We start from the raw sequence: 72,089 nt of genomic DNA, 5'->3' as shown, positions 1-72,089 counted from the left end.
ATGGAGGGAGCAGTCTGTATACTTCTCTGTGTTCAGGGATTGCGCTTAGCGTCCCATATGAATGCCAGAGGCATCTGACCCTCTCTTCGAACCATATCTCAGATACCAGTTTCCAGGGAATAATCCACTTGAAATAAATTGAATGACACGGAAAAGAGTTTTAAGGCAAGCTTATCCGGTGATCTAGCTCTGACACCCACTGAGTCCTGCACTAAAATACCATATGCATTTGGTAATATTTAGCTCAAAGACTTCAGGAGTGGGCTCTGTGTTCATGCTCGCTACCCTACTACCATGGCCTGTGATTTTATGAGTTGGAGCTATCCAAACAACTATTATCTTATCTATCTTCAAATCCTTCCTTCACACTCACCTCTGCTCTGTGGTGCATATTAACATCCTGGCCAGGCAGGTGACAAGTTGTGACTATTGCAGTTCTCTTTTCCTTTCCCAACTCCCTTTTTTCCTGCCCTCAATCCTGATAAAGAAACATATACTAATTGCAGCTAACGAAGCTGGGCCATTTCTTCTTTCTTGCATGTTGTATCCTTAATCCCCACCCCTGTGTGTTTTGTGTCTTTTTTTGTACAGCGCCCTGCACAATGGGCTCCCGATCGTGATATGGGCTTTTGGAGGAGATCCACTGATACATCTGTGCAACTCCCATTGAAATCAATGAAAACTGTATGTTGCCTGAATTGAGCTCCATAGTCTTTAATGGCTGGGTGATCAATGGCTTAAACCAGTGTTTCCCAAACTTGGGACACCGCTTGTGTAGGGAAAGCCCCTGGTGGGCCGGTTTGTTTACCTGCTGCATCCGCAGGTCCGGCTGATTGTGGCTCCCACTGGCCGCGGTTCGCTGCTCCAGGCCAATGGGAGCTGCTGGAAGCAGCGCGGGCCGAGGGACGTACTGGCCGCCGCTTCCAGCAGCTCCCGTTGGCCTGGAGCAGCGAACCGCAGCCAGTGGGAGCCGCAATCGGCCGGACCTGCGGACGCAGCAGGTAAACAAACCGTCCCGGCCCGCCAGGGGCTTTCCCTACACAAGCGGTGTCCCAAGTTTGGGAAACACTGGCTTAAACATTTCTACAGTCACTAGCAGAAATTAACTAAACATCTAACAAATGTGCCAATGTATCTTTGATCAATGCACCATGCTTTAAAATGGTCAGGAGATCCTGCATGTGAATGTATCTAATTCTCTCCTCTCCATGAATCCAATCCATACATAGTTTTCTTTGATAATTTAATAATTTCAGTAAAAGATGCAAAAGCCCTTATCTTGTCCAGTGGTCTAAGGTAGTGGTTCTCAAACTTTTTTTTCCGTGTACCACTTGAAAATTGATGAGGGTCTCGGCAGACCACTTAATGATCTTTCCAAATGTTGCTTGTACCGTTAGCTAACTATTGTAAAGCGCTTTGGATAAAAGCGCTATATAAAAAAACCCCTTAATAATAATTAAGGTTTTTTTGTTCTACAAATAAAAACACACAACTCACATTTTAATATCAGTAGTCTTACCTTTCTAATGTGATGGATGTGCCCTCTCTCCCCTGCCGCGGAAGCCCCTGCCTGCACAGCTCCACTAATTAGGTGCGTGGCCCTTCATTCTCTCGTGTGCGGCCACCCAGGTGTACACCTTACAGGGAACTATCCGCAGACCACCTGAATGGAGCTCGGACCACAGTTTGAGAACCTTTGGTCAAAGGCACTGCATATGAAAGCAGAAATAAAGAAACTGCTTGATTCTGATCTCACACTGGTTTTCCACATTCTGGGCCTGACGCCCCATTGCCTGCACTCTGGGCAGTCATTAGTGTGAAATGCCACCTGCTTGTGCAAGAAAGTAAGGATTTTTTCTTGTGAGTGCAACTCACATTGCACAGGTTTAAATCACTGTACAAGGTGCAAGGCAATGGGGAATTAAACCCTGTAACTCCACTGGCTTCAGTAGAGTTACTTCTGTTTTATTCTGGTGCTAAATGAGATAAAAAATAGCCCCATACATTTGTCAGCAAGGAGAACCCTACTATACATTTACAGACAATAAATAGGTACGTTCAAGCTCAGATTGGCCTCAGCTGATTTGTGGATTCAAGTCCTGGCTAGTAGGAACTCAGTGCCCAAGAAAGCGTAGATTCCCAAATGGAAGTTGGTAGTCCCCATTGCTGGAGAAGAGAGGCCAAAAGACAAAGGTGGGGGGCATTGGTGTGTGCGGGGGAGGAGGGGGTAGAGGTAAGTCTCACCTGCCCGATTTACATACATTGATTTATGGCGTGTGGTCTGAGAGATCATACTAAATTCAAACACAAAGGGCAGGAAACCAGCACATGTGGTGGCCCATGCACAGAGGCATCTGGTCCTACTTGAGAATCACAACATGACACGGGAGCAGCAGCAGTTCTAACCTCTTTCCATATGAGAGAGAAGAAGACAATTGACTCACCCTGTGGCCTAGTGACAGTGGTCAGTAGCTTTAGCATGAGCGACTACTGTCTGGTTCCTCTTCAGAGGTCACCCCTCATTGTTTCCCCTCTAGATGCTTTATTCTCCAGTCTGATGCTGGCCATTTTAAAGTTCCAAACAACTGTCCTTATATAATTTATGCTGCAGACAAAAGTGCACCCTCACAGGCAATAAACGAGAAGTTGTGAGGGATGCTGGAAATGTTCTGTGCATTTCCCTGGTGCATCAGCACAAAGTTATTTAGCACAGGTATTTGGGAAATTGTGATTCACTGAGAACTCAGTGTTCAGTGGCTCTCAAATTCCCAATTCCACCAGTATAGTGCACTGGTCTGTCATTAATACATAGGGCTTTAATAAAACACAAACATAGGAACACTAGCTGACACTCTCTGCTGCTTTGTTCACCCAGGGGCATCCTTTTATTTCTACCTTCATTTTCAGTATATTTCAGGAAGGGATTAAACAGCACAGGTGCTGCTGGCATAATTATACAAGCAGGCAGAAACCATGTAAAGACTGGGAAGAAAATGTGTCTAAAAAGTTCCTGCAGCCCCATGGGAACAAAAGATATCAATCTAACCTTCAAGCAAAAGGGATCAAATGCCACCTATGGTACAGCCAAGTGTGCAGCCAACCAACCACATGCTCAGGTAAAAATGTGACAGAGGACAAATTGCAATTATTCCCTGGAGCTCACTGGTCTGATGGTGCGTTTGAACATATATAGCATTTAGGGTTTGTTTTGTTGTTTTCTTTTAAATGTAATCATCAGCTGGCTTTGATGGGTCTGTATGGAGTGTATGTCCATGCCAGATTTGACCTGAAGCATTTAGAAGAGGAACTAAGCGGCTATAATACCACTGAAGAAAAGGGGAATTGCAGGGACCTCGATGGAAAGTAGCTGCCTGAAACACAAGCCAAACTTCATGGAGATGATCCTTGTACATAAGACGCCCTTGGTATGACACAACTCAGTTTTTGGCAATTAGCAGTTACTTACAGGTAGGAAAGGGGGAATAGTTATGGATAAAATCAGAACTCTGCTCCATGAATCTACTTTTTTAGAACAAAAGTAGAACCGTCCCGTCTTGAGTTCCGAGAAGTACCTGGGTAGCATCTTTCTTTCATTTTTACATGTGCCTTCGGTTGCTGGTTCTATTGTGGCTCAAGAGGACGTGGGGAAGTAATTAAATACATTGAGTGGTGACTGCACGTGCTCAAAATCTCAGTAACATCCCTCTTCTCAGAAGGGTGCCCCATCTTATGTCTATGCAGATGGGTGGAAGTTCTGCCATGGAATTTACTGGGAGCAAGGTTGAGCCCATGATTTTTAGCCCATTTTAAACTCAAGACATTTGGATAGGCAGTAAAATTTCCATCTCTTTATTTGAACAAAACAGGTTCTCACAATAATTTGGCATTAGACTGATGTCTATAGTCTTATCATAGCTTCAAACCTGTGTCTCTAACAGCATAGTAGTTACTTATTTCAGTAAAGGTAATACCTTTTAGGGGGACTGCAGATAGTATACACAGACATGAGGAATTGTAAGTGCGTATACAACATAGTGAGTACAGTATATGTAATATATGCAGTGAGCCAAGATCTAGGGATTTGCAGCTCACTAAGGCATTAACGTTACTGCTCCGAATGAACTACCACAGCTCTCAAGATTCAGTCACAAGACATATGGCCACCACCTTAACCAGTACAAGAGCAGACATATGAGTTCTTTGTTTTCTTGCTGATACAAGGACAATTCTGCTTAGTTTATCTCACTGCAAAAGAAAATGCAGTAGCTTTGCATGCAAGCAACAGTTATTGGCAGGATGAAAAGTTTTAGTTTAGTATTGATTTTAAGTCAGGGAATTTTCTCCAGCTGAGTATTTGCAGGACATTCTGTATAGAACAGTATATAGGCAAAGGACCCCCAGCCTCTGACAGCTTGAACTGTCAATATTCTGAGTGAGGATGTTTGCTTTATTTCTGCTCCTTTTCACATAGTCTGATCCCAAGCCCAGTGCCCCTCTACTGAGAAAGCAGAGATGTACTTTGAAAGGGAAAAGTGGGGAGGCAAAAAAAGAGATTTGTGTTTTCTTGAAACCAGCTTAGCTAATTGAACAAGCTTTGCTTTTTAAAGTGTTCCTTTGGTTTGAACTCTGAAAATAAAGCTCGAGATACTCCTGAGTTCTGATCTATAAGTGTTTGGCTCTGTGTGTGTGTTTCCCTGTGTCTCTTTTTAAAATAATGTGTTGTTTCAGTCATTTCCCTGCCTTCAGGGATCTCTGCTCAGCTGAGCTTGTCAAAATGTCTCCTACAGGTTTTTCAATTTCTGTCACCACTTCCATTAACACTTTGGGATGGCACCCGGACTGGGTGCCTTGTCAGTTGGAAGGATCTCTGACCTTTTAAATAAGCATTTTGACTGTTATCTGCACTGAAGATATGCTGAACAGGTTAGTCAGTTGATACCTACTTTACATCAGACTGCCACTGTTATTTAGGGGAAGCAGGTATTGATACAGCCCTTGGGAAATTCAGGGGAAGGAAATACTTCTGATGAAGTTAACAGACTATTTAATGTCAGTACTGATGTATACAGATATAGCTGAAAGAGGAGATGGGTGGGTTAATTAATTAGAAAATGCCTGCAACTTGTGTCTACCCGTACCCCTATGTGTTCAGCATACTGAAATATCAATGCAGAGAAATCATGTTTCCTTACCAGTGAATCAGTATTTCTGGCACTAAAATTTCATCACTGAAGTAGCCTGTCTGAAGAGATCAGCAAGTTGAATGACATGATACAGCATATCTCCTGAGAATGAGCATCAGGGACAGATAGCAATTTATTCTCTCTATGGTACCTGCAGTTGATGGGTTGCTGCCTGATTTCTAAAGTGGTTACCATTAAAAAGTCAGCACTTGTCAACAATTATCATATGATGCTATCTAAAATGTCTCTTTCAAACTGGCCTTGTCAACATGAACACATTGGTACAAACCTATAATGCAGGCATTTGACTTAATTAGGTCACATGCCAAAATAAACTGCTACAACAGTGTAGCTACACCGGGGTAGATTTCCATAGTGTAGACAGGAAACAAGTATGGGGGGAAACTGGTATTTTGGGCACTCTTATGTTGTAACTCGTGGCAAATACTGACTTGTTAATAGTGACTGTTATGTTGGTAAGTGTCCTTTGCATGTATAAACAGTTAAATAGTTCATGATCTGCTTTTGTGTCTTCCAGTGAATTTCTGTAACAGTTACCCTTTCTTAAAAAATCTGTTTTTATTACATTCATATACTCTAATTGGTTTCTGGGTTGGTATCAAAATACAACACGTCTTATCTTTCTTTGTCAATTAAAAAAAATCTATCCTCTGAAATTTCAAACTACCTCTGAGGAAGAGAGACTAAATTCCTTTTGGGTGATATTTCATCTTCAGTGTCTTGACTCATGAAAAACAAACTGGTACTAAAAGCTAGCATATCTTCTAGAACAAGTTAAAGGAGTCACAGTTTTCCAAGAATGATTGTTCATTATGAGTGAACCTCAGAAAGCTTTGAAGTTCACTGCCCATGCTCATGCACAAGCATGGCTGAACTTCTTTGGTTCAGACATCGGATGAGAAGTCTCATGAGCTCTCAAAAAATTTGCATTTTTGTTCCCAGAACCAGAAGGTTCAGAGGTGCAAACAAACACATTTAAAAAATAATCTTGGAACCTTTCCAGTCCCCCAAAATGCTCACCTTCCGTTTGAATTTCAGGTGAAGGGTCATATCTGTTCTATTAAAAATATTCTTGATCAAATATTAAACTTTTTCAAACACTCACATTTTGACACCACATGTCAAAAACATTAAGCTTTACTGTAGAGTTGGGAGTAAATTAAAAGTGATTTATGGGATTCTTGCACCTTAGTGGTTGCGTGTCTTCACTATGAATATAGGTGTGTTCTTAACTCTAGTTACCAAACTCAAGACAAATCCCAGTGAAGACAATGCAGTGTGTAGTTTTTGTGTGAATTAGGGGGTAAAATACAGCCTATGGGGGAATGACTCTCTAACTCAACCTGCTAATTTATGCAAAAACTGCACACTGCCTTGTCTATACAAGGATTTTACCTTGAGATAATTAACTCAAATTAGCTAATTTAAGAACATACCTTTTCCCCCCCCCAAAGATGACAAGGCCAATGAGAGCTGACTCCTCATCCTGAAAATTGCCCATCACATTAGAGGCCTGATATTATATTTCCAGGATGCAGAGCCAGACTCTAGGTAGAAATTTGTTCCATAGAAAAGAATGAGAGTCCTCAACAATCTACCACTTCTACTTACCGTAGCACTCTTAGGCTATGTCTACACTACAGACACTACAGTGGCACAGCTGTACCGCTGCAGCTACGCTGCTGTAAGATCGCCTGTGTAGCCGCTCTCTGGTGGTGGGAGAGAACTCTCCCACTGGCATAATTAAACCACCCCCAACCCAACAAGCGGCATTAGCTATGTCAGCAGGAGAGCGTCTCCCACCCACATAGCACTGTCCACACTGGCACTTTTGTCGGTGAAACTTTTGTCGGTCAGGGGTGTGTTTTTTGAACCCCTCGAACAACAAACGTTTTGCTGATAAAAGTGCCAGTGTAGACATAGCCTTAGACCCTGCTTTAGCATCCCTTACTCCTTCGTGTAGTCCCTCTGAAGTCAGTGTACTATGTACATGGGAACAGGACTGGGCTGTTAATCCTAAAATCTTTTTTAATATAACTGTTTTGTGTCTCTGTGTGGTTTTGCAATTATGTGAAAAGGGTCAGTTGATAGATTCTCTGTTTGTCTGTTTCATTTCAGGAAAGCTCGTCCTTTCTGCTTTTTCCCATTAGAGTATTTGCTTCAAGTTTAACAGGACACACAGTAAGCCACTTCCCTTTGAGGTTTCCTTGGTCTCTTCTGTCTCTTTTTCATGTGAAGGGAAGTGCCATATCACAACAAGATTGATGAGGGCCATTATCACTTGTCATATCCAGAGATGTGCTAAAAGGCTTAGCAAAATGTGAGTTTCTCTGGGCATGGAGGAATCCACCAGCCAATCACCTGGAGAAAGGCTATTTATCTGCACAACCTGCACTTGTATCCAAAATTCATCATGTTAAAAAACATTTAAAGCAATTTTTATGGCTCTTTTTTTTAAAAAAAAAAAAGCAATTTCATGGCTCTTTTTTAAAGCAATTTCATGGCTCTCGGTGTAAACAACATTTGCCGGTGTCTCACTTTGTGAATTTTCTGCTGTATTTTTCAGTTTGTGGGATGGAAGGAGTAACACTGAGAATCGGGGACCACATCTGCACCAGTACCTCAGGTATTGCCATTAGCATTTTAAAATTAGCCACAGAATGATCTGGCTGCTCAATACCCAACTCGATGCTCTTTTGTTTAATAAGATATTTTAAAAAAATAACATCTATTTTTAAAATCCCTTTATTTTTTGAAAATTATGTTTTATTTGAAGCCAATCCTGCCTCTACTTTGCCAGAATGGATGGCCATGCAGGCTGAGGAGGTGGTATGGTATCAAGAGACAGTGTGGTCCAGAGGAGAGCCAATTGGAATCTTTTTCAGCGGGCTGAAGTCAAAACCTTTTGTGGAGCTGTATCGGTTTGTGGTGGTGGTCAGAGGGAAGGTACAAGAGGGAGAGTCTCTGTACAGCTTGGTGGTTAGGGCACTGGCCTGGGGGAGATCCAGGTTCAAGTCCCTGTTCTGCCTGATTCAGAGTCATCTGGTATGAAAGCCAGTGTCCTAATCCCACCCCTCGCCTTCTGGATCAAAAAGCTCAGGTTTCAATCCACTTTGAGAAGTGTTGGCTTTGTTCTAAAGTGGGATGAAACCAAATGTCAAAACCTTGAAATTTGCCACCAAAAGGAGAGGCTGGATATGGGGGCAGGGAATAGATCAGTGGGTCCATGGCTATGAGAATTCACTGGTCAGACTTCCCCTTCCAGCTCTTGGGACTGATTTTCCTCTCACCTAGACTAGATTTTACACCAGCAAAATTCTGTTGACTTCAGTGCATTCACATGTGATTTATAGCATTGAATCTGGTCCAGAGTGTGTATGTGGATGCTGTGGGCTGGCTACTTTGTGGCTTAGGGCTATACACTGCATCCGGGGTCTGACTCTTTGACTTCACTTTAGTCCCAAATAGATATTCTGGTTGCTTTTAATGTTATACAATGCTAACATGCACACACATGGAGAGTTTGTTATTCTGTGGCAACTGCACCGCTATTACAAGATAAAATGCTATGTCATGGACTAAGAGTGGGAGATTTTACCACTGAATCTAGATCCAGAATAGTGATGGAGGTTTACAAAGCAGCCTAGAGGATTTACCTTCCATTAATGTTGATGGATTACATGTATCTAAATCCCCTAGATGGCTTTGAAAATTTCAGCCTATTTACTGCAGCCCTTGTACACATTGACTTTAAAGAGAGTTGTGGGTATACAAGGAATATAGGGTTGGACTCCAGATTGATTTGGGAGGAATTGGGATCTTCTTTAGTATATCTTAAAATAAATAATAGGTGGTTATATGATAGACAAAAGAAAATCTTGTCTGTTCTTGGAACAACAGGAAACTATATTCTGCATACCTTTTCCCTCTCATGTTATATAGCACTCAAATGCCAAAGAAAAAAAAAAATTTACAAGTTTAGCGCCAAGTTTTTCATTCACTCTTGACCACTAGCAGGATTCAATTTTGTCTGTGCAATTTAATAACACAGAGAGATACTTAGGTAATAAGGGAACATTAATTATGGACTCTGAGAGAATGGTTTTAGAAGGATTCCTGCCACTTTTTGGCTTGATTTGAGAGAATGAGCTGAAAACACACATCATCCATATTCAATCACTTAACTACACCCTGTTGAAAGCATATGTGACTGACTAATTAGCAGTGAAGTATGCTTTGGCGTATGTCTGTTGCTGAAGCTCGTTCTTAGAGGGACTCAATCTCTGAATTTATCTTTATTAGGGCCTTGTCCAAATGATAAATATATACTGCCTGCTTGGTATCTGCCACTTGGAAATAAATCACTTTAGGATTGATTTGCTAACAGCTTTCTTCACTCAATATGTCCTCCTGCCCTGGAGGTCATACTCGAGTTCTTCACAGACAAATACACACAAGCAAGCTGAAATGTGGGGAAAAGAACACGAACAACCAGCATGTCAGAGAGCTAGGTGTTCACAGGCACATATGTTTTAGTCATGGACTAGGCTAGGGCATTGTTTTGCTACAAATTCATCTTGAACCCTAATCTGTGCCAACACTGCCTTACTTTGCGGTGTGTGTGTGCATGCAAATTATCAAAAAAAAAAAAAAAAAAAAAAGAGGGGGGAAAAAAGGCTTTGAAAACAACATAAATGTTAGAACTCAGATCTGAGTTTCATGATAAGAGCATCTCTACTATATAATAGGCAGATCTGGAACCTGAACATTCCTGCCAGTCTTTGGGAGAATTTAAAAAAATGGTTTGTAGCAGTATCCATCTGCCTCAGTCAGGAACTATTTTTGTAGTGGGGTGAAGCAGAACCCTCAAATCTCAGGAGTTATACAAGTTGAACCTGAGCCCAGATCTACCTTTTGTGACTGGGGTCTATATAGAAAGAGACATAGTGCAAATGTAAAGTAAGTCAGTGATGACAATGGTTGGATTCAAGATCAAGTAATAACCAAGTACACAGTGAGAGTGCAGATGTGTGGTCCATGGGCCAAATCTGAAAACAGCAAGCTGACCACATGGTGCTGGGCCTCTTTCTCGTTTTCCCCTATTAACTATAATAAAGGACAGATACAAATACTCTAAATACTTGCCCAACATTGTATTTCCGTGTCAGCAATTGCTGTGGTTGCCACAGAGATGCTGTGATCATGAATGGAACAGGAAGGTGGCCCACTTCTCTCTGCTAATATGTGCTTCACACTATGAAAAGATTTAAACTGCTAGGCTAATGTATTGTTAAATTATATCAGTATAAAAATATTCTAGGTGCTGTGCAGAATAGAGAGGGAGATGGTCTCATGCCCCAAAACGTGCAATCTAAGGGCCCAAGCCTGCAGCTGACTCCCTTTGACATCAGTAGGATTTAAGCATGTGCTTAAAGTTAAGCGCATACTGAAGTGCTGACTAGGGATGGGATAACTCACATACCTAATTTTGAGGAACTGCATAAGTGCCATGCTGAATTAAGTCTAAATAGGATTCTATAGAAATTAGTCTAAAAAACAATAGAGATGGTTCTCTAAAATTTTTAAGCCATAATATGTCCCTGGACCCTGCTGTAGAATTCTGTAGGTTGGTTTTGAAAGGTTGTCACTCTTCATTACATTCTATAGGATTTGTCCTTATTAGTGGCTATGATAACGTATAGCACATGTTTTGATAGTCTTGAACCAGGGATGATTTGCATTAGTTTCGGCAGCAGCAACATCTGTTGGTGGATCCACTGTTATACAGAGGCACGAATTGTTATATTATCCTCTTTTACAAACAAAAATTCAGACATTGCCTCTTTACCCTGAAAGAAAAGATGAACATTCCTAGATAAGCCTCAACAGCCTGACCTTAGAAGCATATTAAATAACATGCTCCTGAATTTCTGTTTCTTATCTGGAATGGTGATCAGAACTGGAAAAGCTCTATGGTGCTTTCCAACTATGTATTTAAATAATAACTGCAGCAGAAAGTGTTGCTAATGTTTTATCCAAAGTGCAAAGCACAGTGAATTAGATGTGGCTAAAAGCATTTGTAAGAGAAGGTGGGTCATGTACATTTGATGAAATTCATCAAGTAATATCACTTCCTGTGTTAGAATTGTGCCAGGTGCCACCTGAATGTAAGAGGCCTCCAAAGGGCTACTAAAATGTTACCCTGAAAGGAACAACTTCTGCCCATACTCCATATTAATAAAAACACAGACACATTCTTTTTTTTATTAGTGTTGCTAAACAAAAACACAAGTATGCAAAATATTTTTGATTTACAACCACTTTTGAGATCACAATAAAATAATTTAAAATATATTTTCCAGAAAGCAGGGTTTAAGGCTTGTAGACTTGATAATAAATGCTGTGATTCACATCTCTCTTACCTAACTGTAGGGAAAAATTTCCAGCCAAAGCAAGATGATTAAGATAACTATAATTTTGAAACCAGGAACCAATTGACCTTAAAGTGCTTCATGAAACTTAGAGTCTAAACAAATGTGTAAGTGATTGGTTGGCTTGAGAATTGGAGATAGAAAATGATCAACATACAATATGCAAATGAATGACTATCTGGGACTATTGAAAAGAGAACTTGTTAGTAGCAACAAGTGCCCCATGTTTCCAGTGGGAATACAGTGACCAGATGTCCCAATTTTATAGGGACAGTCCTGATTTTGGGGTCTTTTTCTTATCTAGGCTCCTATTACCTCCCACCCCCTGTCCTGATTTTTCACATTTGCTGTCTGGTCACCCTAAGTGGGAAACATCATTGGAAATAAAGTCTGGAATTTTCAAAGAGGTCTAAAAGAGTTAAATGCCAAACTTCCTTTTGAAAGTCCATGATTTGGATGTCTAATTTCTTGGGCGCTTTTGAAAGATGCAGCCAAAAGGTACTGGGTGATAATACTGGAATAAACCCAGAGCAAATCCATAAAAAGAACTGGAGTACTTGTGGCACCTCAGTGGGGTTAATCTGAGTTCAACTGATCTGATTCAACTGAGAACAGAATACAGTTCTCAGTCTTTTTTTAATTTTTAAATTGTGTGTTTAGAAGAGCAAAGTCGATACTGAAATTGTGTATTCAGATTGTATTTGAATTTAAAGAATTCAAACAAATGAACAGCGAAGGGCAATTATTTCTAGAGTGCTTACTGGAAAGCATGGGGTTTTTTTCTAAATTTTTAACTATTGATTCTTGTAATAAATGTCTCCTTAAAGGCAGCACGGAAGTCAATAGCTGTGGTGGTTATGATTAACTGTGGATATCTCTGTCTGTTGTGAGCCTTTTCCCTTTCCTTGTCTGCCTTACTCAGTTGCACATACTTTATTCCAATTTGTAGCCATGCCTCTCCCTTTGTGAACATTCACTACTGGGAAGCTGTTAGCCTTTCCTAGCCTTGAGCCTTTCTAGTTATTGCTATTACGCAAACTATACAGACTATCACGGTAGCAGTTTGGTTAGATTCGTCTTTCTCTGGAAGGCCATTTAAAAATCTGCTAATGATTCACGCAAAATTCTAGAAGAGATTCTGCCAAGAGGCTGTTTTACCTGAGCATGAGAAATTTTGTGGTTTTTTTCTTTCTTAATTGCTCTTCTTAATTACACTGGATGTTTGCATGAAAAAGAAGTTTGTGGGGTTAAAAGGCATACTGACATCTTTAACTTGTGTGTCACACAATTTAATAGAGGGTCCTGTGGCACCTTTAAGACTAACAGAAAGGTGGATATCTGTTAGTCTTAAAGGTGCCGCAGGACCCTCTGTTGCTTTTTACAGATTCAGACTAACACGGCTACCCCTCTGATACTTGACACAATTTAATGTCGTTATCTGCTATGCTGCTGATTGTCTCTCCAGCAACCATGAACTGCTGTTCCACTGGAATCGCAATGGGACATTGTTTGACATAGCTGGAATTGGATTGGGAGAGCACCAGAGAAGCATTTTGACTGATGTACCTTTAACAGCCAAGTGGCTAACAATTGCATGGTATAAAAGCTTTATGCCATGAGTCTGGGAAGGCTGCATTATTGGAGTGGCAGAGAATTACTCAGAGATATGAACGGTTTGAAACTTCACTGAAGCTGTACAAAACTTAGCATTTTCAGCTAGCAAGGTTTCATTCCATCAGAGAGGGTCCACATGTTCTCTGACTCGGAATAATAAAGGACCGGATCCTTGAGTCTTTGGCTTGACATAGGACCTGAGTTGGTGGGGTTGTGGGGAGAAGATGGCACTACAACATCAATTCTGCTGTCACAATCATGGGTTTTTCTGCTATCTCAGTCACGGGGCTTGCTTCGGGCCTGATATGGCCCTTGGCATAATTTAGAGCAACCTAAGTTCTGATCTAAGTTCCACTAATGGTAACAGGCCTCTAGGGACTGCCTTACTATCCAGGAATTGGTGGGGCACAAGGTGCTCCAACCTCACCCCTTTCCTGATCCCAACCACTCCCCTACACTAGGACAGCTTTCGAGCTTCTCATGCTGCCTGAGTTAAGTGGTGAATAAAATCACCATATATACTTCCCTGCCCTGCTGAGTCCCATATGTGTATAATTAATTAAGCCAGGACATGTGTGAATTTTGTATTTGTAAAAGTAACAAAGTGGAGCCCATGTTTCAGAAAGGCTTATTCTCCTGAAACTGTTAATCTATTTCCATTGCCATTACACTTTCAATGAACTGAGAAGTTAAGAATAGCGACAATGAATTAATTACCAGACAGCTGGTAGAAGTAAGGTAAATAAATGGATATACAAAAAAATGGATTTTGTCCATACATGAAGAGAGGAACCAGCCCTTCATTATGAGGCCAGAAAGGACCATTGTGATCATCTGGTGATCTCCTGTGTAACACCAGCCATAAAACTTCTCTGAATCAATTCCTGTTTGAACTAGAGCAGATCTTTTAGAAAAACATCCAGTCTTGATTTTAAAATTTCCTGTGATGGAGAATCCACCACAGGCATTGGTAGGTTGTTCAAATGGTTAATTATCCTCACTGTTAAATTTGCACATTATTTCTAGTCTGAATTTGTCTAGTTTCAACTTCCAGCCGTTGGATCTTGATATACCTTTGTCTTCAAGCCTGAAGAGCCCTCTGTTATCAAATTTCTGTTCCCCATGCAGCAGAGGTAATGTGTAACTGTTGACAGTATGTGTGTGGGGGCACAATTTAAAGGTTCGGAGGGGTGGGGGGGCATGTGACCACTCCACACGTTGCCTCTGGATCTAGAACAGAGGTTTTCAAACTGTGGGGTGCCCCCGACTCACCTCCGTGGGCCACCCAGTTTGTGCGAGGGGGGCAGTTTCCCCTGGGCAGCACCCCTACTATAGGAGTGGGAGAGTGGCCTTAGCCCTGGGAACAGACATGGGGCATTCACCCCAGGGTGGTCTGCAAACCAGGCAGCAGGAACCGCTCGGACTCCAGCAGCCCCATGTAGCGGGGGGCGGGAGGAGCGAGGCCCACAGCCAGCTGCTCTGCTGCTTCCTCCCTCCCCACACTGCATGGACACACGGTGAGTGCTGCTGCCAAGGGGAGCCTCTGCCTCCATGCCCACTGCCACTGACTTGTGGGGCAGAATCTGCAGTGGCCCCTTTGGGTCCCCTTGGAACATTTAGTTGTTCCTAAATGGAAGGTGGAAATCTGGGGGTGGAGCAGGGATGGCTCCAGGCACCAGCACAGCAAGTGCGTGCCTGGGGCGGCAAGCCGCGGGGGGCGGCCTGCCGGTCACTGTGAGGGCAGCAGGCAGGTGGCTTTCGGCAGCAATTCGGTGATGGGGACGCCGATGGCGCGGCACCGGCGGACCTCCTGCAGGCATGCCGCCGAAAGCTGCCTGACTACCCTGCTTGGGGCGGCAAAAAACATAGAGCCGCCCCTGGGCGGGAGGCCCATGCATTGCCTCTGCCATGTAGATACTTATAGGCTGTAATCTCTTTTACCTTCTCTTTGTTAAGATAAAGAGACTCAAGGAACTCAATCACTGTAAGGCGTGTTTGCAATTCTTTAATTCTTCTCATGGTTCTTCTCTGAAGCCTCTCCAGTTCATCAACTTCCTTCTTGAATTGTGGACAGCAGAACTGGACACAGTATTCCAGGAGTGGTTGCCCCCGTGCCACATAAAGACGTAATATAACCTCCCTACTCCTATTCAAGATTCACCTGTGTATACATCCAAGGATTGCCTTAGCCCTTTTAGCCACAGTGTCACGCTGGGAGTGCATGTTCAGCTGATTATTGACTATGACTCCCAAATCTTTCTCAGAGTCACTGCTTCCCAGGATAGATCCCGCACCCTGAAAGTATGGCCTATGTTAGAATCATAGAATCATAGAATATCAGGGTTGGAAGGGACCTCAGGAGGTCATCTAGTCCAACCCCCTGCTCAAAGCAGGACCAATCCCCAACTAAATCATCCCAGCTAGGGCTTTGTCAAGCTGGGCCTTAAAAACCTCTAACGATGGAGATTCTACCACCTCCCTAGGTAACCCATTCCAGTGCTTCACCACCCTCCTAGTGAAAAAGTTTTTCCTAATATCCAACCTAAACCTCCCCCACTCCAACTTGAGATCATTACTCCTTGTTCTGTCATCTTCTATGGCTGAGAACAGTCTAGATCCATCCTCTTTGGAACCCCCTTTCAGGTAGTTGAAAGCAGCTGTCAAATCCCCCCTCATTCTTCTCTTCTGCAGACTAAATAATCCCAGTTCCCTCAGCCTCTCCTCATAAATCATGTGCTCCAGACCCCTAATCATTTTCGTTGCCCTCTGCTGGACTCTTTCCAATTTTTCCACATCCTTCTTGTAGTGTGGGGCCCAAAACTGGACACAGTACTCCAGATGAGGCCTCACCAATGCCAAATAGAGGGGAATGATCACGTCCCTCGATCTGCTGGCAATGCTCCTACCTATACAGCCCAAAATGCCTTTAGCCTTCTTGGCAACAAGGGCACACTGTTGACTCATATCCAACTCAGTCCCTCGTCTGTAGCAGTGCATGGGATTCTTCTGTCCTAAGTGCAGGACTCTGTACTTGTCCTTGTTGAACCTCATCAGATTACTTTTGGTCCAATCCTCTAATTTGTCTAGGTCCCTCTGTATCCTATGCCTATCCTCCAGCATATCTACCACTCCTCCCAGTTTAGTGTCATCTGCAAACTTGCTGAGGGTGCAATACACGCCATCCTTCAGAACATTAATGAAGATATTGAACAAAATAGGCCCAGGACCGACCGTTGGGGCACTCCGCTTGATACCGGCTGCCAACTAGATATGGAGCCATTGATCACTAACCGTTGAGCCCGATGATCTAGCCAGCTTTCTATCCACCTTCTAGTCCATTCATCCAGCCCATACTACTTTAACTTGCTGGCAAGAATACTGTGGGAGATCGTATCAAAATCTTTACTAAAGTCAAGGAATAACACGTCCACAGCTTTCCCCTCATCCACAGACCCAGTTATCTCCTCATAAAAGGCAATTAGGTTAGTCAGGCATGACTTGCTCTTGGTGAATCCATGCTGACTGTTCCTGATCACCTTCTTCTCCTCTAAGTGCTTCTGAATTGATTCCTTGAGGACCTGCTCCATGATTTTTCCAGGGACTGAGGTGAGGCTGACTGGCCAGTAGTTCCCCGGATCCTCCTCCTTCCCTTTTTTAAAGATGGGCACTACATTAGCCTTTTCCCATTCATCCGGGACCTCCCCCTGATCGCCATGAGTTTTCAAAGATAATGGCTAATGACTCTGCAATCACATCCGCCAACTCCTTTAGCACCCTCGGATGCAGCGCATCCGGCCCCATGGACTTGTGCTCGTCCAGCTTTTCTAAACAGTCATGAACCACTTCTTTCTCCACAGAGAGATGGTCACCTCCTCCCCATGCTGTGCTGCCCAGTGCAGTAATTTGGGAACTGACCTCGTTCGTGAAGACAGAGGCAAAAAAAGACCCTTGGGGCACTCCGCTTGATACCGGCTGCCAACTAGACATGGAGCCACTGATCACTTAATTCCCAGTTCTTAGTTCCCAGATTACTCCTGGGGGGAGTCTGTGCCACTGCGTGCATAATTAATGAGCTGTGCATATTTTTAATTTTTTGCGCAGAAAAAAGCTTCTGCCATAAAGTTGCTGCAGTTCTGCCTTTTGCCCATGAGAGGGTGCTATGGTGCTAAAACAGAGCAGCAGCTCCTGGGCAGCTAGGGAAGAGAAAGAGCCTGCCTTCTTCACAGTACCTGTCAGGCCAGGTCAGGAGACGGGGCTATGGGGAGACAGATAGTATGGGGCTTTTGAGGGGCCAGACAGGGTCTTATAAGGGCTAGTGGGGGAGGAGAGATTGGGGCAGGGGCTGAATGGGAGTGGAGGTGCAGGGCCACAGGGGGGAGGGGAGCAGGGCCACAGGGGGATGGGAGAGGAGGTGCAGGGCCACATAGAGCAGACACACATGGGGACAGGGATAGGGGATGCAGGGCCACATAGGACAGGGCGGTGGCTGTGTGGGGGCACAGAGACACATGGGGACATGGGAGGGTGGGCAGGGCCACATGGGGATTGGGTGTCTGAGTGGGGGTGGAGGGACAAATGGGGATGGGGCAGATGTTCCTGACTGAATGGGAGAGGCTAGAGGGTCAGTCAGGGTCTGCATGGGGGAAGCTCCCTAATAATGCTTTCCCACCCCCCAAAAACCGTGTTCCATACTTTTCCCACCCATACCCAACAACCCTCCAAGTTCACACCCAGATTCTTCCCAGCAATTACTTCCTTCTCTCTCAGCTTCTCTGTCCTTTGCACTGCTTCTGAGGCATGCGGGAATTATGGATCTGTATTGTAGTTTAAATGAATTATTACTCAGAGTTCTGTATTAATATGCTTAGGAAGGAATCTATTTGTCAAAAAAAAAACCAACAACATTTCCTGAATCCTTTTCGTTGTCTGTATTGTTACAGACATACTTGCTGACAGGTATTTTGAAATAAATGACCAAAAATAATTGAAATTGGCATGATTATATTGTGTTGTTTTGACAAATAAAATATGCAGAATTTTGCCAAATTTGAAAATATTGTGCATAGAGTTTTTAATTTTTTGTTGCAGAATTCCCCCAGGAGTACCAGATATATGACTTTACATTTGGTTCTATTAAAACACTATTGTTTGCTTGCACCCAGCTTACCCAGTGATCCAGATTGCTCTGTACCAGGGACCTATCATTTTCATTATTTATTATTCCCCCATCTTTGTGTAATTTGTAAACTTTATCAGTAATTATTGTATGTTTACTTTCAGTGATTGACACAATGTTAAATAGCATATGGCCAAGAACTGAGCCTGGCAGGTCCCCACTAGAAACATACCCACTTGAAGAAGATTCCCCACTTACAATTACAATTTGAGATCTTTTTGTGAGACAGTTTTAATTAATATAATGCTGATTTTTGTATGGTTCTAGTATCTAAATTAAACCATCATGTGGTACCAAGTCTTATAAAAAGTCTTACAAAAAAGAAAAAAGTCTTACAAAAGTCCAAGTATATTACATGGGATTGCTACCTGTCAGGGTTTTGGCTTCTGTGTCCAGGTGCCATGTTGGGTTGCCAGGTGCCAGTCGAAAAGGGGACCTGGCAGTGTCCAGTCACCATCAAAGTCAGGAAGTAAAGGGCATGAGTCAGTGAAGTCACTCCCAAAGCATTGTACATCAGCTGAGAATTGGCAAGGTGGTACAGAGCTGAGTTCCGCTCCTCCCCCTTCCCATTTTTCCTTGTATGCCAGAGCAGAAGGTGCAGAGTGCCAGATGGCAGTGCGGGCACTCTGCCAGCTCTACACCAGCTGAGACTTTCCTACAGTGGGGAAATTCTCAGCTAGGCAAATTCCAGCTCCTTGTGCAACGGGAGAGAATCTGGCCCTCTCTCTGTCTTGCTTTGGTGGCTGGCGAGAGAACCCAGTGGATGAGACCTTAGATGTGGTTCAAATATGATAAAGAATATAAAGAGTTTTGTCATTTAAACTCCATGTGGGTTAATTTTGATATATTAGCTGTTATTTTTTTACTTCCTTGCAACTACTATGGGGAAGGATCCTGAAAAAATGTGACTGCAGCTTGGTAATGTTGCTGGCAAATAGGTGCTTTCATCTTGCAGCTTAATCCTTACAGCTGCATCTCTGTGTGCCCTCATCTTCCTGCAGCACAGATCCCACAGATGGAAGTAACTTGACTTAAGAGGAAGATGATGGTCTAATTGAAAACAAATGCAAGATGACTAAGAAAAACTGTTTCCTACTTACTCCTTTTCATTCAGTTGCTCTTCCTCTTTAGTTCTGGATTTGTTCTACACCCAATTGTTCCTAAGGGAGGGAGAGGTGTATGGTTTAACAGGTAGGATACTAGGCTGGGTGTCAAGAGACTTGAGTTCTGTTCCCTGATCTTCCCCTGACTTGCTGCATTACCTTGGACAAGTTCTTTAACCTCTCCAAGCCACACTTCCTCCATCCATAAAATGTACACTCGCAGGAGGTTAGTGAGACTTAAATGATCGATACTTTGAAAGTGCTTTGAGATCCTTTGAGGAAAGGAATTATAGAAATGAAAAGCATTATGCTCTCTCATTTTTGTGGTTGACTTTAAGTCTGATGTTGCATTGAGAATTCTCTACTGAACAAAACACCGATTTCCTCTTTTTACGTACTTTCCTGCACTGGAAATTCCTTCATATGGAAAGTTTTGATTCAGGATTTCCTAGGATCAATAGGGATTTAATTGTAGCTTGAGAGTTATCTCACATGTCCAAGCCAGCTCCTTTTGGTTAGTTTCTGGCTATATTTATTTTCTGGTATGTAATTTTCTCGTATCAGTTAAATTTCTTTTTATCCTTCATCTTGTCCTCCTTACAAGCAAGTGTTTTGATTTATTGATGTTTACTCCTGTAATTTTTTCCTTAAAGAATCAGAAAAGGGTTGTGTAGAAGGGCACAAAATCCATACAAAAAGGAGAGAAGCAGCCAGCTCCTGTCTACTGGGCAGTGCTATTCTCAGTGAACATGAATAATCCTTTTTTCATTCCTATAGAAGTCTGATCTTTCTTCCTCCATCTAAAATAAAACAGTCCATCTGTCCCATAAATGCATAGTGAGGTGTAATTTCACGTCAAATCTTCATCGCATGGCCAGGCAATCTGAAGCTCACCTAACGGCTAAAAGAGCTTGACAAGCTCCAGCTCACCAAAATGGTAATGTTCATCCCTGCCTGAATCTAATTTGTACTTCCCTGCCTTTGTACTTCCCTTTCCTGTGCAAGATACCTGAAAGGTCAAATGTGCAGAAGGCAGAATGGCGCGGCATTTTCTAACACAGGATTCCAGAATGAAACCTGCAATCCAGGAGATGGGAGTGCACTGCTAATCTGCGTTCCTGTTTCTCACAAAAAACCTAGGTGACAGCAAAAGGCCTCTGGGACTTTAACACAATAGTTCTTTGGATGGCTACGGTTTCTTTTTTCAGGGCTGGAAACACCTCTTGACCACATTGATGTTTTCTAGTTCAATGGCCCCTTTGGGCATCTCAGTGTAGTTTATTTTTTATTTTAAACAGGTTCATAAATCTCATTTTATACCTAATTTATCGATTAAATTCCTCTTTAGTTTTTATTTTTCACTATGAAGAATTTGTTTGGATCGATCGTATTGACCTCTTGACACTTTGACAAACTTTAATTAAGTCTCCCACATGAAGTAGCTTGTTAAATAGAATAGCTCAGTATGCTGGGTTTTATTTTGTATAAGACACTGAGCCAAGGACACCCAAATGTTGCCAGGACCTCAATGGTAATGTGCTATTCATTTGCCCAAAGGTCACACCTACCATAGGTTGCAGACACCCTTCTTTTTGGTCTGCAAAGAGGACATGTTCCAGTCTTCTGCTTGGATCAAGATGGCACACTGCTATTGGGGTGTAGAAAGGGCACCATCACCTCCCGAGCAGCCCCTTGTGGCTGAGTGTGGCTCTGCTTCACCCTGCCTCAGTTTCCCCCCACCTCATGAGGTAAAAGTCTGGACAAGGACGAGCCAAACACTATTGTACAGCTATATACCTCCCTTTTAATAAAGCTTTCTGAAAGGAGAACTTGTACCTCAGAGCCAAAATAAAATGTAGACGTCCCCAAAACAAATCTCTAGGTTCCAGCAGCAGCTCCTTCTGCTGTAAGGGCTCAGCCTTCTTTGCTGCCTGGAGAGCTTTTTCAGTCTTTTCACAGTTCTTCAGGGTCTCTCCCAGGCTTCCGTCCCTGGAGACCTTTTGCCTAGTTCAGGATCCCTAGCAACTCCCCTCTTTTGGAGCTTCTTTTCTCCTCAGGAGCCTTTTTTCAGCTGAGCTCCCCTAACTCTTTTATTAGTCCTGGGAGCTCCTTACTTAACTGCCTTCCAGCTAATTAGCAAGTGTACTATTCCCCAGGTGGAGCTGCATTGGCTCATTCCCTTCAGTGGAGCCTGTCACAGGTAGGTTCGGTATCTGACTCTCTTAAAGGGCCAGTCCTGTGACATGAGGCCAGTAGTCATGCCATGCCATACCACCTTATTAAAGATGTGGTCTGACAGAAGAACTCTGAGTATGTCAACACTGCAGTAAAAGACCTGCAGCTGGCCCGTGTCAGCAGACTCAGACTTGTGGGGCTTGGGCTGTAGGGCTATAAAATTGCAGAGTAAATGTTCGCGCTTGGGCTGGAGCCTGGGCTCTGGGATGTCCCTGCGTCTTGGGGGTTCCCAGAGCCTGGGCTCTAGCCCAAGCCCCAATGTCTACACTGCAATTTTAAAGCCCCGCAGTTTGAGCCCCATGAACCTGCATCAACTGATGTGTTGCCGTGGGTGTTTTATTACAGTGTAGACGTATTGTGACAGACCACAGTTGGCTATCCCTTGCTCAACATAATGGGCCAGATTCTCAGCTTGTGTAGATCAGCATAGCTTTATGGGCTTCAATGGAGCTACATTGACTTACATCAGCTAAGGATCTAGTGTATAGACTAAACAGCATCCCTCATTTAGGGATATAAGCAAATAACTCCCTGCAATGAAAATATTATAGTAATTAGAAACCGAAAAGACCTGTTAGGCAGCAGGCTTGTGGGGAAACCTTTTCAATGTTGCATCTTTACAATTCAGATGTAAATGCCTCTGCTGAGTATATTTCCCCCAATTCTCTTCCCCCTGGGCTATTGGGGGAATATTGAGCTTGTATCTACCCCTGCATGCCTTCTTTCAGCCATTTCTGTTTAACAGCTACAGGCACATCACACAGATGCACCAAGGCACTTCCCAGCAGGAAAGCCAGAATTTGGCCCATTGTTTCTAAATCTGTAAAACACGTGGAAGCTTGAGAGCAAAAGGCGGTCTATAAATTAAACAATAATATTAATTCATGTGGAGCGTGGCAGTTGGGCTGTGATTGAAAGGTGCTGTAAGCTGTGTTCATGGCAGATGAACCTTTGGTCCTTGCCAGTTAGCTTTGGGGCAGCTTTTAAACCAATCTCATAGCAGGATTGCCACAAAGGTTCACCGTAACAACTAAGGAGCACATAATTAAAGCCACTCCCACCCTGGAAAAGCATTCTCAGCAGACTTCAGAAATTCTAAAATGCTTGTTTATTTAATAATTATCTAGCATAATTATGGTAATGAGTTTAGTTCATATTTACATATTAGCAATGCATTTTAATGATCTGATTATACAAAAGTGAGATACAATAGATTACATTTTATATAGAAAATTTGTTACCAGTCATAAGACAAAAAACCAAAACCAAAAACCAAACAGATTTATGAGAGCTCTGGGAATTATCATGTAATAAATCCTGGGGTTGTAATGAAATAGCTAGAGCAGAACAAAACTCAAACCACTCTATGTGCAAAAATCCCCAAATGCCGAACTATTGCAGAGTGACATGAAACAATGCAACTTTTTGGAAGCTTTTTTTAATACCACTAAATGGACAACAGGGTCTTTGGAGAGAATTTTGTGAAGAACAGTTTCCCTTATGAGGTAGAGATGTTGCTTTCTTTGTGTCTGAGCAATGGAGTTAACATGCCCAGATAAAGAAGGAAATGACCCTCCTGTTGTCTCATCCAGCTGTCATCTTCCTTTTTTTATCTGTCTCATCCTTCCTTCCTTTCATCCATCTTTTGAGTCGCTCTTGCTTTCATTCACTGGTGTTCTGTCTAGAAAGCACTGTTGTGTTTCATCCTAATAATGTCTGTATTTTTATGGTTGGGATAATTATATTTTGTTCATGTATGGCTTTTTGCAGGCTTGGGCTCTGTGGGTCAAGCCCTTTAAAAATCTCTCTCTTTTTCTTTTTTTTTTTTTTTTTATTCCTTTCTTTTTTTTTTTTTTGATTGCAATATTATCATTTTTTTTTTTGACTCATTAAGTGTCCTTTTTTTGTTGTGTTAAGAGGTTTGTGATTTATTTTGTGCAGCATTGCAGCAAATTGGATGATCCTTAAGTCAGGGAAATCAAAGCACGGCTGTGCGTGTGATGCACTGACTGGCATATGGGGAGAACATGGTGAAATATTCAGTTTGTATTTGAGGGGTTTGATCTGTTTTTGCTGTAAATAATTAGAAGGAGATTAGGTGGAATAGTGTGACTAATAGAGAAATTGAAATGCTAGAATTAAACAATCCTGCGAGAGCTTCTGAAAGAACTCTTGGGCTCAGATGTTAATAGTCTCACTCCACAAGCTGCAGAGATGCATGTTGTTTTTGTCAGCATGCTTCAGTGTATATACTAATTTGGCTCTGTTGGAAGCACCCTCAGCGCTGGTCCATAAATCTTGGGGTCAAGGACTACACAAGAACTGGAGTTCCCACTAAATGCATAAATTACGGAGTCATTTGTGAAAGGAGGATGCTGCAATATTAGTGGCACTGCCCTTTGGGGATGATACTGTGGACCTGATGATCAGATGTTTGCACCTGAGTCAGTCCTGCACGCGATGAGTGCATAAATTGGTGTTTAGAGGCCCAAATATACAAAATAAGTCAATACATTCTGATCTGAGCATTCAGAGGTAGAGCTGGCTGCCCTAATGTCTGGTGCCCAAGTTTGAAAACTTGAATCTTCATGTTAAACCAATGTTTCTACCACAGAGAGAGGTGAGCGATTAGTGATTAGAACATGAAGCTAGGACCCAGGTACTCCTGGGTTATAACCCTGGCACTAACATACAGCACCATCCTCTGGTATGGAAAGTGACAGCCATCAGACACCCTGATAACAATAGAGAGGGTCAAATTTCTAGCCCAGTCCTTAATATTTCCTTCATTAAAAAAAATATTTATTTTGCATATGCAAATTATTGCAGCTGCATTTTTTGCAGGTATAATTATTTCTGCCTGCAATTTGCTCCCACAAACGTGGTGACCAACTTCTGAAAATCTGGTTCTTAAAGCCTACTATTCACAGAGCCTTGTATTTGATACAACAAGCTACTTTTCCTTATCCCTCTTGGTCTACACAATGGATCACTTCATCCTTATTGTGTAAGTATTCCAAGGATGAATTTGGGTAATTCTCTCACTTTACCTTCATTTATCTATAGGTGGTCTGATGCAAACCTAGTAACGCTACTCTTTAGGATTGTTTGTCCATGTTTTAGGGTTTGCATGCTATTCACCATGTGTCAAAGAACAAGAGTTGAAGATTTAGTGGTGCTATTTACACGGTGCTGGACAAGGGTATCTCTGAAATGCACGGCACAGCACTTTGACTGGCATATTGTTGCAGGGGACTTAATTAAACCAGGAAACATCTGATATCACTATTAACAGCAGCAACACTCTGCAGTTCTAAAACACAGGTCCTGAGAGCAAGGCCAAGCTTATCTCCTTCTATAGGTTATATCGCTCCAGTCACTTGATGAAATGGATTCTATAGTTTTTACAATAAAAATCACTTATGTTCATATTAAGAGAATTCACTAAGTTTTTTTTGAATTCAGTATTGGTTATTGCCCTTGATGAAAAAAGACCAGCACCATTGTTTACTTTAAAGGTTTCTGCTTTCTGTTGAAATCAGCAGGAGATGAGTCACTAAAGTGCAAAGATGGCAAGAAGCCAGTATTCATGAAGAGTGAGCTCTTTATCTTCCTTCTACAGAGCTCCTTGCAGGAAACGACTCTGTTGGTTGTCCTGTAGGCAGCTTCATTGTCACACATACAATGGAACTCTCCCTTTTAATAAAAGGAGATACATTTCTTTATCTTCCTAATTAAGGCTTAGACTCTAAAACATTGTGTTTTGTCTGTCTCTCCCATGATATGCCTTAAGAAGAACAACCCCCCCTTTGGCTGGGGTGAAAAAAAACTTGATGCTGTCTGTACTTCATGGATTTTCAAATCAGAGGGAGAGCATTAGGAATTGAGAAGTGAACAAATCCCGTGGACTTACGCTGCATCAATGTAGATGCACATTACATTGGATATGACTGCCCAGTAGTCAGATGGGCGGGAACAGAGAACATGCAAATTCTTGCTGTGTGTACTGAAGGAGCTTTCCACGGATAACACTTGGATATGCATTCTTACTGCACAGCCACTGGTTTTATCTGTTCATGCTAAAAGCCAAACAATAAGCATATCTCTAGAGCAGGTGCAGGCTGTCACGTTCATATTCTGCACCTTCCAAGCCAATTCGAAATGGCCCCATTGGCTTTCAGAAATTCTATGGACTTGCCCTACCCTACCTCTCTGACACCATAGTCATCTCTGCTCATTAGTCTGTTCCTCCAGATCTGTCCTGCTGTCAGTCTAAAAGGGTCTGAACATCTGAATGAGAAAGAGGGAACGAGGGGCAGGGATATGCGGGTTCTGCAAAGGGAAGGCCTATGAACAGCCAAAGTTGGGGGACTCTTAGGCTGAGGTTTTTAGTTTACTGTTGTTAAATGGACAATAAAGGCAAATTCCAGGAAGGAACCATGTTTGGACAAGATTTACTGTCGGGTGCAATTTATTTATTTATTTAGTTTTGCTTCCGGAAGGTTTTTCCCAACTGTTCATAAATCCTTAGGCTCAGAATGAAGCACTGGAAAGCATCTCTTCCTCATTGCCAGGGCAGAAGCAAAGTGTGGAGTAGCTTGGCAGGGGCATATCAGATTTGTGTCAGCTGTCTGTTACACACCTGAGTTCCTTCTTTCATAATTAGCCTTTTAAGGTTGCCTTTATATTCTTTTCATATGGGTTTATCATCCAGAATTCCCCACTTCTCCCTCTCCTTTAATTTCCCATTGCCACACTCAAAGACCAAACCTATCTTTCTTCCGGAGCTTGACATGCCCACACCAAAGCCATTAATTGTGTCATCTGTAAGGGACTGCTGGAAAGCAACATGAACCAGGGATTGTGTGGGCGTCTAGCCTTTGTTAACTGAATGGGGATGACTGATGGGCTGTACATGCCCATAGGCAGATCCCCACCTGCCACTCCACCACCAGATCATTGTTTCTTCTTTCAATAAGTCAAAAGGCCAAATTCTACCCCAGCTACATCTGGGCCACTCAGTCTATTGACCTCATTGGTAGTTTCCCCCCTATAAGTGAGGCAGAACTGGTGCCAGTATATTGGTTTAACAATGCAGAAGATAGAAAACCCATGCTCTGTAAACAGGTAGAACTGCCTTATAGATCCTACTAATGATAATTCTTGCACTTCTCCAGCACTTGCCATCCTGAGATCCCAAACACTCTCTCAGACACCAATGGATCAAGCCTCCCAATGCCCTTGTGGGGTAGGTACAGTGAATATTATTATCCTTGTGTTGCAGCTAGGGCAGCTAAGGCAGAGTGGTGAAGTCCGTTGCCCCAGGTCACACAGGAAGCCTGTGGCAGAGCTGGGATGAGAGCCCAGGTCTCCTAACTCCACCCCCTATGCTTTAATCATGTTATACCCAAGTCCTGTCTCTTCTCTCTCCCCTGAGATGTTACAATGACGCAATGAGGTGAAAAACAAGGGCTGGAAAGAAATGCGCCCTGTGATAGTAAGTGTAGTCCTGGGGGCAGCTGCATTTCCTCTGAATCCCTACACTCCAACAGCTGGCATGCAGTGGTTCCAGTGCCTAATCCTAGGACAACAGCACGACCCAAGTCACTAGCCCCTAACTATATCCCGTTCCCTCTCTGTCCACTACGGGTTGGCAGCACCTGTGGTGCCATTGCAAACAGTGCACAAGTTGCCCATTACGATCATTTTTATGAGCAGGTTTTCCTACCTCAGGTAGGGGCTGTCTCATCCGAGTTTGACTCCACCTTCCCTCCCTAGGTTGTTTCAGGTGCCTAGCAGACAAAATATTAACGCTGCAGGCCCAGTCTGGGAAAGCCAAATAGGAACAGCAGATCCAGCACAGACACTTAAGAAAGGAACTTTTGATGTGGAGTATCTTGTTGTTTTTTCCTGCAGAAGACACCAGTGAATAACGAAGCCTAGCTGAAGGCAGTGGGGGGGGGGGAAGAGGAGGGACACACAAGAATAGGCATTTCCCACTGCATGCCTTTGTTTTTGTTTGCTGAGTGCTACTGTTGCGACCTGCTTGTTGAATGCTCTCTGCAGTAATGATGAGTGACTGGAGCAACAGTAATTATTTTTGATCTCAAAGTAAACAGAATAATTAAAAATAATGAGTTTACATTATTATTAAATGGGGGAGCTTAGTATATATTGTTAGAAAATATAATAATTATATTACTGAACAGGGATGCTGAGCAGCCAGCATCTGAGCAGACACAACCTCTTCCATACCAATGGGCAATCTGGTTAATTGTAGCTTATTTTATGTGTTTATATGGCCTCCCATTGCCACAGTATCTGAGCACCTCACAATCTGTAATGTATTTATCCTCACAAACACCCCTGTGAGATAGGGAAGTGCTTCTGCCCCCTTTCACAGGTGAGGCACAGAGAGACTCACTGATTCGACTAGGGTCACATAAGAAGTCCGTGAAGTAGCTGAGAATTGAACCAAGGACTTCTGAGTCCCAGGCTACTGCTCTAACCAATGGATGATCCTTGTGGTATGCCTTGGTGATTGGTTTCTTTGTAACTTTGGCACCAGTCTGCCTTGCTACACTGCTGTCAACCAGAAGGTGGCTGCATACACAAACAGCCCTCTTAGAACCCACCCATGAGAAAGGGGCCTGGATCCCTGTCTCCATCAGGCTCTTCTGTAGCAACAGGAAGAAAGTAGACACATAGCGTTCTTCCTTGCTGCACCTCATGGGCTTGAAGAACCTACATCTTTTACTAAGATAAAACGTCCACTGAAATCAGTGGAAGTTCAGGCCGTGTGGACTCCCTGCCCATCCCCTCCTACACGTTAACTTGCTTTGATCTCAGCAGAAATAATGCAGGAGTGACCACTCTTACAGAGGAGTTTGAAAGATGGTGGCTCAGCAGGTCATCGAATCTGTGCATCTCACTCACCACTCTCTTCTGTCTCCCAGATGGATTCCCTGCTGTCTGCCCAGGTTTGCGACAAATGGGTAATATCGGGGGCCTCATAATGAAAAAGTGCATTGCCACTTCCTATCAAAGAGGCCACGCTGCCGTCTACCCATCCAAATACACAGAGACACTGATGAATTCAGGCTGCGTAGCTGCTACCGTTCTTCTTTCATTTGCTACGATTGCACGTCTGGCTACCCCTTATTGCACTTGTCTGTTCTTCTCCACTATATCACTTTGATAGACGAGTTTTAGAGCATTTTCTGACTGCCCAAAGTGAAAGTTTAATTAGATATCTAATCAGCTGCAGCACATATAGTTTAAAAGGTTAAAAAATGCATGTCTCTTCCATTAGAATAAAGGCTTCTGCTAGGCATAAATATTGCTTTAAGCTCCTTAACTTGCATTGTTTCCTAAAGCACCTGGCAATATGTAAAACTCTAACGCAACTTAACAGAAGAAATCAGTGATGTAACTTATAGGCAATGAATGTGTAACTCAGAACGGCTGGGGTAGCTCATAACTGATGTTACCTTCTCTGTGAATATCTATGTAAGAAAACAATTTGTGCCATCCACAATTCTGTTAACTTTAATAGAACTTTCACACCTAGTCACAGGCCAGCCCTAAGTGGCTGTGCAGGAGCATAAGAGGAAGTAAGATACCATCCCCTCCACCCAGAAAACCCACCACCAGCCTCCTTGCATCATAGCTGGAAGTGCAGGGTGGAAAACAAGGGTCTCATGCCTGTTAGTTCCCACCTCTGCGCTAATGGGCAGGGACTGGGTGGAAGGGAAGTCACAAATGGGTGTAGTCTCAGCTCCACCTCTGGCATGCCAGCTGGGCCAGCCCTGGAGGCCAGAATACTTCCCCCTAGGAGCAGGGTGTAGCAAAGAAGGAAATTTGCCTCTAAAACAATTCCTTCCTTATAGCCCTTACTGAGGGTTAGTTGGAAGTGGGCACTCTAGCCCTTAGTGATTTAAATGTAATCAGAAATGAGGGAGGGCACAAATCAGAACTGTTCATATTGCTCTTCTGTTTCCTCCCACCCAACATACACCCCCCCACACACACTTTGTGGGGGTATGGAGAAGGAAAAGTCGGGCCTAAAACCATCCTACCCTGGGCTTTGCCCACCCAAAACTTCCTTTGCTTTTTGTCCATATCTTCTAGGAGTTTTCAAACGGAAATACTTCCCACTGGTTTTACTCTTTCAAAAGCAAACTCCCCAGAGTTTCAAAAATTCTGCTTTGAAACTGGGTGAAACAACCCACAGCTCTGCAGTGAGGACAGGCTGCTGGGACCTCATCCATAGCCTCTCTCCACATCCCCATGAGTTGTATATCTAACACGTCACACAGGGGAAAGTTAGCTTGATATAAATGCACTCTCATTTCCCTGTTTTTACTCTAGGCTTCAGGATATTTCATAGCACATCCCATACCATTAGGGATCTCAGATTGGTGGGAAAGAGCCACTTTTCTTATTAATTTATTCAGACAGTTGGCAGGGGAAAAATCCATGGCACTTCATAACTATTAGATGAGTCTATTGGATATTGAGCTAAATAAACCTGTGGCTGTAAGTCCATTGACTACAATAATGTGGCACACTGTGTTAAAAGCCCTTCACCAGAATGGTAGGTGTTGTGGTCATTAGGTATTTTTGGCTGATGACTAGCCACATGGCATCCTTCATAGGCCATGCTGTTTTGTTCAACCTCTGCTGCAATATGGTATGTAACGTTACAAAAACATTCCCTTAGTCAATTACCAACCCCCTCTCCCCCCAAAAAACCAGAGGTTCTAAACTTTTTTCTGTTCTCTCTCTCTCTCTTCTCTGTGTTTTAAATAAATCTGAAATCCTCTGGGTACTGGGTTTATTTGCTGTGTTTGTAGGCTGTTGAAATACTTGGTGTTTTGCTTCTGATCTGAAAATGCAGAGAAAACACTGAAGGAGCTTTGTCGCTTGAAGCTGTGCAAATATTCAAATGAACCAACCAGCTTCCTGGACAAATATTCTCTTGGTATTATCTGTCCCCTTTTAACATCTCATTCATTATATTTTAGAAAAAAACAGACTCCTCTTTCGCTGAAGTTTTAAAAGACTTGGCAGAGTCTGGTGGTTTTTAAACATAGCACAATAGTTACTTTAACTTATAGCCTGAAGAAAGAGTATGTACTGGCATTATAGTGTGTTTGAGATAAGGACCAAGTCCCTTGTGCGTAGCATACAGAACCTGTGTTTAGTTTGAAGAAAAGTCATGTGCAGCTTCTTTAAGAAAGCACTCCTTCCACGCCATTAGAACAAGGGACGGGACTGCTAATCAGCGACTGTTCTACATTCTGCAACTGTGTTTGCAATTTTTGGAAGTATTCTTCAGCTATTTTCAGTGCTTTTCATTAACAAGATTGTTGATCATTCAAATAAACAAACTGGTTTGGAAAATAGCTCTACTTTCCATGCGATTTTTCTTCCTGACGCTCCTGGAGAACCAGTTAATTTCTCAACATTAGCTTCCATTTTAAATAGTTACAGTTAAGTTGGGTTTAAATCTAGCCACATTCACACCTTGGCCACTGGGTTGCGTGGCTGTTATTGAGAACAGAATTTGGCTCCTTGTGTCTAAATTGGTGAATAATGCCATAAAGGTAAACAGACTCAATAAATCATCTTGTTTTATAATCAAAGAGTGAGAAGACCGCAGATGGAGAGCCAAATTCTATTTGGGATCCTGTTTGGGATCATGATAGAGACTGTAGGCCCAATATCCTCGCCATGGCATGATACAGTAATTTGATTATAGAATGCTACTTGAGTGTAAGAACTTTTTATTCCTAGGCTGTAAAAGTTTTTCTTTGTCCACTCTTACTTAGGGCAACTTCTTCTTTCATGTATATTCATAGGTCTCCTTATCACCTTATGTCATAACTATAAAGGGAAGGGTAACAGCTCTCCTGTGTACAGTACTATAAAATCCCTCCTGGCCAGAGACTCCAAAATCCTTTTACCTGTAAAGGGTTAAGAAGCTCGGGTAACCTGGCTGACACCTGACCCAAAGGACCAATAAGGGGACAAGATACTTTCAAATCTTGGGGGGGGGGGGGAAAGGCTTTGGTGTGCTCTTTGTTTAAGGTTGTTCACTCTTGGGACTGAGAGGGACCAGACATCAATCCAGGTTCTCCCCATCTTTCTAAACAAGTCTCTCATATTTCAAACTTGTAAGTAAAAAGCCAGGCAAGGCGTCTTAGTTTTACTTTGTTTTCTCAACTTGTAAATGTACCTTTTACTAGAGTGTTTATCTTTGTTTGCTGTACTTTGAACCTAAGACAGAGGGGGGTCCTCTGAGCTCTTTAAGTTTGATTACCCTGTAAAGTTATTTTCCATACTGATTTTACAGAGATGATTTTTACCTTTTTCTTTAATTAAAAGCCTTCTTTTTAAGAACCTGATTGATTTTTCCTTGTTTTTAGATCCAAGGAAGTTGGATCTGTATTCACCAGGAGTTGGTGAAAGGAAGGAGGGGGGGAGGGTCAATTTCTCCTTGTTTTAAGATCCAAGGGGGTTTGGATCTGTATTCACCAGGGAATTGGTGAAAAGTTTCTAAAAGCTTCCCAGGGAAGGGAATGGTTGCAGCGGACCAGAACTAAGCTGGTAGTTAAGCTTAGAAGTCCTCATGCAGGCCCCCACACTTGTACCCTAAAGTTCAAAGTAGGGATACAGCCTTGACACTGATTGATTGAAGTGCCAAGTCATAGACCAGGACCCCATTGTGCTAGGCATTGTACAAACACAGAATAGAAAGATGGGCCCTGTCCCAAAGAGCTTCTAATCTAATGTGAGAGGAAGCATGGCACACTGGAGACAGTGCTGGAGTAGAATGTGTGAAAACAGGCAAGTCACAAAACCTTCTCTGTGCCTCAGGTTTACCATCTGTAAATTGGGGATAGTCTTACTTTTCTATCATCATTAAAGAACTTTGAAATGAAAAAAAAGTAAAAAGTGTTGTGTACCATTGTAATGTCCCATGCAACAGAAGACTTAACTTTCGTGGTTTATGTTAGTTTCTTGATATCAATTAAAAGTAGGTCTGTTTTTATTATAATGGTCAGATAACTGCTGACTATCTAGGAAATTGAAATAACAATCCTTCCTTTCTCCTACTCTTTGTCTGTCTTATCTGTGTAGAACGTATACTCTTGGGGGAAGAGAGTGTCTCTTACATTGTACATGTTCACCCCCAAACGTAGCAGAGCCCCTCTAGGTCCTATTGTAATACAAATAATTATTGATCTGTCCAGGTTCTTATATTGTCACCCATCACTGAATTATCTGCGTACTAAGAATTATTTTTAATGGTTATATATTTCATTGTTTGATATTGTTAATTCACAATCAAATTCCATTATGGAGGTTCCACTCTTTTCACTGAGTCCTGTGGCACCTTTAAGACTAACAGAAGTATTGGAGCATAAGCTTTCATGGGTTTGTTAGTCTTAAAGGTGCCACAGGACCCTCTGTTGCTTTTTACAGATTCAGACTAACACGGCTACCCCTCTGATTCTTTTCACTGAAGCATTGTTCACTCTTCATGATAGTTTATTCAACTATATGGATGGTTGATGTGTTCAGTTATGATCTTTTCCATGTTTCAGAGGAACCCAACTGATATCTGGCAATGTTAACAAAAAAGCAACATTAGAAAATCCAAACAGATGTTTTTTAATCCGTAAAGAGCTTTATTTTTATAAATGTCTGAATAAATCTTACATGTTGTTATGACATATTAACACATTGTGCTTTGCAATCTATACATTATTTCACCCAAATTTAACACAGGATTCCAAATGTGTCTTTAACTAGGAACAATTGCTTGGAACTGTGCAAGTAATTGGGAAAAATAGGTCAACTGTCAGTTACTCTTTGCAGATGCCACATTGCCAGTTATGATGTCTTTTTATGAAGCTCCTAATCTTTGTCCCGTGGTCCTATTCTCTCTGAACAAATTAGCAAGAAGATGAATTTCATTGTGCACCTTTCATTTTGCACGCTAGTAGACTGTGAAATGGTTTCTAATGCACCCTCTGGTCCCACCGCTCCCATTGCTACCCCATTATTGTGGTTTGCAGGCAGCATGTGCAGGTGGTGATAATGCACTCGCACCTCTTCCTGGCTGATACAATTTGCATATGACATTTTCTCTGAAAATTGCCTGACGCCATGAGAATTAGCTGACCTGAGCTGAAAGTAAAGGGCGGCGATTTCCCTCTTACCAACTTGTTATTGAGCACAATTACACTAACTACCCACACTAATTTGGAGGGGAGGGAGAGAGAGCAAAGGGAAGGGTGGCAAAAGGAGGGACCCCACAGGGGGGTTATTATGCAGGATTATAAAGTGGCAGGAGGCCAAGCGAGCTTGCCAAGATTAATCTCTTTAGGGAAGTTGCCAGTCTGAATGTTCATGTAGTGCTTTCTGTTTGCTGATTCATGTGATGGAATAGGTATCAGCCTCTCTCTCCTGGCTAAAGATAATAACTTGAGTGAGAGGAGACTGGGAATATCAAGAGGGTAAAATAGAGCAGGATAAAACAACAATATAAAACTCTAGAGAGGTTAGTCCTGAAGCTCCCAAGCAAACCTTTTGGGCCTGATTTTCAAAACATTACATGCAAAATTGTGCATGCAAATGAGCAATGATTATTATTTGTTTATTATTTGGCCATTGGATCCATAACTATCCATTAGCATGTACAAATGCCTGCTTTGCCCGAACAGTTGTGGCAACGATACATGTACATTAGTGTGACCTGTGTGTGTGCACAATTAATCTTTAGAAAATCAGGTTCTTAAGGCAGTAAAAATGCAGCTGAGAAGCCAGATGTACAGGTATTGACTGGAGCAGGAAGTGTATATGAAAGGGTAGGCCAGGAAAGAGGGAAATTCTTTCACAGATGTTCAGAAGTGTCCAAAGCAGTTTCACTGTGAGAAATCTGAACGAGAATACAACACATCTTTGCGAAGGTGGCCCTGGTGCATGGCAATAGCCACGCAGGTTGTGCCCACTTTGCACTCTCACGACCAAGTGATTTTTGCATTCCAGTACATTAATCCTATGAATAAGGACGGATTGTTCCAATACAACTGCTAGGGGGAAGAAAGGGGGAAGATTGACTAGGGCAGAAGAGCAGGAGTGAAAAAGAGACCAGGCTAGCTGCCTCACTCAGAGGACAGAGATAAGAGATTGAGAATAAAAAGAAGCCTCCATTTCTTTGAAGAGGATTTTCACCTTATTTTCACCTCTCAAAGATGTAAACGTAAAAGAAAACCCCTCGTAGGTGTTCCTTTCACAAGATGAATAAATAATGTAGAGAATGATGAATACTTCATCACATAGCTGAGAGCTTTTCTGTTTAAACTCCACATAATTGGCAGGGAACTAAACCTTGCCTTGCCGAGCCACAGATTCCTCTCTTTGGTGGCTGGAGGAGGATCTCTAACTCTGCTGGGAGAGTTGTGGACAGTTTTTGAAGTCTCTGCCATTCCATGGACTGGGCTGCAGGGGGTACCAGCACTCTTCCCTGATGGACTAGCTCATGTCACCTCCACTAGTCCAAAGAGAAACTCTAGAGTCTAATCCTAAATCTAGATCTTCCACTTGGCAATGCTATGTGCTACTGCCCCAAAACTGTTTTTGGCTCAGTCTCACTTATTTAGTGCTATGGGCTTTAAGGGATAGCAATCGCTAGAAGTAAGGGTAAAAGAACAATAGAAGAATAGAGCAGTGCTGAACTATTTCTTACTAAATTCCCTAACCCAGCTCAGGACATTGGTACTTCATGTCTGCACAAGCACTTACTTTATTTCACTGGCACGTAATAAAATATAATTTAACTCAGATAAAAAAAACCCCCATGCGATGTATATAAGATCCAGAAAACCATTTAATACAGTCATTGCTAATATGGTGCTTATCGGTTCTATGACAGTTCAGTGAAAAACTGGAGCCATATTTTCAGTCAGTGTAATAGATTAAGATGATAAATCTGACAAGACCTGCCTAGCAAAGTTAGCAGTGAACTAACAAATTCTTTTCTCCCCATTAAGAATGGCCTCCATTGATGGAGAGTCTCCACACAACAGAATGCTTTATATCTCCAGACAGCTGCTGATAGATGTACATTTGTGGCAGTCATATGCAGAAAACTAATAAGCTTGGATGATCAGGGAATGCTACAACAGTGACACTCCATCACACGGTAGAAGCTGATTAGTTTTGTGTGTGTGTATGTGTGTGTGTGACTGTCCTTTTGCCTGGCTATTGGAAAGGTTTCAGATAGGAATAAGAATGGTAAAGGCCGTGGCTCTTCATTTCCCTCTGTGGAGAGGGTTGAGGAAATGCAAAGGAGCCAATTCTTTACCTTGAAAGTGCAGCAAAATGGAACATCAGTCATGGAGGATTCTGGGGTGGACGGAACATTGGTTGCCCCCTTAACTCGGACGGCATGGCTTTGACTCCATGAGGAGAATAGCATGCCCTGAAGATTGGGGCTAGGTCTGTGAGAAAAGGTAGGGGAGGCAGGGGTTGAGGAAGTTATCTGCAGCGGACAGAAGGGCCACATGTCTGGGACAGTAGAGCCAGTTCTAGGGCAATGCAAACAGTGTGTTGGCACACAGCACGCTCCAACTGTGGTGGCTTCCAAGTTTGGGGCTGGGAGCAGTGGGAATAAGTGAATGTTTCTGTAGGAGTCCTGTGCAGAAGAGGGGTGAGTAGCAAGAGTCTCTGGGGGAGGGATGGGAAGGAGATAGAAGAAACTGCCCTCCTCTACCATGAATTTCCTCTAGAAATGTGTCTAGTCCTGTAGTCCAATAAATAATGCTACTGGGGGTGGAAACCGAGGATCATGGAGGATGGCACTGCGGGATGGTAGGCACAGTGTTAGAAGTGGATGATTTGATTACATCTGGGACACAGAGAGGATGGAGTCCAAGGGAAACCCTCACTTCCTCACATTAGTATTTTATTTTAATGAAAAAAGTGCTCCAGTTTAAAACACCCAAATTATTTTATGCACCCTCAAAGAATGAGGGTGAAATTGAGAGGAGCAGGTGGATGTTCACAGCAAAAAATAATAATGTACTGAGTTTCTTGTGTTAAGTAATGGTGGGAAGGAAGAACAAGTGCAGAGAGGATACACAAAGTACTTATATAAAGTATCTGGAAAAAAAGAGAGAGAAAAAAAAGTCATTCCTGTCATCTAGTCTGACCTCCTGCATATCTCAGGCCACAGAATTTCACACACCCACTCCTGTAATAGACCCCTAACCTCTGGCTGAGTTACTGAAGTTCTCAAATCATGTTTTCAATACTTCTAGTTACAAAGAATCCATTATTTACACTAGTTTAAATCTGCAAGTGACCTGTGCCTCATGCTGCAGAGGAAGAAACACCTCTACCCCACCAGTCTCTGCCAATCTGACCTGGGGGAAAATTCCTTCCTGACCCCAAATATGGTGATCAGTTAGACCCTGAGCATGTGAGCAAGGTCCACCAGCCAGACACTTGGGAAAGAATTCACTGTAGTAACTCAGAGCCCCCACCAACCAGTGTCCCATCGGGGGATATTTGCTACTAGAAGTTGCAGATCAGCTATATGCCATACACTTCTCAAGCTTAGTCTTGAATCCAGTTAGATTTTTTCCCTCCACTGCTCCCCTGGGAAGGCTGTTCCAGAACTTCACTCCCCTGATGGTTAGAAACGTTTGTTGAAGGAGCAGCCTGCAGCTGCCTACTAATCTGTGTAAAAGCTGTAGTCGTGATTTTTTAAGTGCACAATTGAGGCTGAGTCAAAGCTCACAATTGACTGTACACAATAATATGGAGTGAGCATCATATCTAGCATTTTTAAGTTGTGGCTTCTTAGTCCTGATTTACATTTTTTTCCTGGCTCTGTTACAGCTTCATATCAGCTCTGCTGCAGCTATCAGTCTAATTTTCAAAGAGGGAGCTCCCCAGATCTTGTACAGAGACTTCAGTTGCAAGCAATAGAGCAAAGCTGCTGCCATGGTTATGATGCATGGCAGGCCCCAGCTTCCCACTGGGGAGTAGGGCTGGTCCACTGTTAATTCTGAGGGAAACTCCCCCCTGGCAGTTCTCCGGGGGCTGTGTAACATTTCTCGAGTTTTGAGTATGGGGAATTTGCATTCAGATCATTTGAGTCTCCCTTTGACTTCTAAAGGCAAATCCCATCTGGAGCTGCTGGCTGAGATTCTCTTCCAACGCTTGTACTGCTCTGCTCAGAAATAATGATTTGGCTCTGATTGCTAGAAACCGGGCCTGGTTCCGTCACTAGCTCCACAAACCTTACAGAACTGTTCAGCACACAGACTTGAACAGGGACAGGTGCCACTGCTACATGCTAATAATGTAGATGGTTTTGAATTTCAAATGAATCTGAAAGCATAATGAATTTTGGCTCCCTGGTAAAGGTTTTGCCTAGCTGTAATATCAGTAGATCTGAATCATAGAATATTAAGGTTGGAAGGGACCTCAGGAGGTCATCTAGTCCAACCCCCTGCTCAAAGCAGGACCAATCCCCAGACAGATTTTTACCCCAGTTTCCTAAATGGCCCCCTCAAGGATTGAACTCACAACCCTGGGTTTAGCAGGCCAATCCTCAAACCACCGAGCTATCTATAAAACCTTAGGCTAGTCTGAGTCCAGAGAAAGATTGTTCTTACTCTAAACCTCTCTGTTCTGCTTGTTACTAATGGGGACTCCTAAATTTAGATTTGATTTCTAAAACGGTCAACCTGATTTGACAATGATCTCCTGCTGGACCGCAAACACTACACTCCAGAGTGCACCCACCCCAGTGTGCAATTGTGCAGCTGTGTTCTATTTAGGCCTCTTTCACTTGTAATACTAGAGGTGAGTTAAACAGGAGAATACCCCTTTTCCTTCCAAGGCAAGGTGAGAAGTGTCGTATCAAGGATGATGGGGCTGGTTCCTCAGCGATTCAAATGGTACATGTTCCTAACCTCCCCCTGCCACCCTGCAGTGAATAGGGCAATCTTGTTTATCCAGGAATGCTTTTATTTTTGTTTAAAGTTGCAGATTGTGCAATGGCTTGTCTCCCTCCTGAACTTCCTGGAGTGAGGCCCTTGCGTTCAATTTCCCACCTCCCACACAGCTCTTATTTTCCCTTGTACTCTCCTCCTGCTGCTCTGACTACTTGGCAATGGGGTAGCATCGTGGGATAAATTTGCACCAGTATTCAGAAGTATGTTCAATTTTCACACACCGTTATAAGTGCATGCCATTACTATATACTAGGGGCTGGGAGTAAATTTTCTACTGAAATGTTATCTCAGTGGGAAATGACTTTTTGATGATTTCCCTTTGCATCAGAAATGTTCAGGTTTTCAAAAACCTAAAGATTTTGAAGAAAATTTGTGATGAAAATGAACAAATAATCATTTCCATCTACATTTTTGGTAGGGGAAAAATAATTTCCTGACCAGCTTTACTGTATACCACTTATAGATCCCAATATTTTAAGGTCAGAAGGAACTATCTAGTTTGGTATTCTGCATTACCAGTGCTTCAGCCTGTGATTCCTGCATTGATCCTGATAACTTGCAGTGGAGACACAGCACTTCTTCTAGAAAAACATCCACTCTGGATGTGTAAGACTTCAAATGATGGAGAAAGTACCACATCCCTTGGTAAGGAGGAAAACCAGTGATTCAAACCCACAGCCTTCTGGGGTTGAGGCTGATTTTCTATCATTGCACCCAGTTTCCCTCAGGGTACTTAGTGTCTCCCTGGCACTTTACCATAGGTTATCCCACTGCCGTATACCATTTAGAAGTCTATCTCATAGCCCATTACCAACCCCTAAGTCATCTAGACATAGAGATTGACATTGCATTTTCAGGGAACAATGACATATGCTGGCTAGTAGTTGAAATTAGAGGGAAAAATTGAAGTAGAAAAATTGGTTACATGACATATAATGTGAAGTGTTTGCCTGACAAAAAATGTGTTATCCTTTACATGGACCTGATGTCTTGTTCATATATGATATGGGATTTGATTGATAGCTTATCTCGGGGAAAGTTCTCCCAGCCAAACATTTTACAGTCCTTATTTAATTGCGCTCTTTTTTACCTTTGGTTAGATGCTGATTTTATGCAAATCTGTGAGCTGCCATAACTAGACCTGCTGTTTTTTAAGTGGCCTTTGAAATGTAATCGCTTGGTTGGGATAATTTAAGCCCTTAAATTTATAACCTTTTCCAACTACCCAGGTCCTCAGATTTAGAAATATTCAGAGAGCTTAGAGTTTGGGTTTCTTTATAACTATTAAAAAGCTGTTTTTAAAACTAGCATGATGTTTTCTGTTCTGCTGCTACTGTTCAACCTCTCCACTGTCCCTCGGACATTACTAGGGAGAACCTTCTTTTTACTCCTAAATCTACATCCAACCGATATTAACCTGCAGTTATTGCTTATTTATTTATGTCATTCATGGCCATTTGAAATGTTGAAGTATGGAACTGAGGCTATAGACTATGTGTCAGAGCATCCCCTCCACTTCTTTGGGCCAGAGATGATGTATCTGGCTGGCAGTGTCAAAGAGAGAGAGGAATGCTACACACCTAAGGATTTAAAACAAGAAATAAAGGGCCCCATAAAAGGGAATAGAAGGGCTAGGTGGCTCAAGGCAGTGGTGATGGGACGTACCGTCTTTTGTCTCTCAAGCTGATTCAGATTTGAAAAGTGGCTGTAATTTTTTTTACCAGCTGATAGCTCTGTGTAGTGCTTAGTTTCTTCATCTAGCTCCAGCAGACTAGTGTCCTCATCACAAACGGAAAACTTTGAGGAGCGAAGACAAATCATGAATGGTCCATTGGGAGTGAACTAGACTCCCATGCCTAGAGGTTGCCCATCTAGTTTGGGGATGAGGAAAAGCTTAGAACTGGGGCTCACGTTTTAGCCTTCTGTAAACAAAGAAACGCAGTCTCCAGGGCTCTCCATCCCAGTATTTGCCCAGTCTTACTTTAAATGAGCCAGAGAATACTGGCTATCATAGGATGGAGCTTTTTGAAAAGGCGATGATGAGCAAATCGAAAGGAGAAAAAAAGTGAGACAAAATTAGGGAAGGGGAAAGATCGTTCAAAGTAACACGAGAGACTGCTGGTAAGGAACATAATTAATTGACATGGAGGATGAAAAAGGCAGCCCAGCACAGGGCTCAACCCTGCTTCCCATGGTTGCAATGAGAGTTTTGAGGGCAGGCCCATACATCTGGATTTAAAAAGTAGCCTGCCTTCATTTCCATGTTACATTTGAACTTGGAAGGTGGAAGAAAAGTGCTTCGGGAACGTTAATTTTCACAACAGCTCCTTGAGGTATTAGCATCTCTCTTTTACAGATGGGCAGACACAAAAAGGTAGAGTGATTTGTCCAAGGTCACACGGTAGATCAGTAGAAGAACAAGAATAGGATGAAACCTAGGCTTAAATTTTCAAAATCAACTGGTGCTTGTTAGGTGCCTCAATTCTGGGGCACCCATCATGAAACCCCCTAAAGGTACTTGATTTTCAAACAGCAGGTGTTCAACACTTTCCAAAAACTTTATCTCAATCTGCACCCCCCAAGCCCAAATCACCCTAAATCACTAGTTGCTTTTGGAAATTCAGGGCATGTCTACATGTCCAGTGCTGCAGCGCGTCTGTTGTATGCCGTCAGCATAATAAAACCACCTCCATGAGTGGCAGAAGCTGTCAGAGGGAGAAGCTCTCCTGCCGACATACTGCTGACCACCGGTGCTAATGTTGGTGTAACTTATGTCGCTCAGGGGGGTGGTTTATTCACACTCGGAGTGACATGAGGTCTGCCCACATAAGTGGTAGTGTAGTCAGTGCCTAAGGCTCATGGTGTTGTATTTTAACCTCTGCAGAGTCTCCCTGCTAATGCTCCTTGTAAGAAATGACTAACTTCAATATTAACCTAAGGGTTCACCACTGGCTATTGCCTGAAAGGATCTTTTTTTTTTCCCTCGTGAAATTCTTCAGTGCAGGGAACATCCAGGGAATGTTTGATTGTAATGCAGTCTCCCTGAAGAGTCTCAGAAATCCTTCCTTGTGGAGATTTTCCACTTTTTAGTGGTTTCCATTACAAGTAACTGCATATACAAATATCCTTGCATGGAATAAAGTGAATCCCATAGCCCACTCAGCCAACATTACAGGCCACAATGGGTGCGGAGTGATATATCTTTCATGTGTATATTTCTCATTTGAGCCTGATTTTCTAGCATGTCTCTTGTTTCAGCTGAAAAATTTCATTGGTCTCTAAATTGTCCTTGAATTAGTAGCGATATTTTAAAATCGGATAAAGTTCAGATCTAGAGGAGGATAGCTACAGTTTTCTAAATATGTAACCTCCCCTTTTGGATTTCATGGTCTCAGTTTAGGCCATTTGTCGCTGATCATTTATTTTATCCTTATTTCTGAATCATAAACTTCAAAGGAAAAAAGGGGAATCCAAGAATGGCACTGAATGGTACATTTGTTACAGTCCATCACTGCAGTTTCTTAAGCAACTGTATATTAGGGAGCAATGATCAGGTGCTTTTATCACTCTTTCTCTCTATATAAATGTACCTCTGTCTGCAGGGGGCGCTGTTTGCCATATGCTATTGGATTATGAGTAAAGAATTAGCTTTTGATTACGTGCTCTGGGATCTTCGCTAGCTGCCCATTGGTCTCTGGGTGGAGTTTTAGGTGTTGGTTATGTTGTATAAAGTAATACATGGCCTGGCCCCTCTCTCCTGGTGCCATCATGTGGTCCGCAGTGGGGAGCTTGAGCCGGATATCTGTAGTATTAAAGAGAGGGGTTGGCTGACGGGGTATTCTCAGTGAGGACTCCACTGCAATTTACTCCCCCAGTCCAAAATGGCTCAGATTTGGTGACCTTCCAGGCATGCAGAACAAATTGATTATTTGATCGGGTTTTTGGAGAAGGCTGACGGATGCTTCCCAGGTGATGAAGGGATGCAAAGGAGTTTTTTTGTAGGTGGCTGGCTGATGAAGTTCCTTTCTGAATGGTTATTTTAATGCTGCTGGCTATTGTTGTAGTAATAATTATGTGTTAGAGCACGCAGAACTTTATATAGGCATGTTATTATTATTATTACTACCTAAAATGAAATAAACTTTTTTTAATGTCAGGTGTCTCTAATAATACATTCCATTTGTATAGCGGCTAAATGCCACAGGAGAGAGTTCATCCCGCAATTTGTACTCACGTGAGTAGTTACTCTTGCGAGTAAACCCATTGGAGTCTGTGAGCGTGAGAGTTAGTATGGAAGTGCTGGCAAGAAGGAAATGAAGTTTCAGTTCAGCAAAACACATAGACATGTGGCTAGCTTTAAAAGTCATTCAGAGTTGAAATCATTCGGTTAGCAAGGTACCCGCCTAAAAGTGAATCCATGCCTAAGCTACATGTTCCCCTTGCTAAAGCAGGAGTAGGGAGTCAGTGTATTCCACTTTCCTGTAACCTCCACTTTGGAGAAGTATCTTTTCCTGTCTGCTTCCCTAGCTGTAAAAATGGAGATAACACTGTGAAGTCAATGGGATGGCTCGTCTGCTTCAGTGAGTGAGTGTCTTACAGATCCCCTGGTGTGCCTGCTCTGCAGAGGCAATGAGTCTCTACCAGCCACGGTCATGGGGCCTTGGTTGTTTAGCTCAAGCTGCAGCAGCTCATGCTTTTCGCTCAGGTTCTGTCCCCAGCCGAGATGGCAGCCATCACATAAGCTAGCGTTTAAGTGTTTTGATGAATGGAGTGGAGGAAGAGAAAGCAACCAGTGCCAGCCACCTGCCTGTCCTCACTACTGGCTCTCTTCAGTCTGGGGTGAGAAGAGGAGAGGATTCGAGGCAGAGGAAGGGTGGCACAGAGTGAAAATGAAAAATGGCCAGCTTATAAGTAGTAATAACGGTTTGCATTCACATGGCACCTTTCCTCTTAGGATCTCAAAGGCCCAGATCCTCAAAGGCAGTTAGTGCCTAACACCCATTGCCATCAATAGGCGTTAGGTGCCTAAACACCTTTAGGATCTGGGCCAAAGTGTTTAACCAGGGTGGGTACAGTGATTATTGGCTTAATCAGAGGCACCGAGAGGTGCAGATACTTGCTGAAGCGCAATGTGGAATAGAAACAATAGGTTCTGATTCTCTAGCCCTTGTTTTAGCTGGAGGAACACACTACTTACACTAAGGATTCACTCTTATGGGTTCATCCTTATAACGGAATAGCTGCTCAATGGAAAGGAAATAATTACAAGTTACAGACAATCATGTCACTCTGATTTATACATGAGAATCTGACTTCAAAGATGTGTAAAGGAGAAAACCTTAACCTTTTATCAAATGACACGGTGTGAGTTATAATTAGATAATAGCTGTTGTCTCCTGGGGGTACTGACAGCTTGAAATGATTCTCACCAGATTGTTGTGGGATCAATACTAGCCGAATAATTAAAATTCGATACTTCTATGTCTCTATCAGTAACACTGTGGGGAATGATGTATGACAGATTTAATTGAATTTGTCAGACACTGTGACTACATGCATAGATCACTGGGATATTTTTAGAGTTATGTATTTCATTTCCTAATTATACTTGCATTGTGCCTTTTAACATTCACGGTTACTTCCAAGCAATAAGACCACTTGCTCAGGGAGCATTGACAAACTGTAAACAGTGACCCTGAGTTTATGCTGAACTTTTAGTCTAAATGTTAAGAGCCTTAATGGAGACATCCAGTAATTAACTGCAGGGTAAATATTAAAATACAAAACAATGGCAAATTGGAGAAAAGAGAATAGTATTTTGTCCTTTTTATAATTTCTTACCAGTGGATACTTAACTCCTTCACTGATGGCCTTTCGTGGCAATAGCTGTGCTGTTAATATTCCACTGATCTGCACAGAATGTTACGATTGTGGCGTAGGTACAGGCTGTACCTAGCACTAGCATATGCATACTAACTAGATGTCTAATGTCAACCCAGGAGTTAATATTTTGTCAAGAATGGCTGCTGTTTCTCCCCTGATTGCTTAATGTATTCAGTACAAGATGGTAACACTTTGATTCTGTGAGACCAGAATTAAACCACCAGATTCTGAAATAAATATTTAAAAGTTGTCATTCAAATATTGTTGCTGAGGAGTTGGTAATTACCAGAATGAAATGGCAAGCCCGCTCTTTGTGCCCCAATGTGAGAACCAGAGAACTGGGAGTGGTAGCATTCTGATAGACTAGTTGTCATTTGCCGGAATAAAGATATATTTTATGTTGCTTACCTTTACATTGATAAACTGTATTGCAACATTGTGTCATGTTTAATTCTAACCCTGGATTTTAAATAATTAGCAGCTGGAAGGGGCTGAGCAGCTGTTGCCTCCTGATCATTAAGATTTTTCACCCTTCAATGTGTGATACTGTTAAAAGATTTATTTATTTAAAGAACTGACAACTATCTTCCAGTAAGTGTGATGGAGAAAGGGTGGGAACATCAAACTTATTGCACCTGGGTAGTACTAAGATATATTTTTTTCATTTATTGTCAGTTATAATTGTAAACTTCATTGTCAACATCATTATTATTTTTTGTTATTAATTAATTTATACGTCACCATAGGTGTGCATGGTGCTTTTTCAAGCAAATCATATTGACATGTTCTTTCCCCAGCCTGCTGTTGGTGATGTGTGTTTGTACGCTGTTCTCTTGTCTGACACAGCATTACAAAATCATTCAAAAATCATGAGTCGGTCTGCAAAAATAATGATTGGCTCAAAAATCATAAGGTATTTTTTTTTATTGCCTTCTAGGTTTTGTTTCTTTAGGTTACACTCAGGTTACATTTTTCAGGCTTTTTTCTGCCAACAAGTGGGCTAGAAACTTTCTTTTTTTTAATAAAAGCTGCAATTTTTCAGACATCACTTGATTCCAGCAGCTGGGGCTTTAAGAAAAACACAAAATATTACAAATCGCTTGTGAGAATTGGAAACACGTTTATTAGAATATCAGGGGATCTGCAATAAACCAATAACAAACAATTGTGTGAAATTAGTAGTCTTGGAATAGCCCTTTAAATTGGAGGCTGTCTTCAGGTTTGCAATTTCTTGTTTAGACATGAGTTCAAGTCACAAGATTTAGATCTGGAAAACCCCAAGGTTTTCAGGTGTTTGGACACAGGGATTTGGTTCATCTATCTTCATGATGTAACAAGAGAGACAAAAAGCACATGAAGTAAATGTATCTCTTTTTGGTGTTCCTAAGAGGCCCATCAATGTACTACTTAACCCATGAATACTGTAATTAAGATGCCCAGAGATGTCCCTTGTAGACTTGGTTCCTAAGGTCAACAGCTTTGCTTACTATTCCCCTCTCCCTTCTTTTACTATTACTCTGTCTCTTGTGATTTCGTGGGTGAAATCTCACCCCTATTGAAGTCAATGGAAGTTTTGTGACTGGCTTCAACTGACTCAGGATTTTCTTCCCCCATCTTTATTCTTTAGTTATTGTTGGAAACCTTTGCTAAAAGGTGAGTCTTGAAGTTTTCTGATTTGGGCTCAGCCTTATGTTTTCCCTTAGGTCTTTCTGCAGGAATCCTTAGCTCCGTCTCTCACAGTTGGAGGCTGCCCTAGACACTTATAGCTACATAGTCCCCAAAGAGACTTGGTGGAACAGTGATTTGTAAATGAAGAGTTGGGATGAAAGGTACTCAGGCCCCAACCCTGAGAGGCCCTTAAAGAAAAGACTTAAATTTTCAAAAATGACTGACTAGTGATTTTTGGGTACCTTGGTTGTGGGGCCCTAACTTGAGACACTTTAAATATGGACTGATTTTCAGAAATTGCCAAGCACCCACCCTCTAGCTCAGTGGTTCTCAAACTGGGGCCACCGCTTGTTCAGGGAAAGCCCCTGGTGGGCTGGGCTGGTTTGTTTACCTGCTGGGTCCACAGGTTCGGCCGATCACGGCTCCCACTGGCTGCGGTTTGCCGCTCCAGGCCAATGGGGGCTGCGGGAAGCGGCGCGGGACAAGGGATTTGCTGGCCGCCACTTCCCGCAGCCCCCATTGGCCTGGAGCGGCGAACCGCGGCCAGTGGGAGCTGCGAATGGCTGAACCTGCGGACTCGGCAGGTAAACAAACCAGCCCAGCCCGCCAGGGGCTTTCCCTACACAAGTGGCGGCCCCAGTTTGAGAACCACTGCTCTAGCTCCTTTCAGGAGTCTTAAGTTGAGGAAATCAACTTCACTGTCACTTCTGAAAATTTAGGCCTAAGATCAGGGCCTTGTATTTGCATGAGAATTGGCACTCTCGGATCAATCAGCAAAAAAGTATTTTGATTCTCAAAAGCCAAAAAAAGTCCGTTTCTCCCCATAAAGAGCTTTCTTTTGTCTTCACAAATGTCCTGCTGCTATCTTTGCACATCAGTTTTATTCAACACAAAATATAGTAAAGTTGCATGGCTCTATCACCACCAGTTTTAAATCGAACATCTTCCTCTCTCAGATGGATTCAAGTGGTGCCAGTCATAAGGGAGACTCCTTGTTTTAATGAAGCAGCTGAGAAATAAATGAGAAAAGAGAGAGTCCAGGTTAGGCTGTTGAGTGAAAGGCGTAATTTTAAATAGCTGTGAGGCCATTTTTCAAAGCAAATGGCCATTTATTTTTGAGAAACCTGGAGGAAGATAGAAATTTTAGAAGAGAGCAGTACATTTGGAATGAGAAGGGAGAAAATTTTAATTCACCTGAAGTGGTGAAAAGTGTGTTTGTGAGAGGTGAAATACCTTGAATGACCTCCAGTGAATCAGTAGTCAGAAAAGCACAGAATCTGATGACAACATTCAAACCATGCAACAGCTATTTGACCTTAGGTCAACACTTGTCAGCGCTATGACCAGAGAGGACAAGGCCCGGCACAGCCCTAGGATGAAAGAAAGTACCAATTGGAATTGAAACCCAAATGTTATTGCATCAAAATTCAGTTTAATTGGAAATTAGATTAACTTGATATTTAAAAAATAATTTGACTTCAAAATAATATACATGAGTGAAATCCTCCCCCCGTTGCAGCAAATGGGAGTTTCAATGGAGCCAAGAGTTCATCTGGATGCTTAAAGATACATTCCAAAGCGTTTTCCATGCGGAGTGTTCTGAGGCACTAAGGTTTAATGTAATCTTAAAATACTAGTGCTTGATTCTAGTCTCTTTACACTATGCCACCAGGGCTTTGGAGCGGAGCCCGGAGCTGGAGCGCGGAGCAGCTCCGGAGCAGTGGAGCTGCAGGTTTTTGCCTGGAGCTGGAGCGGAGCTGGAGCCCAGCTCCAAAGCCCTGAATTGCCAGCTATGTTTGAACCCCAGCCGGGATGCTCAGGTACTGTGGTTTAAATGCCTAAGCAAAGCAGAAAGAGGGAAGGTTTGATATGCATTAAAGTGATCTGTGATGTCTTCAGTGCAGCTTCACCTACCCTCAGAGCATTGCTTAATCTTTCAGAGCCAGTTTTTGATACAGTCGTATCATAGCAATCTACATGACATATCACTGAAAACATCTACCCAGTATAGTAAAAAGACCTAATGGTCAATGGATCTGATCCTGTAAGTTCTGACAGGCCTGAACTGCCACTGAGTTGTTAATGGGGATTGAGAGAACTCAGTTCATTGCAGGATTGATCTCACAACCCTGTGTTGTGTTGGGTTGTCACATGCACCCCGAGTACAAAGTTGTCACTTTAGAGTGCCAACTGGGTACGATGCCAAAAGGGCAGAGACCAAAACCCTAGTAATAAGGAGGTCGCTCGGTTGAAGGTACTGAAAGGCCCAAGGTGTCCCGGAAGAGAGAGGTATGCAGGGGTGAAAGTAACTTAAAGGACTTACCAGTACGCCGGAGTCCTGAGCGGGGGCGTGGCCTCAGCTGGAAGAGGCGTGGCCTTTCAAGATTTAAAGGCCCCGGGGCTCCGGCTGTGGCTGGAAGCCCCAGGGCCTTTAAATCACCCCGGAGCTACCAGCTGCAGAGGCGGCTGGGAGCCCCGGGGCTCAGGGGTGAATTAAAGGGCCTGGGGCTCCGGCCGCCGCGGAGCTCCGGGCCCTTTAAATCACTGCGGGAGCCCGGCTGCCGGAGCTCCAGTGGGGATTTAAAGGGCCCGGGGCTCCCCGCAGCAGCTGGAGCCCTGGGCCCTTTAAGTCACCGCCGTGGAAGTCTGTCCAGTCCGGCACGGCGTATTGGCTCTTGCCGGTATGCCGTACCGGACCGTACCAGCTTACTTTCACCTCTGGAGGTATGTGACATGTCACTCTCACTGCCAGCTAAAGGAGCATAATGTAGAGAGGCCCAAATACCACAGACCTGAATCCTGCTTGCAGGGTGGTCATATTGCTCAAGAAATTAAAAGGCTCAGCATCCCTTTAGACTGTCCATTCAGGATGTGACCCTAGACCTAGTTACAAGGATGTCAGTGTGCTCAGACACCCTTTCCTTCACCTCCAACTTCAGTGGTGTGTTTTCTTTCCTGCCTTTCCCTCACCATTTCTGAAATGCTTTCTTCTTCTTCTCTACTTCTCCTTTAAAGTGTTGGAAAGAGAGAGACAGAGTGTAAGTCAGGTAGTCTAAGGACAGGGCTGAGCAGAGTCCACTGAGCATCAACTAATGAGGCAGTGTTCTTTCCCTGGAGGTCTAGCTCTAAGGGGGTGCTACCGAGTCCTCCTACTCAGCTGGCATGGGCCAGTTGTGGAGTTTTAATTGCAGTGTAGACATACCTAAAGGTGCTCTATTAAAAGTTATAGAAAAATCCAGAAGGACTGGAACAAACAAGGTCAGGCACCAGCCGTGAAGGAATTCAGCTATTTAGTAAGATATTTGTTTACAAAGATTCTTGAAATATAAAGGATACTGACAAACTCAGCCACAAAAAATGATTTTATTTGGATGCATTATTGTAGACACAGGATAAAGTAACTAATTAGACTTAAATGAGAAGGAGGGGTAAAAAGGATGGGATTAAAGGCTGATTTATATTTCCAGGGTTTCTAAATACAGACTTTGATGGACCACATTTGTCTCTCTTGTGCTACACTTAATGTTGCTACTGTGCTAATAATGTCCCTAATCTTTATTTTGTTTGAAAATATTCTTGTTTGTAGAAAAGAGAAACTATGCAGTACACATAGGAATGGAAAAGGCCTGTACTCCATCCACAGCACTTTTGAATGGAGATGCAAGGTGGGCTGGGGTACCACGGGGTGGGTAGCATGACAGACTTCTCTAGTATAAAACAGGGTGTTTGAGTCAATTGCTGTTTTACAATGTGTACAGTAAGGCCCACATCCTCCAAGGTATTTAGGCGCCTAGCTACTTGTGAGGATCTGGACTTACGAGTCTTTTCTTTTGCAATTTAATTTATCTTTCTTGTGTTTAGTTCTCTTCTTTTTCCTTATATCAAACACTAGATACTGTGTTGCAAAATAAAGCAGACTTTGAAGTCAGTCTCTAATTTCCTCTTTATAGATATTATTGCTGGAAGCTAACATTTAAATGAAGTCTTGGTTCACAAAAGGTTACAGTATAGAGGGGGATGATTTAAAAAATTTGCCATGAGTCCTTGAGGAAGCAAAGTTGAGTACTGTTTGCAGAAGTCAATAGGGTTGCTGTAAGCAGTCTTTGTATGTTCTAGCACAGAAGGCTGAAACAAATCAATTTCAATTTACTTGTCTAGCAAAGGAGCCATTATTTGGAACTGAATAGCCATAGCTGCTGTAATATATTGCGAAAACTTATTGTAGTTTTAGTGAGAACTAGCTTATGATGAAATTATTTGTTTAGAAGCAAAATGAGGATGTTTGTTGAATATAAATTTCCAAGGTATTGATTAGAGCTTGCTGAAGAATGAGTCACATTTATTTTCTAAACCTGGAATCAAAAGTAATATCAAGTTGACATTGGGGGGAGGGATAGCTCAGTGGTTTGAGCATTGGCTTGCTAAACCCGGGGTTGAGAGTTCAATCCTTGAGGGGGCCACTTAGGGATCTGGGGCAAAAACAGTAATTGGTCCTGCTCGTGAAGGCAGGGGGCTAGACTTGATGACCTTTCAGAGTCCCTTCCAGCTCTATGAGATAGGTATATCTCCATATTAGAGCTTATTGCTGTTGGCAAAAGGAGCTGCTGATAGTTTTGTAGACAACAATAGCAATTAGCAAAGTAAGGGAAATGTAATGTCAGTTATGAAGCACCAGCTACTTCACCTATAAAGAGCAACTGGACTCCTATATTTGGTTCACTTACATTTTCCCTTACAAGAATGTTGCCCTGAGCTCTGTATTTTACATTAACTCCACTACTCAGTATGTTACCAGTAAATTGTTGGAACTCCCTGTAGTTGTAACATTTAAGGCCTGAATCACTGAAGTTTTATGCTTTTCTTTGTGCACAGTTTACATTAAAAAAGACATTTGGGCTCTGAAAAGGATGTATGCAGCAAAATTGGCTGATTGTGTCCTTTTTTTATATTCACCTTGCCTCTTCATGCATCTTTTCCCAATCCCTGCTACAGCTCAGTGGTATAAATAATAATTTAGTGGAGTCGACGTAGGGAACTCCTGTTAAAGGAATAGCAAATCAGATTTCTAAAATACACAGTGAGTTCCTCCAAAATTAGCACCTGTTAAAGGAAATTCATTTAAAAAAGGAAACTTCAGTTTGACAAGATGTGAAAGGTAACAGAATGTTGATCTGTCTATTCTACCAGAATATTAGTTTGTTATATCCATTACATCTATACTCATCATGCTAAAAATAAATAGTAAATAGTAAAAATAAAACACTTTTTTTTGCAATGAAGTTATGCTTTGAAATGGACTCCACTGTAACATACAATGATAAATACCCAACATCAGTAGAATGAGATTTCCCCGTGCTATTAGTACAAGAATGCTATTCCACCCATTTTTGCTTACTTCCCAGAAATGAAGGCCCAGCAAAGGGAATTGTAGTGGACATATGTCTGTTTGTAACTAAGGCACTGCACACGTTCCATCACATCTGTGCCTTTTGCACTATAAACCAGTATCAATGGGTATCACATTTACAAGGCACAGCCTTGCTGCTGCACAGTAATAGCATCAACAAATTTGGTTTTAAGCTTATTTTAATTTTAGTACTCTGTCATTCTGGGTTTACAGCAATAGAACAAATGAAACTGTGTAAATTGGAGCCAGACCTAGCTACTCATGACATTCATAATGCACTGCTTTCTTTGAGAGTCAAATGTTTCACTGGAAATAAAACCTCTTTGGGTTTTTATTTTATGAAGCAAGAGTGTCTAGTGATCAGTTGCCTTAACTACAGATGATTGATGCACTGGATGTTAGAGATACTGCAGTGTAAATGTAAACCCAGGGTCTGGTTACTTCTTGACTAGAAGGCACTGAATTCAAATCAGTTTAAAAGGGCCAGATTCTCAGTTAGTGTAGACAAGTATAGATCCATTAAAGTCAAAGGAGCAACACCAGCTATGAATCTGACCCAGAGAATTCACCATATTCACAATACGCAGGATTTCAGATCTTTGGGATTTGAAAATGATTAATCACCGGTGTGACCACAGCAGCAATAAATCGAGCCTAAATACAGGCCTTTGCCTGCTGAGACAGCAGTGTTATTCGTGGTTAATGATGGGGTTAGCTCTTTAGTTATTAACTTTTGATGCTGCTGTTTTGTGTTATGTGCATGTGTTCGGAGGGTAGGAAAGGATCATTTCTACAAAATGAAAGCCAATTTGTGCACCCACATCTAGGTTTTACTGTGTGCCAAAAGTCAGTCACCAACGCTGGGGTTTCTAAAGGAGGCGAAGGGAGTTAGGGGTTCACTCTCATTGACTTCCACAGTGGGGTTTGGATGACAAACTCCTGAAGGCTCCTTTATAATCCCAGCCCCAAATGTAGATGCTATATAGTAACTATGCCAAAATCTGGGCATGCAATCTTGGACAATCTTGTTCATTGAATTGCACCTCAGTGTTAATCAGCAAACTCGTTTGTCCCTTGCTTTTGCCTGTTGTGGATTCTGAGGCTTACGAATGGACTGATTTGTCCTAATCTTGGAAACATCTTATAGAGAAATTACATTCAGAGCTCTATGTAGCCTTCTGAAATGCAGATTGACAATGTATTGGATGTGAAAAGTGCACTGGCCTGTGGAGTTTGGTACAAATCCAAAGTAACTCTATTGAAATGAGTGGGATTACTCCAGATTGGCCCCATTGTAGCCAAGAGCAGAATCAAGCCTATATTTACTCTTACTGAAGTGTAATTATGTATTCTTGTGACATCCTCCATATACAGCGTGTGTCCTAAATCTTAATTCTTAATAATACAGAGCCCTTATGCTTCCCGTTTATCAGCGTTCTCCTTAAGAATTTTCTACACAAAAGAAAAATTGAGCGAAGTGCATTGCAAATCACACAATGCAGTGTTTATACCTCCTCTTTCAGAAGTCAATTATTATTTGTATAGTGAAGCCTGTGTTGCAGGCTGTGCAAAGTTATAACAAAGAGAAGAAGTGAATTTCACACTGGTAAAAGTGCACAGAAATGTGCAGTCAGAACAGAGTGTACTTAGAGTATTTTCCAGTGTCTTCAGTAGATAGTTCCAGTACGTCGAACAGACCAATTGAAAACATTGGGCCTGATTCTGTTCTGACTTACAGTGGTTTTTACACCTAATGTAATTCAATTAATTTCAGTGGAGGTACTCCTGAATTACCCCAGTGTAGGTGAGATCAGAAACTGGACCTGCAGTATAACCTTAGAGCCCAGTTAATAGGGCTTCAAATTTGTCCTCTAATAAAGCATTTTGCACATGGAAAGTTAATTGATGTACACAGATCTGATAGCAGACAAATATCTAGTTACCTAGTCTACATGTACTCATCCAAAGTTTTGCACTTGTAATAACCTAGACATGAAGGGAGTGGGGAACATCAGTTTGAAATTATAGCAGCAATTCTAGAAGTCATGAAAAGGTATCCCTTAGGGATTGGATTTTAAAGATCACAGGATTCTTTAAGGTAGAGTGGGCAGAAAAGTTTGCATTTTGGCCCCAATCATAGCGCAAATTTTGATAAATTAACAAAGCACATATCCATCCCCCTTCTGCTTGTACTCCAGAGATGGGGCAACAAGCAAACAGCCTGTGTACTCTGGGTATGGATTGCCGGAGAACAGGGATATTCCAGGCCAGGTGTGGGGAAGGGATCCTGCCACCCACACTTGCAAGATAAACTGATGGAGAGCAGGATTCGCTCTGATCATGAGCTTCTTGCGTTTCAGCTTGACCACGTTTGTATCCTGTCACTGCATCTGCTGAGCTAATCACTCTGGGAAAGATTATGCCTGGCCCATGTATGGATGTGCAAGGGAAGGAGGGGGTGTACACAGAGTCAGGCATAACATGGTCCTTTCTAGTATCTCCAAAGTGGAAGGGAAGGGGAGGATGTGGGAATGGTTAGGAGGAGCTATGGTCAGGATGGGGTGGGTTTGGCAAAGATAGGATGCACCCCCCTTTACTGATCCCTGGAGGCAGGACCCCACATTACACCTCTAAACTGCAGCCAATGCTGGGCTGTCTCTTTAAAGCACAATGCAGCCCTTAATATTGTACTGGATTGAGGAAACTCACATATCAGTGGTGCAGATTTCTACAGACTAGTGGGCCCAGCCTTGCTATTCCCTGCTTGTTCTGTTCTACCCGATGGCCAGAATGCATGACTCTTTCCAAGAGAGGTGAATTAGCCAGCCAAGAGAGACAGAGCACACAAAAAAATTAGATGTTTCTTCTAAATACAATTTATGCTCATTCACAAAGGAGAAGCTCAGAATTTGTAGCTTCAAATTACACATTTTACCTAGCTAACTTGGCCTTCAAACTATTCAAAAGCATGAGGGCTAACTCATTAGCTGTTATCTGGATAAATGTTGTTCATTTCCTTAGTAACATCATCATCATGGTACTGTAAGCAGAAAAGGACTAGTTCAGTCTACAGGAGCACAGAACACACTTGGTCATTTCTAAAGATGACTGAATATTTTTTTCCAGCAGACATCGTTTTGCAATCTATCCAATTTGTTTCTAAAAAGAAAGTGTCAAGTGTGACAGGCCTAAAATGTAACTGTACAAATGTCAAGGTCAAACTTCAAGCATATTTCATGAATCTATACAGGTGTAAAACTGGCTCCAGCTAGTTCAGGGCTAGATGATCTACAGTGCTCTCTCTTTTGTATTTTTAGTCTAATTAAAAATGTAGAAGGATGGTGTGGTGGTTAAGTAGGTGGCCTGAGAGTATGGAGACCTGTGTTCAATTTCTGCCCTGCCACAGGTATGACCTTGGGCAAATCACTCAGTCTCTCTGTGCCTGTGTTCTCTAGCTGTAAAATGGGGATAATAGCACTGCCCTGCCTCACTGGGAAGTTGAGGATAAATACATTGGTAACTGTGAGTTGTTAAGATGCTTTGATGATGGGGGCCAGATAAGTACTTAGGTTTTGGGGGTTTCTCCCCTGATTCCACAAAACTTTCCCCCCAAACAGGGACTGGATTGTTCCTTAGAGGCACCGCCACACTAGTGCCTCATAGAATCTCAGGGTTGGAAGGGACCTCAGGAGGTCATCTAGTCCAACCCCCTGCTCAAAGTAGGACCAATCCCCAGACAGATTTTTGCCCCAGATCCCTCAAGGATTGAGCTCACAACGCTGGGTTTAGCAGGCCAATGCGCAAACTACTGAGCTATCCCTCCCTCCCAGAACTCCTTCCCACTCAGACAGAGCCTGGTCACTGCACCAACTCTTAAGAGGTTGCAGCATGGGCTTCTCTTCCCAGGCTAGCTCTGGTGGCCATGGTCCCACCTCCCTTCCTGCCCATGCCTTAGGCTAGAGCAAGGACTCGATACCTGCATGGAGAGGCTTGTTTTACCCTCCTGATTGTGTACTCTGACAGCACAGGGCACAGCATAACATGAGTACAAGGTAATGCCCTGTCCTATGTGACTCTACAATAACAAGTCCAGGGTGGTGGTTTCTTTGGATGGCAGGCGCAGGCATGCATGTTGTTGCCTCTCTCCCCTGGGTCTGTCTGCACAGCAGTTTGTTAGCAGGGGATTGAGCTATACAAGAAGCCTGTCTGTAATGCCAGGAGAGCAGAATTCTTGTGTATTTCTAGAGCTTATCCTCTCACCCTGAGAGAGTGGACATGCAGTGACAGCGTGACCTGCAAGTATGCCCCCAGATATCAGAAAATAAAAAATGGACCGCTCTAATGGTAGCCCTGCCAGTGCCCTCTTAAAAGGCACATATGAGAAGGTGACTCCTAGCAGTGAAATGAAGATGAGAGAATTTAATATCATGCCCATTCTCTATTAAATTTTCTACAATTCTTCCATAATATAGCAGATGGTGTGCTTGTTCTGTGGATAAAGAGGGAATTTCGTTCTCCAAGTGTGTCGGGCCAGCACCTTTCACCAGCACTGGGGTGGGTGGTGGGTGGGGGAGGAACAGATTTAGAGAGATATTTAGATACCTAAAGATGCTGATAGGTACCTAGGTTTCTATGCTGCTTTGGCGCTTCTGGAAATCCCATTAGGCAGCTGTCAGCATCTTTAGGTGCCTAAATACCTTTCTAAATCTGGCCCTAAATTCATGCACACACAGAGCTTAAGACAATCTGTAATATGAATGTAGTTTTCACTCACGGGTAGTGTTTCTGAGTTTCCTAACATGTAGATTCACTGAAATTGCTACCTTGACAATAGCAAGCAGGCATGAGCAGTATAAAGTACCACAACAGCAATGGAAAGGAAACGCCGTGCAGTCATGGCTTGAAAGAAGCATAAAAGCTTTTTTTCCGGATCGTATAATCAGGTCTGTGTCAGTTGATCACTGAAGTTGTATCACAGGCAGCCTATCTATATTTATTTAATACAAAGCCCAGGACACCATAGAATGTGCAGAACTCATTAAAAGAAACATTTGGAAAAATGAGTATGGTACTATACAGCCTTTGAAATTGCTTTTCATAAGTTATCTCCTAATAATCAAATCCAAACGGCGGATGGTGGCAGGGCGGGGGAAGGGGGAATGGAAAGAGCCAAGCCGGATGTGACAGGTACTTAGCTTAAGAAGAAAATAGGCACTTCTATATTATTGTTTTCTACCAAAGTAATAATAAAAAACCCTAGGAAGTGATCTTCTCTGTTCTACCTGCAAGTGTGAAATCAATAGCTACCATTTCCACCCCCTCCAAAAACTAGCCCAAACCCAGCCACCTCCCCTCTGTCATCTATTGACTGCTGCATTTTATTGTATTTGTTTGCTTTGTGAGGTATTTTTACTCTGATTGGTGCCAAGTGATGCCTGAGTGAGAGAGACAGGGCTAGATTCTGGTCCTGGACAAGCGATGTACAGGGACCACAACGGCGTGTGGGGCAATTCACCCTGGTGTAAGAACAGCATAGAGCTAACTTCCTGGTCCTATTCTGCCTCCTCGCAGGCCCCAGTGGAGGGGCATCCTGGGGGTAGTTCCAGTCATCTGACCTCAAGCACAATCCTGAGCAAATGCATAAGCTACAGTAACCTAGATATAGTCCTGGAAGGCAACGTGACTCAGAAGTACTCCTCGGAGACACGAGTTCTTCTCCTCTTGCTCCCAGAGGGTAGCTATTCTGGACAGTGAATAGGGGAAGAATTCCCCATTCCCCACCCACCTGCTCCAGAGGGGGAGCAAGCAAACAAGTTGTGTGTGTGGGGGGAGTAGTTGCTCTCCATATGACCCTAGATGGTTATTCTAGGCCCAGGTAGCCCAGCTAGGGACATAAGGAGAGTAGCTACTCCCCTCCCATTCTCTTGTGTGGGTTTGTAGTGTGAGTCAGAATCTAGCCCACAGTAAATAGTTCTGTTTAGCGTCTGACCTGAAGACATGCCCATCTTTCAAACACATGTGCACAAGTGATGTTGAGAGTCTGCCTGCTGTAACTGAGATGAGCAGCTTCTCAGCGCAAAAGCAGCCCTTAGCCCACTATATCTAATATATATAAATGTCTAAACAAAACTTTACGCATGACATATTGGCAAAACACTGCTGAAATAAATTTTTATGTGGGTATAAAAATATGCTCAGTGGGTGTAAATTTTATATGGCTATGTACAGATTTCAAAATCTAAACTTGACAAATTGATGTGCTGGCAGGGCAGAGCTGTATTCACTCTCTCTCTCTCTCTCTCTCTCTCCCCCTCTTTAAAGTGATAGAAAAAATTCAAGTGCTATAGACTCAGATAAAAATAAATGTGATCACATAATGCATTTGATTTAATTTATGAAGCACTCCCTGTCCTCCTCCCGCAGCAGAGTACTCCAGGCATGTTCAAACGTTCTAATGCTATAGTGCATGGGCTGATCACATGGGAGTGTTAAAGCATCCATTACCATTAAGTGCTGTCCTCCGCTGTGAATGTAGGTGGCACTTTTGTATCACTGTTTACCAGCGCTTGATGTTATTCCCTGTTCATTTCATTCTCTCCTCTCTCAGCTTTGATGTTGTCCAGCTGGGGTTCCTTTGTCTTTTCCTGCCCCTTTCACGCTCCCTTTCGTTTTCCTCTTCTTTATATTGTAGGCACCTATAGAGAGAGCATTCCAGCCTCCTTCTCATGATCTTCACACCCCCTGTTTCATTCCATGTTGCCTTTTTTTCACTAAGGCCCTGATCCTACAAAGAAACTCACGTAGGGGAACCTCATTGACTTCAATAGTGCTCTGTGCAGGCTCAGGGGTCCACCCACACATTGTCACTTGTAGGACTGGCGCTTAACGTGTTGTCTAAAGATATGTCTGCACTGCAAAGAAAGGTACGCTAGCTAACCTGGGTTAAAATAGCAGTGAAGACATGCAACTCAGGTTAGCAGTTCAAGTTGGAACCTATAGGGGAGCCTGGGGTTAAACGTGAGCTGCTAACGCATGTTAAAAATGGAGTTGCTGTATCTTCACTGTTAACCCGAGTTAATAATACACCCTTTTCTATAATCTAGACATACCCTACATTTCTGAATTTGATTATCATGGACAAGATGTATTTTATTTATTTTCATTTATACACTCATACCATAGTATCCTTTGCTTTAAGTGCTCCAGGGCACATTTTAAAAATCAAATTATCAAAACTGACTGCTCCAATAATCCCTCTTCATTGAATAATTAACACACTGCTCCTAATAGCTCTACTCTGAGCCAAGGAACATGGAATCTTTAATTTCAGTCTGTGCAAATATACCTGCTTCACCTTTAGCTCAGTCTGGAGAGCAGTAGTAGAAAAGGCCCGATCTCTGTGAGCAGAGTCTTTCTGGCCTATCCATGAGAGTAGACCCAGGAAGCCAGGTAAGTCATGGGTTGGGTTTTTTTTTTTTTTTGGCTGCCTTGATCAAACTGCCTCTACCTTGGACCATCCAATTCCAAGGAAGACAAATTTAAACCCAAGAAGTTGCAATCTGGAGATACAGAAATGGCAAAGGAGGAAATCTGCAGATACTGGAAGGTGAGAAGAGTGACCCCAACTGAAATGGCAAAGTTTGGGAGTGTTCAGATCTGAGATTTGATTTCCCCACCATAAAGACAAGGTCCATATGCTAACTGTGGATCCAGATCTAGATTAAGATTTCAATCCCCCCACAAATTCAAAATTGTTCAGATCAAGGATTTTGTTTTGGGCCTATCTCTCATGTCAACTAGTAGGTGACATCGGTGTCCACCCCTCAGAGCTATGACACTTATTTTTTCCCCCCATGGCCTTCAGCTCTCTAGGAGGAATGTGAAATAGATGGAAGGCAGTTTGACTATGGATCCAAACCTTGCAGATTGGGCCTATCTGCAATTGAAATGTAAAGAAGGGAACTTACGGTGCAGACCATTTGATACGGTTGCTCAGCTCAACTCTGGTTTCGGTAGGATGAACTCTTGGGGAGGAGACAAGTGGGAAAGGAAATGGAAAATGGCAAGAGAAGACTGCAGTAGTGAAAGAGTTCACCTTGTCACCCAGACTATTGGTTTAGTATTACACAACTTCTAATATTTCATAGCAACTACAGTTTCTTTTTTTTTAACCCCTCTTGATCCCCTGGCTTCTTATTAACACACTGCTTGTTCTCTGTATCTGATGGCACCCTAAATGTTAGTGATCAAATTGTCTGTAATAGCATATCTGCTCCAGGAAATAATGGTGGTCTGTGGATGGGGCAGACCAATAAGTGAACAAACTTCTAATTGCTGGCTGCACATCTGCAGTCTGCCAGTGCTTGCTGCTGACCTGGTAAAAATGGAAGAATGGCAGTTTGTGTCCTGAATTGCAGGTTGGGCTTTGGAAACAGCAATTGTATTTGCAGAAAGTGCCCAGCGATTACAATATTCTCGGCTGAAAGACTGTTTCACTGCTGAAAGGACTGGAAGTGAAGAATCAAGAACAGTGTAATCACATATCTTATGCCCTCCAGCTAGCATATATCTTACGACAGATGTTTGATGGAAAACATTTACTATAGAGAAGCTGTCATAAACAAACTTATTACTAATTCAAAAGGTGATGATAAGAATTAAGAAGGAAGGGAAAAAGTGAGGATCAGTAAAAGTTAATTTGGAAAACGTATCTTTGCAAGAATGAAATAATTACAGTATCTAGAGAAAGCAGAACTGTCTTGGAACAAGATAATATTCTTTCCTGGCAGACACATGAACATATACTGAACCTTTCTATTTATAAACAAATACAGAATCTTGCTGTTGGCCTAAAGTGATGCTGAATTATTTAATCCTTTTTGCTAATTTCCTTCTAAAATATCTGTAAGGAAGTAGATGGCTAGAGTTTAATTTTGCACAGAATCTGATATTGACCTGTGTGGCCATTCAGAAGTAGAATGTCACCTTCTTATTCAACTCTGTTTTGCTCTTGGGACCTATTCCAAAAACCTGTAATGTCTTTTCATTGATTGAAATGGACTTTGGATCAGGCCCTATATGTTTCTCATCAAGAAGTATCTTCAGACTTTGCTGACAAATAACTTTTCATGAGGGTCATCCTAGCATTGCAAACTCAATATAGCTATGGGAGTGTGAGGTGGATTCTGTTCTACTTCACGCACAAAACAAAATGCCAGTTAAGTAAGCACTAATTCTTTATTACTGATCATTACTTCATTGCTAGCAGAGGCGCCAACTTTTTTCTGCGCCGGTGGGTGCTCGCGCCCCCCGCCCCGCCCCCTGCCCCAAAGTCCCCGCCCTAACTCTGCCCCTCCCTGCCCCTATTGGACCCCTCCCCAAATCTCCACCCAGGCCCCGCCTCCTCCCCTGAGTGCACCGCGTTCTCCCTCCTCCCCTCTCCCTCCCAGGCTTGCCATGCGAAACAGCTGTTTCACAGCGCAAGAGCAGGGAGGGAGGGAGGAGAAACAGGACGCGGCGGCGGGCTTAGGGGAGGAGGCGGAGCGGAGGCGGAGGTGAGCTGGGGTGGGGGGCCGGGGAGCTGCCAGTGGGTGCAGAGCACCCACCAATTTTTCCCTGTGGGTGCTCCAGCCCCGGAGCACCCACGGAGTCGGCACCTGTGATTGCTAGTGTTTGCTATAAATGACAGGAAGGACACAATTTAATATTCAGATTCCGGGTTGCATTTGCAGTTCTGCCAGTTAAAACAACACCCTCACCCCAGGTTTTGATTAGCAAACTAAACTCACTTACTATGGAACAGTCACAGATGGGTTTTTTCAATTAATAGCTGATGAAATGCATCAGGTTTTTAAGGACTGGATGGCATGTTAATTAGGAGGGAAAATCCAGATTTGATATGGGAATGTAATCTTTTGACACAATGGTGGGCCTGAAATGAAATATCGAGGGTCTAATTTCTTAGTGGACCTGAAAATGGCTTCTAAAATTATATGTGGAATTTGGCACCTGTAATTTTGTGAGTATATATCAATTGTGTGTGCAGAGTAGTGTACTGATTTCTAAACGGTAGATTGGAGTGTGCAGGTAGTTATATTTATAAATCTGTTATATGTATTTACAAGCCATGTGTATATGCAATACTGTAGGCTGTCCTGGTTTTGTTTTAAAATTTGGCGCTCAATGTCATGGACAATGCCTTTGGATGCCTTCGGATTCTTTTTATGAAAGAAGAATAACCGAGCCTGTTATATGCTAGTTCGACAATATAGGTGACAGATTACAGCTTGTTTCCTAATTTGCTCAAGTTCCTTTTCTTCCTTAGGAAAAGAACATGAAATTAGGAACAGGTCCAGCAAGGTCAGTAAGTCACTGGTGATAGGTTGGAACAAGTGGGTTGATTACATGCCAAATGTAGAGCTTCAGCGGAAGTGAAAAAAAGGGCCAACAGGAACATTTCTGCTCTATGTAAGGAAAGAGGTAATGTGACCTGTAGAATATCTCTGGTTATAGGCATCTGCTGAGAGGCAGATGGAGTTTTTGAATGCTGGGGATGTTTAATAAGAAGCCTAATCAGAAGACACTTGAATTGGGAAGAAGAGCCCATTATAACACAGAAGAGCTGGACAGCTGGGCGCTAGACATTTGGGAAGTAGATAGCATGTCTGGTGTGTTCTTTAGACAAAATGTGACCTATTATAGGCAGGTAAAAAGAAGGCAAAGACAGATTGCAACAATGGAGGAAATGAATGTTACTTTCAAAACTATACAATAGGTTATTTTTGGTATCCGGCTGCAAAAAGTTAGAGCCCTGAAAGATGAAGTCTTGAGCTTGAGTGAGGAAAATGGATCATAATATTACTTAGGAGAGGGTCTCATGTTTAAGAAGTGGGGCCTAAGAGTTGCTAGTGGGAGGGAAATGAATTATTTCTGCCCTCTCTTGATCTGCTGCTGGAGAAGGCTGGAGAGATGCCAGTAGGCAGGGATGCATATTATCTGCCCCTCTCCCACCAAAAGAGTGGGATTTCAAGTGGCTGCTTACTTGGGCTAAAGATGCATTTTGGTTTGTGCTTTGGGTTCCAAACAACCCAACAAATGCAAATGAAACTCCATCAAAACCATTGTGTTTCACCTGATTTTGCATAGAAACCCATGAGATTTGAATGATTTCATCCCAAAGCCATAAATCTGCTCCAGTTCACTCAGAACCTAGTGCCGGGTTGTTTGAAAGGTTTGCAAACTCTAGAAAACTGCACTGAACCTGGGCTGGGTTTGTTCCTTGCAAATAACAATACATGAGAGCAGGTGAGTTTTCTAGGATTTCAAAATTTGTAATGAAAATTCTGCATTGCTCCAGTTCTATTAAAACTTGGGGCCACTAACAAGCCAGGCACGTCACAGGACACTTCGTGGGTCAAAATATTTTCACAGTATGTCAGGCAGGAGAGTTGCACAAATATCATTCTTTGACAACGTCTCTGGCTTCAGAAAGAAGAACAAAAACAAAGCAAAAAAGCCGAGCGTGGTGCTATTCTCATAATGGTGGTTGTCAGTGGAGTGTGAAATGGCACACACGATGTTCCCATTCTCAGAGGAAGGCAAGGATAATAACTGATGCAATCTATTAAAGGTAGAGAGCTAGAAAGTGTATTCAACAACCTGTATTGGTTTTTAAAGCCTTGCTCAGGGCAGATGGAATATTACAGCCAGAGAGGGCAGGACTGTAAACTGGAGGAGAGGGGGAAAGAGTCCAACCTGAGTTAGAACTGGTTCTGCCCTATTTATTCAATGCAAAATATGATTATATACCACTAATATTTATTTCTTTAAAATGCCCTCGTTATGAAACATTCAATTATTCCAGGAGCAGTCACAGCACCCACCTGATGGACTGTTCAAGACAGGAAGAGCAGAGCTGGGCTCTTACCTCTTTTTAGGTAAGTTGTGTATTTTGTATGGGTATTTTTACACCAAACATCAACAAAAACTTATGAAAAACATCCAGTGGCTTCCCTGCTGTTCCCTGTGTCTCTGTTTGAGGCTCTGATGTTTCCATCTTGGTATATCTCAGCAAGCTGTCTTTCCTATTAGAATTTTCAATAAAGAGGTGGCCCCCAGTTCATATCAGTGGAGACTGTGGAACATTTCTAGATATTTGAACATGGTGCTTTGTAATTGGCTCGTTATTCTGGTAAAATGAAACTTTTTCTAGGCCTCTAAGGCAGCACTAAAAATAACATGCAGTTTTCCTTTAATAAATCACAGACTATTAAGCTATTGAACCCAATTACAATCCTATCCATGTTTAACCCAGTTCCATTTAACCAACTCTGCTTAGGTCCCCCAGGACATAAGAGCTAACAGATCAGAGCTAACAAGCCAGCAGCAAACTCAGAGTTGCACTCTGGAGTTTGGGAACTGCAGCATAACCCTATCGAAACTGGCTGGGCCACATCCATCCTCACTCTCCATAAGGAGTGGAGGTAGCATCTCCCCTTTTATCTGAAAAACGGATGCTGGCTGCATCACCCCTTGATTGCATGCCACAGGCACTGTAAAGTGGCCTGCATAATTTCTCCATGGTTTCAGGCTGGGGCATTGCAAAGCCAACCCCATTTCCCCCCATTGATCGTAACCAGGATTACATAAAGGTTATTGATGTTGTGGGAATTTTTGGGTCAGTACACAGAGTTGTACCCTATACTAAATTACTGACTCCATTCTAAGCAAAATACAGAGAAAAGAAAATGTTGAAAAATTTTAATGAGTTTTTTGCTTAGAACAAAGAGAAGAGAGTAAAATTCTAATTACTGCTTGCATATACTATCTCCGTCTATGCATCTGCACTATACATTTATATACAGAATCCCTTAATCTGATATAGCAAATATATATAATCACAAAATTGTAATTCTGGATGCCCAGTTTGAGAGACCTTAAAGGAAGTGCCAAGCTCCCACCTTCAGAACACAGGCAAAAATGCAAGGCACCCAAAATTTTGAAAATGGTGGTCAAATTCAGCCCTCAAATATACATATATGTGCCTGCTCCAACCAGTAAAGTCATGGGAGTTGTATGTGTGCTTCCAAGGGCTGTTTTTGACCCTTATGGGTGAAAATAGATAGCCATACGTTTTAGATTGTTATCTTTTAATTAAGCTGTGAAGTTTGACATTTTGTTTGTATCTGGCATGCTACACCTCCAGAAAACAATTCCTCACCCATGGAGCTATAGATATACCTGTTTTTTTCATGGCTAATTTCTTTCAGACTTTATATCTCTTTTTAAAACTATTGGATGGATTCTGATCTCGGTCATAATGGTCTCAATCCAGAATAAAACCATTGAAGTAAATGGAACGATCACAGTTTGACTATGGAATAAATGATTGCAAAATATGGCTCATTATTTTAGGCTTTTTTTTTTTTTTTCTGTAAATGCCAAATAGGGTTGTTTCAAGATCTGAATTGCAACATTGCTGCATTCTACCTTCCAGAGGGAATCTTGCATTACCTTTTTAAGGGTTACACATGGGATGTTCTTTGGCATAATAACAGCACAGACCTTGCCTTTACACTCACAATCAGTGTTGAATATAATATGAGATGAAGAGTCCTGCACTAGAATAATATTACTGTCTGATGTAATAAGGTAATTGCCATCTTTCTTCATAAATATTGTGCTTTATTGCTTTTTGTTAGTGTGGTAATGTGGGATTCATAATTTATTTCAATTATATCAGCCATTGTAGATGCTAGTAAAATGTGATACTAACAATGCTGCCTTCACTCTACCACCCTAGATTTTCTGGGAATTAGACAGTGCTGCATTCTTTGGGTCAACAACTCTCTCTTTCTCCATCTTTCAAAAGCACCTGGCATACCACAATCTAAATAATAAATGACAATTAGTTGAGTTGGCTTAGGGTGCACCAGGAGTCTGAGCCAGAAGGAAGGAGGAAGACAGAAACTGGGAAGTGAAGAACCGGGGAGGAAAAGGAACAAAAGGGGATGAAAGAAATGGGGGATAGGGATATAACCAAGAGGAAGGGACCAGGAACAGCAAGAGGTGTGTAGGTGGAGTAGTTTACCCATTCAAGAGAATAGAATAAAGTGGACAGGCTGTTTGGGGACAAAAGGACAGACAGACAATGCTGAAAGGAGAGGGTTAAAGGGAAAGAGGAGGAGTAACCAGTATATTCATGTATGCGATAAAAATGTCATTGCAAATTCACCTTAACTTTATGGATTCTATGAACTCTTACAATCCAAGCTTTTCTATGAGTTTCACCCTCTGAATTTGGCATGGATTTCACCAGCTGCTAGTAGCCAGGCCATTATCTCCCCTTCACCCAAGACCTCAGATTTTTTGAAGCATGATATGTATGCTAATATAATTGCTGGTATCTCCTAGACCTATTTTGTGGTCTTCCTGTTTCTCTATCAGAATTCCTTTCGGGCCGAGTGCAAAACTCAGCCATTTCCTTTCTCCTGGATTTGCACCATGTGATATATGTAACCAGCTACCAAACATGAATAATGAATGACCAATAGTGAATTGAGGAAGAGGCTAGATTGTGAAGAAGCCATAGTTTGCAAACGATCCATCCAAACTATTTGGTGAATACTTATGAACACAAAGTATGTTGCAAGAAAAACAGGGTATTTCATGGGCAAAAAGGGAGTCAATATTTGGAAGGCGTGTTACACGTAACCAATAGATCAACAACTGCTACCCAAAACCAATAGTCACACTCTCCTCTCCTCTCTCCTCTTTGTTCATAAAGGTTTGTTTACAGCCAGTATGCAGCAAGCCAGAGTGTAAATTTACTGGGTTCTAAACGTTCTATGGTGCACCTTGACATAGTACTGTTTTGTCAAAGCGTACTGCAGAACTTTTAGCACAAGGTAGCAGGGTCCACACGACAAATTAGTGCAATCACATAACATCCCAATGGCAACTACAGTGGATGCTTTATAGAAAAATAACATTAGGAAGATATTTAATGTATTTCTTTCTATGTTTTAATGCAATTTAGCAGCAGCAAGAGCCGGCAACCATAGGAGCAGCCAGTTCTCTGAAGACCACAAGCTGCTGGTCCTCAGACAACCAGTGGAGCACAGTTTTGAGACCTTCTGTTCTGAAGTAAACTCTAGCAACTGTGTTTGGAAAACTGTAATCAGATATACTGATAATGTCATTCTTGGGTGTCAGGTTTTATGTATTACGCAGCTCCTAAACAACCTAATATAATGTGCACTATTCATTTAGTTGTGTATAAAAAAGATTTGCCTTTATTCGTGCTGGAAGGAAGCACTCTCTTTGGAGTTCAACCAGGTCAGGAGAGAATATTGTAAATTGAACTTTTCAACCTGGTGTTCCCTCACGATAATGGCAGCTAGCAGCCTGTCAAGAACACAAGTTCAGCAATACAGAGTAATAATGAAAAATGTAGTTTTGCAACTTTTCTGTCAATAAAAAAGCTCATCTCTTTGTGCCAGCAAGACACTGCATGCAGCACACATTTCAAATTCAGTTAATCTCAAAATAATTCAAAAATCAAAGAGCTTATTCAACCATCAAGATATATGAGATTGACTCACTGTGTATTCATGGAGGGGAGAGGGAGAGAGAAGAAAGAATCCAATATCAGCATCAGTAAAAGCAGCACTAGTTTTTGTTCAGTTTAAATTGTTTTTAGACTCCATGAGCACACTATGAATACTAAGAGAGCTACGAAAAGAATATTTTATGAGCACATTGTTTGAATTACTCAACTAGGGAGAAAATTCATGCATGTCAGAAGATACAATTAGTCTCTCTCACTCACACACACACACATACATCCATTTTAAGATACTATGCATTTTGAATGTTGTTCAAAGGGTGCGTATACAGCTGGTGCCATTCAACATTAGGACCTTGAATACCCTGCAGGTTGATCTGGCATTGAAGTGAATGGAGTTGTGAGCATTCACTACTGATGGGATGATTGGGTCCACCCACACTAGTAACATTTGCCAAGGTATTTGCAGTATGTCCTATTCCAAATACTGTCTGGAGAATAATATGATTTTCATTGTCACAGAGAATTCCTCTGCGCAGTAAATATCCATTTTATTGGCACTTCTCATAGACAGAAGTTGAATAAGATGGGTGAGTATATCTGAATAACAGATATCCTCTGATTAACTAAATAAAATGCACTTGTACCTAAAACACATGTTAGGTCAAGTTACAGGCCCAGTCTTCAGATGGTGCAAATCTGCATAGGTCCATTGACATCCAATCAGGGCCGTCCAGAGGATTCAGGGGGCCTGGGGCAAAGCAATTTTGGGGGCCCCTTCTATAAAAAAAAGTTGAAATACTATAGAATACTATATTCTCGTGGGGACCCCTGCGGGCCTGGGGCCTGGGGAAAATTGCCCCACTTGCCCCACCCCCCCCAGGCAGCCCTGCATCCAATCAGTATAGCTCCATTGAAATCAGTTACATCAGCTGTGGATCATCTGGCCTATATGCATATGGTTGAGTCCTGATGCGGGAGGAGAAAGGGAATACTGCCCAGCAATGGTAACTTGGGGCATTATGTCCTTGTAAGGCATAGAACGAGGAGGAGGAGGTGGAACATAGCAGGAGTTGCTCCCCACAGCTCAGGGTGTGGAAGCTAGGGCACCCACACTGTACTTTGAGCATAGGCTGGTTTGCTGTGAAATACATACATGGATGGATTCTCTGATCATTCTATCCTTACCTTGCTCTTAAGCAAGAAATAGATCATGCCCCAATACGTTGCTCTCATCATTTTGCTTCCAGGCTCATACCATTCCTATTTTGACTTTTGTATGCCTCTTAGAAGCTTTCCAGACAGAAAATGCTGCGTTGCTTGAGACATTTTCCCTACCAAGTGTGAAGGACATTCCTGGAAGTTCCAGACAGCTGAATAAACTAATTTCTTTCACCTGTTAATTATCTATGTTCTGTTTGTCTTTGCACAGCAGAGTCTAATCTAATATAAGCCAATTACAGATTCTCTCTTTTAATTGTCAGTCAAACAGAAGACGTGGCAGAAGTCCTGATATACATAGCTTTGTTCAAGGTGGGAGTCGCAAGTATTTTGGCAACGACTTTAATGCTAGTGATGTGACAGGGAATGACTTGAATTTTAAAGAGAGATTTTCCATGAGATGTGTGCTGAAAAGTTTGGGGTCACATGATCGGGAATCCTGCAAGTGGCCTGCTTGAAAACTACATAATGAGAAAAAATAGAGGGGGTTCTATCTAACCAGAGACGGACATTTATTCTGCCCCATCCCAATAATATCTCATTAGTGACTCATTACCGCATGGCAGGGCTGGATTAAGCCATAGGCACTCTAAACTTGTACCTAGGGCCCCAGTCCCTGGAGTCATGTAATCATTATGGTGTATTGAAGAACAGCTTGAAAAGGTGACTGCAGTGTCATGCATGCAGTGCCATAGGACACTGAGATTCCCAGGCTGGATCAGACCCAACGTCCATATAGTCTCAGACATAGTGCCATAAACTTCAGAGGAAGGTATAATAAGCCTGCAGTGGGCAGATGCAGGATAATCATCACCCCAAATAGATCTTCACGCCTGATCTCTAATAGCCAGGCATTTGCTGCATCTACAGCCAGCCAGCCTGAAGAAATAGCTCTGATTGGTGTACACTGCCCCATGCATCTCAGTGGGGTGTTAACATTATTCTGGGAGGCCCCACCAGCATCATCCCCCTTAGATGGGAGGGCTGTGTGGGGACAGAGCCACAGCACCGAGCCAGGCCATAAGGGCCCTATGTTGCATGTGCCTAGTGCCTCAAATTACTTCCATCTAGCCCTGCTGCATGGACTGACCCTGGTTTCTACTGCCCCAGACGGCTGGTTTGGCACCATTTGGTCAGATGTAATAGAGGTCCCAGTGCAATGCTCAGACTTTCTCTTACCTTTACAAAAAAATCTAAAATTTCAGCTGACTTGGGATGTCTCCCTAGCTAACTGTGCTGTTGACTCCATAACTCCCTGTCAGTCCGCCGAGCCATGAAAAGCTAGGGCACGCCCACACACGTGAATAAAAGATAAAAGGAGATTAGGCGGGAGTATTTTCCGCTGCACTTTTTCTTTAATTGTTTGCTTTAACTGATGCGAGAACTGGTATATATTCTTTACATTAACATCGGTTATTTATCTCCCTTCGGCATCATGCCAGCCTTCCACCCTGCTTGCACGTAATTGATGTGGCGAAGTGATTAGAGATGGCATGCTACATAACAGCAGTCATTATCATAACTACAAGGGCATGAACAAACAAGGTACAAGCTATCTTTAATTGATAATTTTTTAACGACAAAGGCAGTGGTCATTTACAACATTCCTTTGTTTTCCTTTTCTACCAGGGGCCAGGTGACAGGGCTGTTGAGTGCGTTAGCCTCTTCCCTGTGGAGGCTGCGTCTGGCACTACGAAGTTCAACACAAAGAGGCAGGTGGTCTCCACTGGCTGCGTTTTCAGGCTCTGAATAATATCTGTGCGGTGTTGGACTAGGGTTCATTGGCAAAGCAGTGGGTGAGGCTGGCTTAGAGTACTTGCTTACACATTAAACAGAGTTCCAGCAAGTGCTGTCAGGCTCCCGCGTCCCTGAGCATTAATTAAATAAAAACCAGAGAAAAGCTAAAAGCCTTTCTCATTCTATCTGGACATCGATTATGGAAGTTTACCATTGTTATTGTCTACAAATTGAATCAAATTAAAAACTACTCCTAACTGCCTCGTCTCCTTGATAAGTGAAGGCAAGGGGGCTTGACTCTGCTCTCACTCACACAAGGATCATGTGGGAGTAGCCCCATTGAAATCAGAAGCAGAAGAAGAGGTGAAAGGGAGATGAGAATATGGCCCAAAGAGTCCCGCTGCTCAGGGATGAGCTCTATAAAGCTGCATCCTTCTCTTCTGCTTTAAACTCAAAGTTATAGACATGTTCTGTTTGATTCTGTCAACTACAATTGCTTGCTATCAAGCCTTTTAGCTGTCTGGTTGGAACCATTTATTTTTAATGTAAAAGACATATAGGCAATTTTTAGAGCAAGTAGTAATGGAAATGTACTATAAATGTCAGAGGTTTTGAGCAGGCAGTACGTTATAAAACTTTATATACCCCTTGTACACACGCACAGCTCTGCTCCGTTGTACTGAAAAGGCCTAGTTAACCTTAATTCTTCCATCTTTATTCTTGCTAATGATTTAGTTTTTTTTAACATCTCAGCATACTGTGTGTTCACCAGCTTCCCCAATCAGACACAGATGCAGTAATATGCAGTAGTAGGGAACACCTATCATTTTTATATAGCTTTCTTATCTAGCCAACTACTTTGCAAAGGTTTAAGCTAAAAATGAAAAGAGACTTTACAGTATTGATAGTTGATCCACAAAGAGTTCCGTGGTTCAGGTGAAAGTTTTGGAGACTTACCAGATATTTTGGATCTGTGAAATCCCATAAGAACAGTCTCTCTCATGACATTAACATAGATGGACTAAACCAGTTCTTGTGGTTTGTGATGATTCAAACAAATATTCCTTTGGTTTGGGTTTGCACCCTTGGATTGTTGCTTTGAATTTCTGAATCACTGTATGAGATGTGGATCTTTGGTTAAACTCTGACCGTGATTTGGCCAAACCCTCGGCTGGTGTAAGGAGTGATGCTGATTTACACGAGCTGGGAATCTGGCCCATGACATTTTGCCTGGTTTCGGGCCTAAACAACACAAAATAGTGTGTGTGCACCTGAAACTAAAACTCATCTCAGACTTGCTTGAACCAGGTTTGCTGAAAGGTTCCGAAATCTGGTAAGAGCTTCAGGTTTGTAACAAAAACCAAAGTTCAGGTTTCACTGTGAGAGTTTTGCGCAAGCCCGACTCTCCACCTCTCCCTGCTCCAGGTGGGATGGCAGTGCCTTTCCTTTGTAATTCCCTGCTTTGTGTGACTTCACATGTACAGGTGATGTTGCCATCTATTGGCTGGCTCACAGAGAATACAAGCTATCTATTAACTACTACTTAAAGGCTTTCTCCATTAGCTTCAGTGATAGAAGGCCTCAGTATTTGGAACTGGAAAAACTAGTCCCAGCCACCCAAGAGTGTATGTGATGTATGGGGTAATTACCTATGTAGTCTGCAGTATATTTACACTTCTGGTTCTGTCAAGTGTTGAACTGGTTTTCCCATCCCTAGTAGAGAAAAGAGCCAGGTGAATGGTTCAGCTGGCAATCCAAACCTGCTTGACACAGCCATGCTGAATCAAACAAACTGACCTTTGTGAG

Source organism: Terrapene carolina, unplaced genomic scaffold (genome assembly GCF_002925995.2).
Source record: "Terrapene carolina triunguis isolate 2854851 unplaced genomic scaffold, T_m_triunguis-2.0 Scaffold131, whole genome shotgun sequence".
Classification (NCBI taxonomy): domain Eukaryota; kingdom Metazoa; phylum Chordata; order Testudines; family Emydidae; genus Terrapene; species Terrapene triunguis.
The sequence above is the reverse complement of the archived record's forward strand: the minus strand, read 5'-3'. Positions refer to the sequence as shown.